The sequence below is a fragment of the Panthera tigris genome, chromosome B3 (genome assembly GCF_018350195.1).
Source record: "Panthera tigris isolate Pti1 chromosome B3, P.tigris_Pti1_mat1.1, whole genome shotgun sequence".
NCBI lineage: Eukaryota > Metazoa > Chordata > Mammalia > Carnivora > Felidae > Panthera > Panthera tigris.
Window position 1 is genome coordinate 24,695,484 of NC_056665.1, and position 72,089 is coordinate 24,767,572.

Genomic DNA, 72,089 nt, shown 5'->3' on the forward strand with positions numbered 1-72,089 from the left:
TCAGTTGTTGCTACCCTAGTTTTGCAAGAGGAGAGGATTAATGGTTTCTGGAGTTGATGATGGACCACCCGACAGGGAATGAGGCTAGGGGTAGAGTTAGCTACTTTCACAACTATAGCCCAGTGTGAAGAGTGGAACAAATATTCTAACCCCTTTCTCCTGGTGTACTCTGATCTTCTGCCAATGTCTACCACTAGTTGAATCCCAAAGGAAGACCAGGTGATGGTGAGCCCAGCTTCCTAGGGTACAGAGAAATACAACGAAGAAGTACAGTGAATGGATCTGGAAGAGTGCCCAGGCACTTAAACCCTTCTTCAGTAAGCCACTTTAAATGAGTCTTGTGGACTTTTGAACAAAAGCATCCTGACTGATGCACTGCTTTTCCCCACCTCTGTGTTTAATGGAATGGCTGTTTTCATCTTGGCCTAAAAGGTTCCTGCCACCTCTGAAAGCCCCTACTCAACCTTTGGGATTTAGCTCATGTGTTACCTCCACAACTAAGGCTTCCTGATTTCCTCAGGGTTTTTATTCCATTCTTCGTGTTTTTCATACTTTTATTTTGAAATAAGTATAGGCTCAGAGGATTTCACAAAAATAGTAAGTCTTGTATGCTTGTCACCCAGTTTCTCCCTCTGGTTACATCTTACATAATTATACTCTCAAAACCAGGAATTTGACATTTGGTACACTTGGCATTCTGTCGTTGTATCACATGTGTATATTTGTGTGACCATCACCATGAGAACTATTTTATCAGCACAGACATTTCTCTGTAGTAGCACATTTCCTTACCTCCACCCCACTATCCCTAATCCCTGGAAACCAGTAATATATTTTCTCCATCCCTAATTTTGTCATTTAGAGAAGAGTACATAAATGGAATCATATAACACATTACATTTTGAGATTATTTTTATCACTCAGAAAAATGTCTCTCAGATCCATTAAAGTTGTGTGTATCAATCTATGGTATGGATGATATACATACCAGTTTGTTTAATCATTGACGAATGAGGAATATTTTGGTTGTTTTCAGGTTTTAACTAAAACAAATAAAGCTGCTATGAGTAACCATGCACAAATGCAGATATAAGTTTTCATTTCTCTGGGATAGATGCCCAAGAGTACAATTGCTGAATTGTATGGTTAGTATATGTTTAATTTTTTAGAAAACTGCCAAAATGTTTCCTAATATGATTGTACATCTCACATTTCCAATTAGAAATATATGAAAGGTCCATATATATTTGTTCCTCCACATCTCCTCCAGCATTTAGTATTGTCATTATTTTTTATTTTAGTTGTTCTAATAAGTGCTTGATGATATTTCATTATTATTTTAATTTCCATTTCACTAATAGCTAGTGATATTAAACATCTTTTCATGCTTATCTGCCATGTATATCTTCTTTAGTAAAATATCTCTTCGTGTTTTTTGCCCATTTTCTAATCAGATTATTTAGGTTTTATTTTTTACATTTTTATTTAAATTCCAGTTAGTCAACACACAGTGTTATATTAGTTTCAGGTGTATAATACAGTGATTCAACGCTTCCATACATCATCCTGTGCTCATCACAAGTGAACTCTTTAATTCCACTTCATCTATTTAATCCATGCCACTACCCAGCACGCCTCCCATAAGCATCAGTTTGTTCTGTACAACTAAGAGTCTGTTTCTTGGTTTGTATCTTTTTCCCCCATGATAGTTCATTCTGTTTCTTAGGTTCCACATATGAATGGATTCATATGATATTTGCCTTTCTCTAACTTATTTCACTTCTTAGCATTATACTCTCTAGTTTCATTCATGTCATTGCAAATGGCAAGATTTCATTCTTTTTATGGCCAAATAATATTCTATTGTATATATACAACACATGTTGATACTTCATCAATCAGCGGACATTTAGGCTTCTCCCATAATTTAGCTACTGCAAATAATGCTGATAGAAAAACAGCAGTGCATGGATCACTTCGAGTCAGTATTTTTGTATCTTTTGGGTAAATACTCAGTAATATGATTGCTTAGTTGTAGGGTAGTTCTATTTTAAACTTTTTGAGGGAACTCCATACCGTTTTCCAGAGCACCAGTCTGCATTGCCACCAACAGTACACAAGTTTCTTCTTTGTTCACATCCTCACCAACACCTGCTGTTTCCTGTGTTGTTAATTTTAGCCATTCTGACAGACATGAGGTGATATTTCATTGTAGACTTCATTGGTATTTCCCTGATGATGAGTTATGTTGAGCATCTTTTTATGTCTCTGATAGTCATCTGTATGTCTTTCTTGGAAAAATGTCTCTTCACTCCTTTGACCCATTTTTTAACTGGATTGTTTTTTGGATGTTGAGATTTTTTAAATTCTCTATATATTTGGATACTAACTTTTAAAAAATGTTTATTTTTGAGGGAGAGAGAGACAGAGCATGAAGCAGGGAGGGGCAGAGAAAGAGAGGAAGACACAGAATCCAAGGCAGGGTCCAGGTTCTGAGCTGTCACCAGAGAGCCTGATGTGGGGCTTGAACCCATGAACCATAAGATCATGACCTGAGCCAAGTCAGACGCTTAACTGACTGAGACACGCAGGCGCCCCTGAATAGTAACTCCTTATCACATATGTCACTGGCAAATATCTTCTCTTATTCTGTCGGTTGTTTTTTTAGTTTTGCTGATTGTTTCCTTTACTGTGCAGAAGCTTTTTTATTTTGATGAAGTCCAAATAGCTTATTTTTGCTTTTGTTTTGAAGTTGCTATGGCTGAGGTCAAAGAAGGTACTGCCTGTGTTCTCTGCTAAGATTTTGATGGTTTTCTGTCTCACATTTCAGTCTTTCATTTATTTTGAATTTATTTTAGTGTATGGTGTAAGAAGCGGTACAGTTTCTTTCTTTGGCATATTGCTATCCAGTTTTCCCAACACCGTTTGTTGAAAAGACTGCCTTTTTTCCATTGGATATTTTTCCCTGCTTCAAAGATTAGTTGACCATATAGTTGTGGATTTATTTCTGGCTTTTCTATTCTGTTCCATTTATCTCTGTGCCCGTTTTTGTGCCAGTACCATACTGTCTTTATTACTGCAGCTGTGTAATATAACTTGAAATTCAGAATTGTGATGCCTCCAGCTTTCCTTTCCTTTTTCAATTTTGCTTTAGCTATATGGGGCCTTTAGTGGTTTCATACAAATGTTAGGATTGTTTGTTTTTTCTCTGTGAAAAATGCTATTGGTATTTTGATAAGGATTTCAATAAATGTGTAAATTTCTTTGGGTACTATACACAATTTATCAGTATTTGTTTTTCCAATCTGATGAGCATGGAATTTCTTCCCATGTACTTGTGTCATCTTCCATTTCTTTCATCAGTGTTTTATAGTTTTCAGAGTAGAGATTTTGATGTCTTTGGCTAGGTTTATTCCCAGGTATTTTATTGCTTTTGATGCAATTGAAATGGGATTATTTTCTTAATTTCTATTTCTGCTCCTTCACTATTGGTGTATAGAAATGCAATAGATTTCTGTGCATTGCTTTCTATATTTTGTCATCAAGGGGATTAGGTAAGATTTGAAACCCAAGGAAGAAGAAGAAGCAAGTATGAAAAGTTCAGGAACCAATTAGACATGCAAGAAGGGCAGACTTGCAACTGTGATTTATAATCATTAAATTGCACAGCTTTGTAGATTCCCATCTTTAGGCTAGTAATAGGCTAGTAATGAATGTATAAGATTAAAAAAATTGAAGAAACATTGGTAGACTTTTGTTTTTGTTGTTATCTAAATAAAATTCATTCTTGAAAATATTTTGACAGGAATTTTCAGAAAGTAGAAGTCAGTATTTTAAATGTAAAAAATTATAGTGCATTTCTAACCCCATCCCAAAACTGCAATTGATTTCCCCAAATATTACTAAAAAACCTTGTAACATAAACATAGCAATTTGTTATGTATTTAAACATAATGTGTGGTATTTAAAAGACCAGGTAGTAAATAATTTAACATTTAGCACTATGAGAATTTTTTTGAACACTGTACATTAATTATCTTTGTATAAAATGTAGATTACATTTACTTCCTACACACACTTAATGTAAATACATAATGAATTAACATATTAAATATTTGCAATGAATACAATAACACCTGAAAGATTAAAACAAACAAACAAGGTGATTTTTAAAGGTGGGTTACTTCCTGATTTCTTAATCCATTCTTAAAGTAGCTAATATCCAATATTCTCCTGTTTTAGATAACTATAAAACCTGGAAGAAGTACATAGAACAATTGGACATTTGATGGTAGCCTTGGGCATCAGCCAATGCAAAGCTAGTATCTTTGAAAGAAGGGGAGCACACAACTCCCAGGTTGTGTTCACACAACAGGTGAGCATATATTCACCTGTTGTATCCAGAATGCATTTTCCAACAGAGACACAGAAAAATAGAACTGCAGCAGATATTACCAGTCTCAGTGGATGGAAGAAACAGAAATCAAAACTGTGAGCCTGTAAGGCAACTAGGGTGGTAGAGAGGTTATTGAACAGAAAGGAACCTCTGAGAAAGAATACCCAAACAACTGAGTCAGTATACCTTTAGGTCTTTGTCTAATCTGAAACCACACTGATGCAGAGTGAGACTCTAGGTGACCCGGTGGAGAACAGCTACTGGGAAAAAAAAGAATGCAAGACAGAGACTTCAGGAACCCTACAATGCTGGAGAGATACAGTAATCCCAATTCAACCAGAGTTGAGGTACTTTGGTGCAAATATTGTGTATTAAGTGGGGACTCCAGAATGGCTGTGCTTAAGGGGGTCCTAGAAATAATGGCTGCACTCCAGGAAAAAAACAATACTGAAATATATCAACCTAACAAAGCCTAAAACTAAGCCTTAACTGGATCAACACATCAAGAAATAACCACTCAATGAAGAGATGCATTCATACTGGGTCTTAACAGAAAGGGTCCATTCGTGTTGGAATTAACAGACATGGTTGTCAAAATAGCTATGATAAATGTATTTTTTTAAGTAAAAGGTGCCAGTTCAAAATGATGATGTAGGAAGATCTTAAAGTTACTTCATCCACCAGTTGTAGACCATCAAATCTCCAACTACATATGGAACAATTTCCTCTGAAAAGAAACTAAAAACTGATGGAGCAATCTCTTCACATCAGGCAAATGACAGGGAAACATCATAGCGAGTAAAAAAGATCTAGACACAATCTTGCCATAAAGGGGGATTGCCACAAAGCCCATCACCTTTGTGATGACCCATATCAAGCACTGACATCTGAGAGACAAGTCTCTAAAACACATTCCTTTGAAGACCAATGGGGCTTACACCCATGAGAACTATGGGGTTGTGGTGAACTGAGAAATGACTCTTAAAAGGCCCATGTGCAGACTTACCTACCACAGGGCACAGAGCAGAAATAGTTCTTTGAAAAGTGCCCAGATCGTATGTAAAAGAGACTCATTTGCTAATTTTAAGACATTGGTCTGAGGTGTGGGTGCCTGCTGGGACACTCTCCAGGGATGAAGACTGGTGGACACCACCTTCATACTCTTCCTCTGCTAAGTGCCACTGGTGCCATCAGTGCCATTTTCTCCCCTCTTTTTTTCTTTGCATCTTTGCACTCCTCCTTTGCCTCACTCTAGCCAGTGAGTGCCATCTTTATGCTCTTACGGGGGCATGCTTGAGAGCACCAATATCTCTTGGACGGGAGCTTCTACAGATTTCTGCTGCCCTACTATTTATATCCTGTGACCAAATTTTGTGGATGCCGCCCAGAGGACATCTCTTGATCACTTTGTTCTGGAAGCCATGGGGACTTGCATTCCTAGTTCCCATGGAACTGTAGCAATCAGAGACAGCTTTTGGCAGACTACCACTTCTGGGGCACTGCAAAAATAGCAGCATGAAATATATCTCCAGTCTTTTTGACAAAGAATTCCTTATGTCCAGGGGCTTTGGCCTGAGGGGCAAGGGTCTGGTTTGACACACTTAATAGGTGCATGTGGAGGGGCTTTCAGGGAATGGAGGCCAATAGACACAATCGTTTTCTCTCCCTCTGTCTCATACCAGCTTACCAGCGTTTTTGAGAAAGGAACTTATTCCCTTTTCTGGTGCCCAGATTCTTGTGGCTACTGCCACAAACCTGTCTACATTGCCTGGCTACAGTGGCTGGTGGGGCTAATGGTCCCATAGGACTGTAATTAACTAAAAAACAAATGTTGAATAGCTACACCCCTAGGGCACAGCAAGAGGCAACACCCCAGGAACTCAATCTTTCTGGAGAGAAGCTATTAGCTAATCATCAAAGCTGTATCCTGAGGAGCAATCTTATAATTAAACACTCATCTAAGGGCTGACTGTAAACCTTTCTTGAGACGTTGGAGGGCAGGCACTACCTTTACACTTTTCTGCTGTGCTTTAAAGTGTCACTGTCTCTCAGAATGGAGCTCTTATATATGTCTGGTGCCCCAGTTTTTATGCCTAGTGCTCCAGTTTTTGTGGCTGCAAACCAGGCTTTACCTTGGATTACCTGACACTGATGGCCAAGGGGAGTTTTCTGGGTTCTATGGGACTGTAACAATTGGACAGACAGTTCTTGGCAGGCTAACATCCCCAGGGCACTGCACAGACGGCATACTGAAATTCATTCCAAAACTACTTGCTTTTCCTGGAGCTTTGTTCCTAGGGGTAGGCTTCATAATTGGCACATATCTAGGGGTATGAGGTGCTCTTAGGAAATGTAGGTCAAGAGGTTCCATTTTTGTGCTCTCTTTCTGCCTTACAAAAGTTTCCTGGTATCTCCAAGAATGGAGCTTATACACTCATCTGGAGCCTTGTTTTCTGTGACTGCCACCTAGGCAGGGGACACCTTCGGAAACCTGGGTCTGGTGGGGAGTGGGGCTTAAATTTGTGGTCCACAAGACTGTATATATTTGTATTCTTAAAAATCTTTTGTCCAAGAGTCTGGTTTCTGAACAGTCTGAAACTAGGTGCTGACTGAGATCCTTCCCTTTTGGACACTGACTGGTCTTGACACACCTTCAACTACTAAGAAATATGAAAAAATAAAATAGGTTGCTTGGACAATTATAAAGATTTGAGAGACAACAAAGAGCAAGGAAAGCGTTAAATTATAAGTGTTATTTCCTACATGAGGCCAACTCTTAAAGATTGGGAGAAGTGGCTATGTGATCCAATGCATATAAATAAACAATGCATATAAATCAACACAGTCAAAATGAAGAAACAGGAAAGAATAAGATAAAGCCTCAGAAAAAGTCTTAATGAAACAGAGATGAGTAAGTTATGTGTAAAGAGTTCAAAGTCATGTTCATAAATATGCTTACAAAGCTCAAGAGAATGGGTAAATACACGAGAACTTCAACAAAGAGACAGAAAGTCAAACAGAAGTCACAGAGTTGAAGAATACAACTGCTCAATTGAAAAATTAGATGGATTAAACAGCAGAGTAGACAAAACAGAATAAAGAATCAGTGAACTTAAAAACAGGACAGTACGGGGGTGGCTGGGTGGCTCAGTCAGTTGTGTTTGGCTTTGGCTCAGGTCATTCATGGTTCATGGGTTCTAGCCCCACGTTGGGCTCTGTGCTGACAGCTTGGCGCCTGGAGCCTGCTTCAGATTCTGTGTCTCCATCTCTCTCTACCCCTCCCCTGTTATGCCCAGAATTTGCGATCCCCAAAGACCACCAGGGAGCCGAGTCTGATGCAAAAGCAAAGAGCCTTTATTCGAGCTAGCTCGAGCTCAATCCCCTACCTGCACCGACGCAGCGATGAGATGCCAGAGAGAACCAGTGAGTTTCAAAAGCACAAAGGTTTTATAGGGGTCTAGGGGTAGTTGGTGAGGTAATGGTTGTGGCCTTAGCTGATTGGCTGGGGAAGGGTCAGAGTCCTGTTATGAAGGTTGCCGGGCGTGTTTTGATCAGGAAGTTTGAACAGGTGAGAGGGAGGTTATTCAAGGGGAGAAGGCGTGGTCTGAGGTTTCTGCGATTTTCCCAGAAAGGGAGCCATGTCAGGGACATAGTCACTCAAGATGGAGGACACAGAACAAGATGGAGTCGGCCGGCGTAGGTGCGCTGTTTCATTCCCCCCTTGTCATGTACCTTGCGGACCCAATCATGGGACTGGCTGCATTTCTATTTTGTCCTCTTCTGTTATTAGGGGCTCGCACTTAGCACCGAGGACCATTAGTTGGACGGCCCCCACACGGTCCCTGACAAACCAGACCAGTCTGTTGATTATACAGGGTCCTAGGGTTACTAGTAGGAGCAGGATGGTGAGGGGTCTGGCAAGGGCCGAGATGAGGGTAGTTAACCAGGGAGACCAGTTGAACAAAGACTCGTACCAGGACTGAGATTGTTCTCTCTCTAACTTTCGTTTTTGCAGCCCTTCCCTTATGAGGGCCATAGATTCTTTTACCACCCCTGAGTAATCAACATAGAAGCAACATTCTTCCCCTAGGGCTGCACATAGTCCTCCTTGCTGCAGGAATAATAAATTTAATCCCCTTCTGTTTTAGAGTACTACTTCTGATAAGGAAGTAAGGGATTCCTGTAAAGGAGAAATTGAGTTTTCAATTCTTTCTATGTCTAAGTCAATGGCTGCCCTTAGGGTTCCATAGTTTTTGTCCTGAATGAAGACTGAGGATATTCCGGTCCCTGCCCCCGCTAATCCCAATCCCAAGAGCACAGCCAGAGTTAAGGTTGTAATAGGCTCTCTTTTACTTCGGGGGTTAGCAGAGCCTAACCTGTTAAGTATTTCTCCCCCAGAATGGTACACTAACTTGGGGATCAACTGCACGAGTATGCAGAAGCTTTCCTTCGAGGAGTTAAAGACCTGGGAGTGGACGCAGGGAGTAAGGCCGCTGGAACAGGCCCACCATGCATTTTCGGGGAGGAGTAGATACACTGTCTCCGTGGGGACTGTTTGGGTTTCAATACAGAGATGTGACTGCTCGGGGGGGTACATGGCCTATACAAGTGCCTTGCCCTGTTACCGCCTGGAGGTTTAGTCTTGCAGTAGTCTGCTGCCATCTGTAGGAGCTAGAGTTGGAGGCTGTTGTATAATTGCCTTTAATGGCACTACCTTCATAATATAGGAGCCAGACATCTAGACAGAGCCAACAGGACTTGGTCAGGTCAGGCCTAGAAGTGTTGAGTATGTGGTATGGTCTGACAACAGTGCTCCACAGGAGGTCTGTATCAGATAGTAAGTTGTGACCCGGGGCAGGAGATGTGGGTGATGCCCCGGTAGGGACAGGGGATGTGGAGGGCAGTGTGGCTGGGGCCTGGGTGTTTCTGGGTGTGGCCGTCCGGGTGAGGACAGGTCGAGGAACTAGTACTTGGTTGAGTCCTACCCTCATGGGGGACTGCTGGGTAAGGGGAGTCGCTTGCATTCGGAGGGTAAATAACGCTCCCTTGTCTTTGGCTCCTGGTCTAACCCAGTCGTATATCCTGAGTCCCCAGGTTTTTCCACTCTCCCATCCTGTTGTTTTTTTACCTTGGCTTGTAAAGGATATAACTATGGGATTACCACACCCCCAGGCATTGGTGGTCGGGGGCCACTGGGCCGCTTTGCCACGATGAGATCTCTAGTGCGTGGTGGGGATCACCAGATGTGCTCCATCGAGACACATGACCAGGAGGTGCAAAAGTAGTCAGCTGCATCCCCGCATGTGCTCGAGCAAGAGTGGCCGGGGCAGACATAGAAATAAAGGTTCCGTGTATCGAATCCGGGGGCGTATGGTGACAAAGGGAACAGAGTTTGGAGGTCTACGCAAAGTTCTGGGAACCAAGTGTCCCTGGGGTGGCTCTGGGAAGTCTGATTAAGTATTGTCCCTGAGTTGGTGTCTATGATCTACCAGGTGATATTTTGGGGGTGTGGGGACTCTCGGCAGCATGAGCAGTGACAAGCAGAGGTAACAGAGTTATCAATATTAGGTGGGTCGAATACGCTATAGCTTGAGCTTGAGCGGGTTGTGTTGGTCCCGATTGATGGCCCATCGCATGATGAAGTCCTTCCAGATTGAAGAGGGGTCCACTGGCCGAACATGGGTGTGGTGGACCCAGGTCGCGATGCCATCTACTTTGAGAGCGGTGGGGGTTGTCAGCACCACGATGTAGGGTCCCTTCCAGCGCAGTTCGAGGGTCTCTCAGTGGTGCCTCTTGACATAGACCCAGTCTCCTGGCCTGTACTGATGAGGTGTCGGGGTTCGGCCAGCCTCGTAGATTGCACGGAGGCACAGCCAAATGTCCTCATGCGCCCTCTGGAGCCCTCTCAAGGAAAGAAAATGTTCTTGATCTTTAAACTCAGCAAGAAGTTCAGCTCGAAGGCTGGGAATAATAGGGGGTGGCCTGCCAAACATGATCTCGTAGGGAGTAAAACCCAGAGAGTAAGGAGTGTTCCTAACCCGGTAAAGGGCATATGGTAGGAGAGTCACCCAGTCCCTGCCAGTCTCCATGGTTAATTTGGTAAGGGTCTCTTTTAGGGTTCTATTCATTCTTTCTACCTGTCCTGAGCTCTGGGGCCTGTAAGCACAATGTAATTTCCAGTTTGCCCCCACTGCCTTGGCTACTGCCTGCGTTACCTTCGAGATAAGAGCTGGTCCATTGTCTGATCCTATCGTGGCAGGAAAACCATACCTGGGTAAGATATCTTCTAGTAGCTTCTTAGCCACCATCTGAGCTGTTTCATGCTTGGTTGGGTATGCCTCCACCCAGCCAGAGAAGGTGTCTGTAAATACTAAAAGATATTTATAACCATAATTTCCTGGTTTGACTTCAGTGAAGTTGAACTCCCATTGGGCTCCCAGTCTGGTGCCTCTGAGCCTGGTTCCTTTTTTATTTGATGTGGCTCTCGCATTGGTGAGTTGGCAGGTCTGGCAGGCAGATACGACTTGCTCTATTTTGGTGTCCTGTTGGTGAATCTTGATTCTGGCATGTCGGATTAAGTCTTTTAATTTTCAGGCCCCCATGTGAGTAGACCGATACATGTGCTCTAATACTAAGACTCCGAGCCGGTCTGGCGGCACGAGCTCCTTGTTAGGTGTATACCACCATCCATTTATCTCCTGGGCCGTGGGGAGTTTCTTGATCCGCTGTAACTCCTCCTGGGGTATTTGGGCTGGTCTGGTAAAACTGGGTCTCCTGGGTCTGGTAGTTGTATGGTCATGGTGGGGACTGAAGTAAGGGTTACTGCCTTGGCTTCCTGGTCAGCCTTTTGAGTACCTCTAGCTACTGGGTTATCAGTTTTCTGGTGCCCTTGGCAGTGGATAATGGCTAGCTTGGCAGGAAGCCATAAGGCCGTAAGCAGGTCAAGTATCTCCTGTTTATTTTTTATAGTCCGTCTTTCTGCCGTCAGTAACCCCCTCTCCTGATAAATTGCCCCATGAATATGAGCTGTGGCAAACGCATAATTGCTGTCTGTGTAGATGTTAAGCCATTTTCCAGCTCCCAGCGTCAGCGCCTTGGTGAGGGCGATGAGCTCTGCTCACTGAGCTGACGTTCCGGAGGATAGAGCCTCCGCCCATACGGTATCCGTTTCGGTGACCACCGCTGCACCTGCATACCTGTGTCCGTCCCGCACAAAGCTGCTGCCATCAGTGAACCAAGTAGCCTCGGCATCGGGGAGGGGCCGGTCAGTCAGGTCCGTCCGGAATCCATGTACTTGCTCCAGGATCCCCACACAGTCATGTAGTGGAGCACCTAGGTCAGGGTCGGGCAGCAGGGTTGCAGGATTGAGGGCCACACTGGGGTGGAACCGCACCCGTGGAGAGTTGAGTAGGAGGCTCTGGTAATGAGTCATACGTGTGTTGCTCATCCATCTATCAGGAGGCTGTTTCAGGACCCCTTCAATGGCGTGTGGAGTCGTGATCCAGATCTCCTGTCCTAGGGTCAATTTGTCTGCGTCCTTGACTAGGAGTGCTGTCGCCACAATAATTCTTAGGCATGGCGGCCAGCTGGCAGCCACTGGGTCTAGTTTCTTGGACAGGTAAGCCACTGGGTGGTTCCAGGGGCCTAAGGCTTGAGTTAGAACCCCTTTTGCTCTTCCCTCATGTTCGTCTACAAAGAGGTGGAAGGGCTTCGTAATGTCCGGCAGGCCCAGGGCTGGGGCACTTAGGAGGGCCTTTTTTAACTGATTAAAGGCAGTTTCTTCTTTTTCAGCCCATTTAAATGTTTTCCCCTCTTTGGTAGCTTCATATAGGGGCCTGGCCATCTCAGCAAAACCTAGAACCCAGAGGCGGCAGTAGCTGACTGATCCTAAGAATCCCCTTACTTCTCTTCGGGAGGTGGGAGTAGGGATCTTTAGGACAGTTTCTCTTCTGGCATCTGATAACCGCTGCTGTCCGCCCTCCAGGATATATCCCAGGTAACTTACCTTCTCCCTGCATATCTGAGCCTTCTTCAGGGATGCCCGGTACCCTAAGGCCCCCAGGGTAGCCAGCAGGTCCTGGGTCCCTCGTTCACAGTCTTTGGCCTTGTCGGCAGCAATCAGGATGTCATCTACATACTGTAGGAGGGTGAGGCCAGGGTGCTCCTTTCTGTACTCACCCAGGTCCTCGTGTAGTGCCTCGTCGAAGATGGTGGGTGAATTTTTGAATCCCTGAGGTAGCCATGTCCAGGTGAGTTGCCCACTGTTGCCCTCCTCCGGATCATGCCACTCAAAGGCGAACAAGAGTTGGCTCTGGGGTGCCAGCAGCAGACTGAAGAAGGCGTTCTTTAAATCTAGTACAGTATACCAGACCCCGGAGGGCGCCAAGGAGCTCAAGAGAGTATATGGGTTGGGAACAGTTGGGTGTATGTCCGTGACCCTCTTATTTACTTCCCGGAGGTCTTGTACCCTTTGGTAGTCATTTGTATGAGGCTTTTTGACTGGTAGTAGGGGGGTGTTCCAGGCAGACTGGCAAGGAACTAGTACCCCTATGCTTCATAGTCTCCGGATGTGTGGCTGGATCCCCTTCCGGGCCTCCTGAGACATGGGGTATTGTTTGATCCTTACCGGACTTTCTCCTGGCTTGAGCTCTACCAGGACCAGGGTCCTGTGAGCAGCTAGTCCTATCCCCCCTGTCTCTGCCCAAACCGAGGGCAATTCTTGTAGCCATCTGTCTATATTATTCTCTCTTGGGAGCGCCTCCTGGTGGAGGCGGTATTCATCCTCCAGTTTCATGGTCAGGACCTGAATGGGGTGGTCCTTGCCATCGGTGACTTGAGGCCCCCCTTGTCTGGAAGTTATCTAAGCTCCAATCTTGGTCAGTAAGTCTTGTCCTAACAGTGGGTAGGGGCATTCTGGTATTACCATAAAGGAGTGGGATACCCAACCTGTCCCAAATCTACCGTTCTTCGGGTAGTCCATGAATACTGGCTCATACCAGTTGCCCCTTGTACCCAGGACTTCTTGCTGGCTAGTTTTCCTTGTGGGGTGTGGAGGACCGAATGTTGCACTCCGGTGTTGACAAGGAAGTCAACGGGGATCCCCTCCACTTTAAGAGTTACCCTGGGCTCGGGGAGAGGGTCTGAATCCCGACTCCCCTAATCACTCAGTTCATCTAGCTCTAAGACTTTACTCGATCAGTCTTGCTTCCCTTCCCGCCGGCCTTTTTCGGACAATCTTGGGCCCAGTGCCCTATCTCCTTGCAGTATGTGCAGCCTTTCTGCAGCCTCTGCTTCCCCCCCACCCCCCTTGGTGGTTCCTTTACCTTTTCTTGCGTCGTCCTCCAGCTGCTGGAGACGGCGGTCTCATTCCTAGGGGGAGTCAGCAGTGGTAGCTAGTAGTATTCTGGCCAGGTCTCGAGTCTGCTTACTGCTGGCAGCCGCCATGGTGCGAGCCTGCTTGTCCTCAGGAGGTTCCCGGTTATTATATACCTTTTCGGCTACCACCAGTAAGTCCTGCAGACTTTTTTCTCCTAGTCTATCTATTTTCTGTAATTTTTTCCTAGTGTCTATGGCCGATTGGTTTACAAAGGCCATGATAACAGCTGCCTTGCTTTCCAGAGCCTCTGGATCCATGGGGGTATAGGTACGGAATGCCTCCATGATCCGTTCTAAAAAGGCAGCTGGAGATTCATCTTTTTCCTGTTGCACATTTCCTACCTTGGCCAAATTGGTTGGCTTCCTAGCAGCCATTCGGAGACCACCCATTAGAGTCTGGCGGTAGACCCGGAGCCTTTCCTTACCTTCTGCCATGTTGAAATCCCACTAGGGCAGAGTTAAGGGGAAGGAGGCATCTATCTGAGCCTGGTTGGTGTTGGGATTCCCGTCTGCGCCCGAAAACTAGTTTTCGGGCCTCATTGAGGATTCTTTCTCTTTCTTCAGTCGTGAACAGAACCTGAAAAAGCTGCTGGCAATCATCCCATGTGGGCTGATGAGTAAAAAGAACAGAGTCTAATAAATCAGTAAGCCCTGCTGGTTTCTCGGAAAACTTAGGATTCTGAGCTTTCCAATTGTAGAGGTCACTAATGGCGAAAGGCCAATAGTGATGGGGCTGATTCCCCTCCGGGTCTGGGGGTCTGGTGGCTCACAGGGGCAGAATAGTGGAGTCTGTGGTGGAGGCGGATTGCTCCCTCTGTGCCCTTTGTCTGGTAAGGGGAGGGCTTCCCAGTGGAGCGTTTCCACCTCCCGCTCTCGGAACAGCGTCTGCCCCCCCCCCCCGGAGGTGGAGGATGGTGTTCTTCGGGCATCCTAGGGGGGTTATATGGGGGAAGAAAAGTTAATTCTTCTTCAGTCCCCCCCCCCCACGTAGGACAGGGTAGAGGGGTGTTGAAGGCTGGGTAAGACTTTTCTTGTTCTCCTTCTTCTCTGTCCCCTGCAAAGCAAGAATGCATTTTGTCTCCGGAGGTTATGGGGCTAGGAAGGGCTTAAGCCAAGAGGGTGGGTCTTCTACAAGGTCCTGCCAAGGGATAATGTAAGGGATCTGATCAGGATGGCCCGTTTTAGGCCGAGAGATGATACCCCTGACTCGGTGGATGGTAGGGAGGTTGAAGATTCCCTCTGGTGGCCATCCGACATTGAAAGCTGGCCACTCGCTAGAACAAAAAACTTGCCACTGACCCTTTCGGACTTCCACACTGAGGTTGTTAGCTCTTCCCTGACATCCTTAAAGTGATCAATCATAATACTTAGAGGAGTAGTCTGAGTCTGTCCCATAACATCTGTCCAGTAAGTCCACAGAACAAAACAGAGAAACGCAGAAACAGACAGAGGGCCCCTAGAAACAGTCTTCCAACTCCGTGGAAGCAAAACTGAAAGCTAGACGATGGCCTTGCGCCGACTGGCAGGAGTGACCCGCCTCATCTCAGACCTTTGAGGGGAATCCACATCCCTCCAGAAGGGAAGATTGGAATGTCTTCTGAAACTCGTGGCCCGTGGTCCTCCAGTGCATCCACTGAGACGGCGTCAGGCACCACCAGAATTTCAGAAATGAGCTCACACAGAAAAGACGGAACAAACCGACACTAACTGTGACCAGTCAGGCTCTCCGGGTCAGGGGTCCCTCGGGGGTCTTGGGGATCCCGGACGAGCCCCCATATGTTATGCCCAGAATTCGCGATCCCCAAAGACCACCAGGGAGGCGAGTCCGATGCAAAAGCAAAGAGCCTTTATTCGAGCTAGCTCGAGCTCAATCCCCTACCTGCACTGACGCAGCAGTGAGATGCTGGAGAGAGCCAGCGAGTTTCAAAAGCACAAAAGTTTTATAGGGGTCTAGGGTCAGTTGTTGAGGTAATGGTTGTGGCCTTAGCTGATTGGCTGGGGAAGGATCGTGGCCTCAGCCAATTGGCAGGGGAAGGGTTGGAGTCTCGTTACGCAGGTTGCCGGGCATGTTTTGATGTGGAAGTTTGAACGGGTGAGCAGGAGGTTATTCAAAGGGAGGAGGTGTGGTCTGAAGTTTCTGCTATTTCCCTGGAAAGGGGGCCATGTCAGGGACATAGTCACTCAAGATGGAGGACACAGAACAAGATGGAGTCAGCCGGCGTAGGTTCAATCTTTCATCCCCCACTCGCACTTTGTCTCTCTGTCTCTCAAAAATAAATAAAACGTTAAAAAAACTAAAAACAAAACAAAACAAAAAAAGGAAACAGGAAAGTAGAACTAACCCAATCAGAGCAGCAAAAAGAAAAAAACAGAACTATCAGTAGAAATTTCAGCATAAAATTTGTAGGCCAAAGGGGTGGCATGGTATATTCAAAGTGCTAAAGGGAGAAAACTAACCAACAGTAGTATGCCTGGCAAATCTAGTATTAAGGTTAATAGACAAAAGTAGTAAAAAAATAACTGCAACTGTATAATTAGTTAAGGGATATACAAAATTTTTAAAAAGTAAAATATTACATCAAAAACAAAATGTGGAGCAGTGAGAGTAAAAATGTGAACTTTGCATTGTGTACAAACTTAAATTGTTATCAAATTAATATAGGCTCTTATAAATATAAGTTGTTATATGTAAACTTATGATAACCACTAAGCAAAAAGCTGCAGGAGATACACAAAAGATAATGAGAAAGTAATCGAGGCACACCATTAAAGAAAGTCATCAAAACACTAAAAGAGCAAGAGAAAAGGAAGGAAACAGAACTGCAAAAAAGCCAGAAAACAAGAGCAACAAAAGTAATAAATGCATATATATCAATAATTACTTAAATTTAAATAAAATAATTATCCAATCAAAAGACTCGGAGTGGGTGAAGGCATAAAAAACATGACCAATCTATGTTCTGAAGACACTCACTTTAGATCTGAAGACACACTTAGACTGAAAATGAAGGGATAAAAAAAACACAAATATTCGATGCAAATGGAAAATCAATAGAAAGCTGGAGTAACTATACTTATATCAGATAAAATAAACTTTAAAACAAACACTGCAATAGAAGAAAGAGAAGGACATTACATAATGACAAAAGTGTCCATCCAACAAAAGAATATAACATTTATGAATATTTATTCACCCAACATAGGAGCACCTAAATTTTAAGTGAATATTAACAGATGTAGAGAGACAAATGTACAAAAATACAATAATAGTAGGAGACTTTAATATCTCTCTTATATTAATGTATAGATTATCCATACACAAAAGCAGTAAGGAAGCATCAGCCTTAACTGACACATTAGACCAGATGGACTTAGCAGATATATACAAAATATTTCACCCAAAAGCAACAGGATACAAATTCTTCTTATGTGCACATGACACATTCTCCAGGATAGATCACATGTTAGGCCACAAAACAAGACATAAGAAATTTAGGATTCAAATCATACCAACATCTTTTCTGATCAAAATGGTATGAAACTACAAGTCTATTACAAGAAAAGTGGAAAATTCACAAATATGTGAAAATAAAACAACATGTTACTGAACAACTAATGGGTCAATGAAGAAAAAGAAGAGAAATAAAACAATACCTTGAGACAAATGAAAATATAAATACCACACACTAAAACTTATGGGATGCAGCAAAACCAGTTCTAAGAGGGAAGTTTACAGGAATACATATCTGCCTTAAGACACAAGAAAAATCTCAAATAAACAACCTAACTTTATATTTCAGGGAATTAGAAAAAGAAGGACAAAAGAATACCAAATTTAGTGGAAGAAAGTAAATAACAAAGATCAAAGAAGAAATTAATGAAATAGAAACTAAACAGACAATAGAAAAGATCAATGAAACCAAGAGCTGAATTAGTTGAAAAGATAAACAAAGTTGACAACTATTTAGCTACACTAACCAAGAAAAACAAGGAAGACCCAAATTATGAAAATTGAAATGAAAGAGGAAATTTAATATATGATACCACCAAAATATAAAGAATCGCAAGAGACTACTACAAACAATTATATGCCAACAAATTGGAAAATCTAGAATAAATGGAAAAATTCCTAGAAACATAAAACCTACCAATACTGAATCATGAAGAAATAGAAAATTTGAACAACCTGATTACTAGTTAGGAGATTGGATCCTTAATCTAAAACTTTCCAATAAAAAAGTCCAATACCAGATGGCTTCAGTGGGGAATTATATCAAATATTTCAAAGAATAATTAATACAAATCCTTAAACTCTTCCAAAACTTGGAATAGGAGAGAATACTTCTAAACACATTTTATTAGGCTAGCATAATCCTGAAACCAAAACCGTACAAGGATGCCACAAGAAAATCAAATTAAAAGACAATATCCCTGAAAAAGAAACATGCAAAAATTCTCCAACACAATATTAGCAAAGCAAATTCAACAATACATTAAAAGGATTATATACCATAATCAAGTGGGATTTATTCCGGGGACACAAGGATGGATCAACATTCAAAAATCAATCTTTGGGATATACCACATTACAAAAGAAAGTATAAAAATCATATGACTATCTCAATCAATAGGTATTTGACAAAATTCAACATCTATTTCTGATTAAAAAAAAAAAAAAACTTTCAAGGGAGCCAAGATGACAGAACAGCATGGAAGTTCTTTGTGTGTCTCACATCCATGAAATACAACCAGACCAACACTAAGCCATCCTGCACACCTAGAAAACTGATCTGAGGATTAACACAACAATCTGCACAACCTGAGCCACAGAACTCAACAGGTACACAGAGCAGAGAGGTGAACTGAGGGAGAGAGAAGTTACAGAAGGCAGGGAGCCACTGTTGCATTTGTAGAAAGGACAGAGATGGGGGGGCAAGAATATGGGAAAAGAACCCCCCCCACAAAAGCAGCTAGAGAGAAAGTGGAAATAGCTTCAGGGATGAACTAAAGAGGGACAAAGGAGAAAGGAGAAAGGAGAAAGGAGAGGGGTTAATTCCATTAAGACTATAAACAGAGGGAGCATCGAGTCTGAAATTCTAAAGCTCGATACCTGGTGGTGCTCTGGTGAGAAGGGCAAATCCCCAGGAGCAGAGTGGAGTCCAGGAGGTTCTTGGGCCACATGGAGAGAAGCGGTTCCACTGCTGGTAGGGTATTTGGTAGAGACTGTGAGACCACCTGGTCCCAGCAGACCCCAGAGAATGGCCACATTTGTTGGTGCTGAAACAGGGTCATTAAGGGTTAAGCCTGGTGTCAGATGTGTGTTGTGATTTTCCATAATCCCTGAAATGCTGCTGCTACACTATCTTGCAAACTTTTTCTGGGGCGGGCTGGCACCTGGCCGCAGTCTCTGGGCATCGGACCCACAGCATAGACCTACAAACGTTCCTGGGTATGACTGACATTCAGCCATTACTTGGTGAGACCCTCCCACAGAGGGACGGAATGGGTCAAAGCCTCAGTTCCTCAGAAGTAAGGGGCCAGGGAAAACAGCTGCATCTGAGACAAAACTCGGGAGACAGGTACCACCTGGGGCTTGGTCACGGACACTGTAAAAGTGGGAGTGTATGGAAGCTGAAGACAAAGGACAGGTGCGTGATTGCTGATCAGGGAGAACAGAGTTCTGATACTAGAGACTGGGTAGCTGGGTGATGCCATTTTCACTGCTCCCGCACATAGGCATATGCAACTACGAGCACCACAACATCCACCCCAGTAGGCTAGCAGCACCATCTAGTGGAGAACCCAGCCGTTACACTAAGCCCTGCCCAACTGGGTCAACCTCGCTCTTCAAGAACAGAAGACTTACCACCTGCTTAGTTTATGGACTATAAAACACTTCATAGTCTGACTTGTAGGGGAAAATGAAGTAATTTCAGACGTATTTCAGTCTGTCAGCAGGTCCATCTATTCAACTTTTTCCCTTTTTTTCTCTTTTTCATTTCTTTTTCTTGAATACAGAAAGAGAAAAAAATCATTTTTATTTTCAATATTTATTAAAAATATTTTTCTTTAATTTTTCTACTATATTCTTTACTTTTGTGTAATATTTTTTTCAAATTCTATTTTATTTCCATCGTTTCATTTTAGTCTACTTAAGTGTATATATTTTTTCAAATGTTCAAACGATTTTCATTTTTTTCCTTTTTCCATTTTTTTTCTTTTTTTCCCCCTTTTTTCTCTAATCAATAAAGACACTGTCAACACCCAGACCAAAACACACCTAGGATCTAGCATCATTTATTCAATTTGTGTGTGTGTGTGTGTTTAATATTTTAATTTTAATATTTTTTAATTTTAATGTTTTAATTTTACTTTTTCTACCTCATTAATTCCTTTTCTCCCTTCAAAATGATGAAATGAAGGAATTCACCTCAAAAGAGAGCACGAAGAAATGACAGCCAGGGACTTAACCAACACAGATACAAGCAAGATGTCTGAACCAGAATTTAGAACCATGATAATAAGAATACTAGATGGAGTTGAAAATAGATTGGAATCCCTTTCTGTGGAATAAAAGAAGTAAAAACTAGTCAGGATGAAATACAAAATGTTATAACCGAGCTGCAATCTTGATGGATGCCAAGGGATGGATGAGGCAGAACAAAATATCAGTGCTATAGAGGACAAACTTATGGAGAATGATGAAATAGAAAAAAAGAGGGGAATTAAGGCAAAAGAGCACGATTTAAGAATTAGAGAAATCAACGACTCATTAAAAAGGAACAACATCAGAATCATAGAGGTCCCAGAAGAGGAAGAGAGAGAAATAGGGGTAGAAGGGTTATATGAGCAAATCATAGCGGAAAACTTTTCTAACCCGGGGAAAGACACAAACATCAAAATCCAAGAAGTACAGAGGACTCCCATTAGATTCAACAAAAACCGGCCATCAACAAGGAATATCATAGTCACATTCACAAAATACTCAGGCAAGGAGAGAATCATGAAAGCAGCAAGAGAAAAAAAAAAAGTCCTTAACCTAAAAGGGAAGACAGATGAGGTTTGCAGCAAACCTACCCACAGAAATTTGGCAGGCCACAAAGGAGTGGCAGGATATATTCAATGTGATGAATCAGAAAAATAAGGAGCCAAGAATTCTTTATCCAGCAAGGGTGTCATTCAAAATAGAAGGAGAGATAAAAAGTTTCCCAACCAAACAAAAATTAAGGGAGTTCATGACCACTAAACCAGCCTTGCAAGAAATTTTAAGGGGGACTCTCTGAGGGGAGAAAACATTGAAAAATAATTAAATACCCAAAGCAACAAAGATTAGAAAGGACCAGAAAACACCACCAGAAACTATAACTCTACAAAAAAATAATGACAATAAATTCATATCTTTCAGTACTCACTCTAAACGTCAATGGACACAATGCTCCCATCAAAAGACACAGGGTAACAGAATGGATAAGAAAACAAGATCCATCTATGTGCTATTTACAAGAGATCCACCTTAGACCTAAAGATACCTTCATATTGAAAGTAAGGGGATGGAGAACCATCTATCATGCTAATGGTCAACAAAAGAAAGCCGTAGTAGTCATACTTATATCAGACAATCTAGACTTTAAAATAAAGACAGTATCAAGAGATGAAGAAGGGCATTATAATTAAGGGGTCTATCCACCAAGAAGACTTAAAACTGTAAACATTTATGTGCCAAATGTGTGAGCACACACACATCACACACACACACACACACACACACACACACACACACATATATATATCAATAATCACAGAACATAAAGAAAATAATTGACAGTAATACCTTAGTGATAGGAGACTTCAACATGCCACTCACAGCAATGGACAGATCATCTAAGCAAAAAATCAACAAGGAAACAATGGCTTTGAATGACACACTGGACCAGATGGACTTTACAGGTATATTCAGAACATTTCATCCTAAAGCAACAGAATATACATTCTTCTCCAGTGCACATGGAATGTTCTCTAAAATAGACCACATACTGTGACACAAATCAGCCCTGGGCACGTATAAAATAATTGAGATCATACCGTGCATATTTTCAGACCACAATGCTATGAAACTAGAAATCAACCACAAAAAAAATTTGGAAAGGTGACAAATACTTGGAGACTGAAGAACATCCTACTAAAGAATGAATGGACTAACCAAGAAGTTAAAGAAGACATTAAAAAGTATATGAAAGCCAATGAAAGTGATGACACCACAACCCAAAACTTCTGGGATGCAGCAAAGGCAATAATAAAAGGAAAGTACATAGCAACCCAAGCCTTCCTAAAGAAGGAAGAGAGGTCTCAGATACACAACCTAACCTTACACCTTAAGGAGCTGGAAAAATAACAGCAAATAAACCCTCAAACCAGCAGAAGACAGGAAATAATAAAGATTAGAGCAAAAATTAATGCCATCAAAAACAAAAAGACAGTAAAACATATCAATGAAGCCAGAAGCTGGTTCTTTGAAAGAATTAACAAAATTGATAAACCACTAGCCAGTTTGATGAAAAAGAAAAAGGACAGGACCCAAATAAATAAAATAAAAAAAGAAAGAGGAGAGATCACAAACAACACAGCAGAAATAAAAACAATAATAAGAGAATATTATGAGCAATTATATGCCAATAAAATGGGTAATCTGGAAGAAACAGACAAATTCCTAGAAACATACACTACAAAACTGAAACAGGAAGAAATAGAAAATTTCAACAGACCCATAACCAGTAAAGAAAGCAAATTAGTAATCAAAAATATGCCAAAAAGACAGAGTCCAGAGACGATGGCTTTCCAGGAGAATTTTACCAAACATTTAAGGAAGAATTAACACCTATTCTCTTGAAGCTGTTCCAAAAAATAGAAATGGAAGGAAAACTTCCAAACTTTTTCTATGAAGCCAAAATTACCTTGAGTCCAAAACCAGACAAAGACCCTACTAAAAGGAGAACTATAGACCAATTTCCCTGATGAACATGGACATAAAACTTTTCAACAAGACACTAGCTAACTGGATCCAACAATACATTAAAACAATTATTCACCATGACCAAGTGGGATTTATACCTGGGATGCAGGGCTGGTTCAATATCCACAAAACAATCAATATGATTCATCAAATCAATAAATGAAAGAACAAGAACCACATGATCCTCTCAACAGATGCAGAGAAAGCATTTGACAAAATAAAACATCCTTTCCTGATAAAAACCCTCAAGAAAGTAGGGATAGAAGGATCATACCTCAAGATCATAAAAGCCATATATGACAAACCCAATGCTAATATCATCCTCAATGGGGAAAAACTGAGAGCTTTCCCCCTAAGGTCAGGAACAAGACAAGGACATCCACTCTCGCCACTGTTATTCAACATAGTATTGGAAGCCTTAGCCTCTGCAATCAGACAACACAAAGAAATAAAAGGCATCCAAATTGGCCAGGAGGAGGTTAAACTTTTACTCTTCACAGATGACGTGATACTCTATACGGAAAACCCAAAAGATTCCATCAAAAAACTGCTAGAATTGATTCATGAATTCAGCAAAGTTGCAGGATATACAATCAACACACAGAAATCGGTTGCATTCATATACACCAACAATGAAGCAACAAAAAGAGAAATCAAGCAATCGATCCTATATATAGTTCTACCAAAACCATAAACTACCTAGGAGTAAATGTAACCAAAGAGGTGAAAAATCTATACACTGAAAACTATAGAAAGCTTATGAAAGAAATTGAAGAAGACACACAAAAAAAGGAAAAGACTCCATGCTCCTTGATAGGAAGAACAAATATTGTTAAAATGTCGATACTACCCAAAGCAATCTACAGATTCAATGCAATGCCTATCAAAGTAACACCAACATTCTTCACAGAGCTAGAACAAATAATCCTAAAATTTGTATGGAACCAGAAAAGACCCCGAATAGCAAAAGAAATCTTGAAAAGGAAAACCAAAGCAGGAGGCATCACAATCCCAGACTTCAAGCTATAACACAAGCTGTAATCATCAAGACATATGGTACCGGAATAAGAACAGATAGATCAATGAAACAGAATAGAGAACTCAGAAATGGACCCACAAACGTATGGCCAAGTAATCTTTGACAAAGCAGCAAAGAATATCCAATGGAATAAAGAGAGTCTCTTCAGCAAGTGGTGCTGGGAAAACTGGACAGCGTCATGCAGAAGAATGAACATGGACCACTATCTTACACCATACACAAAAATAAACTCAAAATGGGTGAAAGACCTCAATGTAAGACAGGAAGCCATCAAAATTCTCAAGGAGAAAGCAAGCAAAAACCTCTTTGATCTTGCCCACAGCAACTTCTTACTGAACACGTCTCCAGAGGCAAGGGAAACAAAAGCAAAGATGAACTGCTGGGACCTCATCAAAATAAAAAGCTTCTGCACAGCAAAGGAAACCATCAGCAAAACTAAAAGTCAACCAACAGAATGGAAGAAGATATTTACAAACGACATATCAGATGAAGGGTTAGTATCCAAAATCTATAAAGAACTTATCAAACTCAACACCCAAAAAACAAAGAATCCAGTGAAGAAATGGGCAAAAGACATGAATGGACACTTCTCCAAAGAAGACATCCAATTTTAGTATATGTGCTGCCGAAGCAAGCACATCCAAAGAAGACATCCAGATGGCCAATCGACACATGAAAAATGCTCCACATCACTCATCATCAGGGAAATTCAAATCAAAACCACAATGAGATACTACCTTACACCTGTCAGAGTGGCTAACATTAACACTTCAGGCAACAGCAGATATTGGTGAGGATGCAGAGAAAGAGGATCTATTTTGCATTGTTGGTGGGAATGCAAGCTGGTGCATCCACTCTGGAAAATAGGATGGAGGCTCCTCAAAAAACTAAAAATAGAACTACCCTAACCCAGCAATTGCACTACTAGGCATTTATCCACAGGATACAGGTGTGCTGGTGCTGTTTCAAAGGGACATATGCACCCCAATGTTTATAGCGGCACTATCAACAATAGCCAAAGTATGGAAAGAGCCCAAATGTCCATCAATGGATGAATGGATAAAGAAGATGTGATATTGATATATATATATATATATATATATATATATATGTGATTATATATATATATATAATACCCTCCCGTTCCATCCACGTAGTTGCAAATGGCAAGATTTCATTCTTTTTGATTGCCAAGTAACACTCCATTGTGTGTATATATATATATATATATACACACATATATATGTATACATACATATATATATATATGTATACATACATACATACATACATGCCTTTTTTTCCCCTTCATCTTCTGGGACTGCATTTTAATAAGTTGCTGAGTTCCCTAAGTCTACTTTAATGGTCCAATATCTTTTTTTCCCTCTTCTTTTCAGCTTTATTATTTTCCATAATTTTATCTTATACATCACTAATTCATTCCTCTGCTTTGTCCATCCTCACTGTTATGGCAACAATTTGGGTTTGCATTTGGGTTTTAGCATTTTTAATTTTGGCCTGGTCAGATTTTAGTTCTTTTATCTCTGCAGTAGGGATTCTTTAGAATAGACTATGCTTTTTTTCAAGCCCAACTGGAATCCATATAATTGTTGTTTTAAATTCTAGTTCAGATATCTCACTTATATCTGCACTGATTAAATGCCTGTCATTTCTTTTTGGTTTTTTTTGGTTTTTGTTTTTGTATTGTTTTGTTTTTTGTTTGTTTTGAGGTCAATTCCTCCATCTTGTCATTTTGGAGGGAAATAATTACAATAATAAAATTAAATTATTATTTTTTTAATTTATAAGATAACTGAAGCTAGATCCATGGTGTGTTTTGGTCTGCTTACTAAGAGAATTTTTTTAGAAAAAAGAAAAAAAAAAGAAAAAGAAAATAATTAAAATAAATAAATAAATAAATAAAACAAAATAAATATATAAAATAAAATAAAATAAAATAAAATAAAATAAAATAATAAAAATTTTGCTCTTTCTCTATCCAAGAAGAAAAAAAAAACAGTAAGGGATACAACAAACAAACAAACAAACAAACACAATCCAAAGGAAGCTAGATCCTGTTTCACCTACAGCTGAAGATTTGCACCATTCTAACATTCTATTTAGTGCCTTGGAGGAGTTTATGCTGGTCTTCGGGGGGAGGGGCCTGCTGTCTGAGTCTCAGGTGGACTTGCCCTAGTGGAAATGTGCTTAGAGGGTGCAGGGGGCAGGGCTTGATGTAAGGGCTCTGTTCTCTACTTGGTGTCACTGTTTAGCTCACTAAGGTTAATCAGTGCTGATGGGCTATGGGTGAAAATGGCTTCATCCTCCTCTGTAGTCTCCAGAGTGGGAAGTTTGAGACTTATGGATATGTAATCAGTCACCCTTCCTGTGTCCCTGGCTTCTGTCAGATCCCCACTTTCATGTTGTCTGTATCCAAGCCTGCCAGGCAGCATTGCCCTCCTGGGTTTTATCTCAGGCTTAGCTGTGTTTCAAAACCGCACACTACAGATTCTCCTTAGCTCAGACATGGACTGATCCTCTGTGATAGGGTCTCTAAACTGTGGCTGGTGCCAGCTCATCCCAGAAAGCAGTCTTGTGAATTTGCAGTAGCAGCCACTCAGAGTTTTTGGTAAATCTCAACACACAGATGGTGCCAAGGTTTGTTGCCCTCAGGGGACATCTTTGTTCCTATACTAGTGAATGGGCAGATCTGAGGCCCCTACCAGGTCTTTTGTTGTGAGAAGACCCTATCACCTCCACCAAATGTACTCCAAGTAGGGGAACGTCTTCTCCCTGTGAAATCCAGTGGATCCTCAAAACATTTTGCCCATTTCTGGGGCTCTGTCCTGCTTCCTCACTGGAGCACTGCCTGGTACTGACCTTTGAAACTTCAGACTCTGTGTCCTGCTGTTTATAAAAGCTGGCAATATTAAAACCCTCTCCTTTTTTTCCCATTAGTGGTTTTGGGGAACAGCTTTTTTTGTGCAGTCCCCTGTGTGTGTTTTCACTCTTAGCTCACCTCTCCATGATCAGCAATCCCTCCCCACCACAGCTCTCCCCCTCTCTTTCTTCCACAAATCAACTCTCTGAAGTTCCTACATTCCACAGGTTGTTTTTTTTTTTCTGTTTGTGGACATGCAACTTTGTTCTCTAAGATTTTAGATCAATTTATTGAGTGTTAAGATGAATTGATATTTATCTAGCTGTTCATGGAGAGAAACAGCGTAAGGTTACCCTTCTCCTGTGCCAGCTTAATTCTCCTATCGTACATTTTTTAAATGTTTCACTACAAATGTTATTCAGAAACCCATTTTTATGTTATTGTTGTTGTTTGTAAAGTATACAATTTGATAGGTTTTGCTATATTTACGCATCCATGACACCTTCAGCACAACCAGGATAATGATTAAATTCATTACTTCCAAAATGTCCTACATCCCTTCTGTAGTCCCTGCTCCTGTTCTCCCATCCTCCCCCTCATCCTGAGAACCAGTGATCTGCTTTCTGTGACTGTAGATTGGTTTGTTTTTCATATAATTTTATATAAATTAAATTATACAGCATGTCATTTTTATTTTTTTAAAAATGTTTATTTTGAGAGATAGAGAATAAGAAAGGAAAGGGTCATAGAGAGAAGACAGAGAGAATCCTAAACAGGCTCCACACTGTCAATACAGAGCCTGATGCAGGGCTCGATCTCATGACTCATGAGATCATGACCTGATTCAAAATCAAGTCAGATACTTCACCTACTGAGCTACCTAGGCACCCCACAGCATGTAATTTTTAAAATTTGCCTTGCTTCTTTCACTGAATACAGTTACTTTGAGATTTTTTTTCCTCTTATGTGGTTACATGTATCAATAATTGAATCCTGTGGAAACTGCTATTGGTATTTTGATAAGGATTTCATTAAATGTGTAGATTGCTTTGGGTAGTATGGGCACTTTAACAATATTTGTTCTACTAATCCATGAGCATGGAATGTTTTCCATTTCTTTGTGTCATCTTCATTTTTTTTTAATAGTGTTTTATAGTTTGCAGAGTACAGGTCCTAGACCTCTTTGGTTAGGCTTATTCCTAAATATCTTATGGGTTTTGGTGCAATTGTAAGTGGGATTGATTCCTTGATTTCTCTTTCTTCTATTTCATTACTGGTGTATAGAAATGCAGCAGATTTCTATATGTTGATTTTGTATCCTGTGACTTTACTGAATGTATCATTTCTAAAATTTTTTTGATGGAGTCTTTTATGTTCTCTATATAGAGTATCACTTTATCTGCAAATAGTGAAAGATTGACTTCTTCATTGTTGATTTGAATGTCTTTTATTTCTTTTTTCTGTCTGATTGCTGTGGGTAGGTCTTCCAATTCTATGTTAAATAACAGCAACATGAAAAAGAATGAAACTGGACCACTGTTTTACACCACACACAAAAATAAATTCAAAATGGATGAAAGGCCTAAATGTGAGACAGGAAAGCATCAAAATCGTAGTGGGGAACACAGACACTAACCTCTTTGACATCGGCCATAGCAACTTCTTACTAGCTATATCTCCTGTGACAAGTGAAATAAAAGAAAAAATAAACTATTTGGACTTCATCAAAATAAAAGACTTCTGCACAACAAAGGATATAATCAACAAAACTAAAAGGCAACCTATGGAATAGGAGAAAATATTTGAAAATGACATATCTGATAAAGGTTTAGTCCCCCAAATACATAAAGAACTTATAAAACTTATAAAACTCAATACCCAAAAAACAAATAATCCAGTTAAGAAATGGGCAGAAAACATGAATAGACATTTTTCCAAAGAAGATATGCAGATGGCTAATAGACACATGAAAAGATGCTCAACATCACTCAACATCAGGAAATACCAATAAAAACTACAAGGAGAATGTAACTTCAAATCTGTCAGAATGGCTAAAATCAACAACACAAGAAACAACAGGTTTTGGTCAGGATCCAGAGAAAAGGGAACACCCTTACACTGTTGGTGGAAATGCAAACTGTTGCAGCCACTCTGGAAAATAGTATGTAGGTTCTTCAAAGAGTTAAAAATAGAATTACCTTATGATGTAGCAATTGTTCAAAGGGATACATGCACCCCAATGTTTTTAGCAGCATTATCTATAGTAGCCAAATTATGAAAGAGCCCAGATGATGTCCATCAACTGATGAGTGGATAAAGAAGAGGTGGTGTATATATATATACAAAATATTACTCATCCACAAAAAATAATTAAATCTTGAGATTTACCAGGATGTTACTGGAGCTAGAGGGTATTATATTAAGTGAAGTAAGTTATGGAAAGGCAAATACCATATGATTTCACCCATATGGAATTTAAGAAACAAAACAAATGATCATAGGGGAGAAAAATAGAGAGGCAAACCAAGAAACAGATTCTTAACGATAGAGAACAAACTGATGGTTACCAGATGGGAAGTTGGCGGGGGCATGAGTTAAATAGGTGATGAGGAATAAGGAGTACAATTGTGATGAGCACTGAGTGCTATATGGAAGTGCTTAATCACTAAGTTGAACATCTTAAACTAATATTACAGTGTATGTTAACTAACTGGAATTTAAATAAAAACTTAAGTAAATAAAAGATAAAATTCATTCTTGTTTATTGTTAAGAAGTAGTATATTGTATAGATAAAACATTGAGTTTATCCATTCACCTCTTGATGGACATTTGGAATGTTTCCAGTTTGGGGTTGTTACAAATGTGTTACTGTGAACATTTGCTTTCTTTTCTCTTGGAATGGCTGGATCATATGGTAGGTGTATGGTTAAGACACTGCCAGATAGCTTTTCAAGGTGGCTGTACCCTGTTACATTCCCACAATTGGCATATGAGTACTCCGGTTGTCCCACGCCCTTGCTCACACTTGTATGGTCAGCCTTTTTATTTTCACCATTCCTATGTGTGCACAACTCACAGCCCACTATGACATGAGCAATGTGCTGGACACTGCAGAACCAGGGTCACAAGACAAATGACAGACTGGCCTTTGCTACTCAATGAAGAAAGACAGAGAAATGCAATAAATAGTACTGAAAAGTCTGATCAACCATTTGATGCCTACCTTCTAACACACAAAATAAAATCCAGATGGATGAGACCTTGCTTCTAAAATATCTGAGTTTAAAAGTATGATTGTTTTTTCCATAGCAAAAATACTGGAATATGTGAAGATAACATAAATATACAAATGAATGTGTTTTAATCCATATTGACTTCTCCAACTGCATACCAAAGTCTTCTTTTTCTTTCCTCTGGCTCTATGACATGTACTACATTCTATTCACACAGAATGGCTCACCATTCCTGGAAATACTGAGCCCTTTCACACTTTAGCAACTTTACCCATGTGTCTGTGCCTCCCCCCATTATTCACCTTGCAAATTCCTACTCATTCTGCAAGATGCACTATGAACAGATGTCACATCCCTGCAGCTAGCTTCTGCCTAGATGTCCTCTCCCACCTGCACATTCTTACAGCACCTCTCCTATTTCTTGAAATGAGTTATTTATAAGTTCGTTTTTGTGCCACCCTGTGAATCCTTCTAGGGTGGAGGACTTTGCATTTTGTGGAGTCTTTATTTTCAGTACCAAGCAATGTGATGAGTGAAAGGAGTAAATAAAACACATCCAAACCTTTAACTGGAGCTCACTCACTAGTAGTATTCCTTTTAATAGAAGCATAGCACTGGAGTTTCTAGATGTAAAATCACTTTTTCATCTGGATGCAACACTCAGATAGGGCTACTTAAATTCAAGTTCAAAACGTATGGCATCTTGGGCTATACAGATAATTTGAAGACAGTCTAGGCAAGTCTAGGCATGGACTAGTTTATATCTGCTTCACTCACCCTGAAAATGTTGACCTTTAGGGTTCTAGTTTCATCTGGGTGTAGTCTGTCTGAAGCCTCATTTCAGGAGGCCTGAGGATTTCCCTTTGATTTCTTCTACCCTAACATCAGTTTTCCTGCTATTTCTTTGTTTATAGAGGAAACCGTCTGGGAGTCTGGGAATTCAGCTTAACTTTCTTGTTCTTGTCCTTTATCAAAGTGTGGTCTGATGATTCTTCACTCTCTTGTTAGATCTTGGATGCTTTTAAGATAATATATTTTAGGAGATAGTTGAGGACGAAGCCAGTGTAGGAGGACGCTGAGCCTACCTCGCCCTGCTGATTGCTTAGATTCTACCCACATCTGCCTAAATAACCCAGAAAACTGCCAGAAGACTAGCAGAACGGACTCTCTAGAGCCAAGTGTAGACAAGAGGCCCACGGAAGAGGGTAGGAAAGGCAGAGAGGCTGTGTGTGTTACATGGACTGGTGGGAGGGAGCTGGGGCAGTGGAGGGGCAGCCCACTGGGCAAGGCAGAGCCCCTTGCAAAAGCGGAGGGGATGGACTTCGGGACTTCTAACAGCCAGCTGGACTTAACATCTGGAATAATAAAAGTCAACAGTTCTGCTCTTGGAGAGCGGGGAGGGCGAGAGGACATGGGGAGGGAGAGTTGCTGAGCCCTGGAAGATAGAGCTCAGCTTGGCGGGGAACAAAGGTGCTGGCAAGTGTCATATCCCTCCCCCATCCCCCAGCCAAAATTCCAAAGGGAACCAGTTTCCCTCACCAAACATTCTTGCACCACACAAATGCCCAACACTATGCTTCTGTGGATCCATCCCTCGACGGGTCTGCCTCCCTCCCAGTGCTACAAGGCCCCTCCTGCAGGGGACCACCCATGGCAAAGCAAGATAAACCTGCCCCCCCCACACCAATGCACCTTGAGGATCCACACCAGCTAATGTGCCAGATCCCATGAAAGCAGCACCACAAGCCTGACAGTGTGCAAGTAGCCCAGACAGGGCACACACCACTCCACATTGAATCCTGCCCCTGGGAGAGAGGAAGATAAGGTACACACCAATCTGACTGTGGACCCAGCTGGGGGCAGACATCAGGTCTGACTGCGACCCCGCCCAACAACACAAGTTACTCCGGACAGCACAGAGGAAGTGCCCTGCAGTTTGGACCTACTGCAGGGACTACCCAAAATGATGAAACGAAAGAACTCTCCACAAAGAAACTCGAGGAAGTAGCGACAGGTAATGAATTGTTAAAAAACGATTTAAACAATATAGCAGAACAAGAATTTAGAATAATAGTCATAAAATTAATCACTGGGCTTGAAAAAGTATATAGGACATCAGAGAATCTATTGCTACAGAGATCAAGGGACTAAGAAATACTCATGAGGAGCTTACAACTGCTATAAATGAGGTGAAAAATAAAATGGAGGCTGCCATAGCACAGATTAAAGAGGCAGAGGAGAGAAAACATAAATTGGAAGATGAAATTATGGAAAAAGAGGAAGCTGAGAAAAAGAGAGATAAAAAAATCCAGGAGTATGAGGGGAGAATTAGAGACCTAAGTGATGCAATCAAACGGAACAATATCCATATCATAGGAATTCCAGAAGAGGAAGAGAGACAGAAAGGTGCTGAAGGTGTACATGAACAAATCATAGCTAAGAACTTCCCTGATCTGGGGAAGGAAAAAGGCATTGAAACCCAAGAGGCACAGAGAACTTCCTTCAGATGTAACTTGAACTGATCTGCATGACATATCATAGTGAAACTGCCAAAATACAAGGATAAAGAGAAAATTCTGAAAGAAGCTAGGGATAAACAGGCTCTAACTTACAAAGGTAGACCCATAAGAGTAGTGGCAGACCTATCTGAAACTTGGCAGGCCAGAAAGGAATGGCAGGAAATCTTCAGTGTGATGAACAGAAAAAAAAATATGCAGCCAAGAATCCTTTACCTAGCAAGTCTATCATTCAGAATAGAAGGAGAGATAAAGGTTTTCCCAAACAAACAAAAACTGAAGGAATTCATCACCACTAAACCAGCCCTACAAGAGATCCTAAGGGGGATTCTGTGAGTGAAATGTTGCAAGGACCACAAAGTACCAGAGACATCACTACAAGCATGAAACCTACAGGTATCACAATGACTCTAAACCCATGTCTTTCTATAATAACACTGAATGTAAATGGACTAAATGTGCCAACCAAAAGACATCGGGTATCAGAATGGATAAAAAAACAAGACCCATCTATTTGCTGTCTACAAGAGACTCATTTTAGACCTGAGGACACCTTCAGATTGAAAGTGAGGGGATGGAGAACTATCTATCATGCTACTGGAACTCAAAAGAAAGCTGGAGTAGCCATACTTATATCAGACAAACTAGACTTTAAATTAAAGGTTGTAACTAGAGATGAAGAAGGGCCTTATATGATAATTATAGGGTCCATCCATCAGGAAGAGCTAACAATTATAAATGTCTATGCACCAAATACGGAAGCCCCCAAATATGTGATTAATAAAACAATTAATCACAAATATAAGCAACCTTATTGATAAGAATGTGGTAATTGCAGGGAACTTTAATACTTCACTTACAGCAATCAAATAGATCATCTAGACACAGGATCCATAAAGAAACAAGGGCCCTGAATGATACATTGGATCAGATGGACTTGACAAATATATTTAGAACTCTGCATCCCAAAGCAAAAGAATATATTTTCTTCTCAAGTGCACATGGAACATTCTCCAAGATAAATCAAATACTGACTGGGTCACAAAACAGCCTTTCATAAGTATAAAATAATTGAGATCATACCATGCATACTTTCAGACCACAATGCTATGAAACTTGAAATCAACCACAGGAAAAAGTCTGGAAAACCTCCAAAAGCATGGAGGATAAAGAATACCCTACTAAAGAATGAATGGGTCAACCAGGCAATTAGAGAAGAAATTTAAAAAATATATGGAAACAAATGAAAATGAAAATACAATCCAAATGCTTTGGGATGCAGGAAACGCTGTCCTGAGAGGAAAATACATTGCAATCCAGTCTATCTCAAGAAAAAAGAAAAAGCCCAAATGCAAAATCTAACAGGACACCTAAAGGAAATAGAAGCAGAACAGCAAAGACACACCAAACCCAGCAGAAGAAGAGAAATAATAAAGATCTGAGCAGAAATAAACCATATAGTATAAAAAAAAAAACTGTAGACAATCTCAATGAAACCAAGAGTTGTTTTTTTGAAAAAATAAACAAAATTGATAAACCTCTAGCCAGGCTTCTCAAAAAGAAAAGGGAGATGACCTAAATAGATAAAATCATGAGTGAAAATGGAAATATTACAACCAATCCCTCAGAAATACAAGCAAGTATCAAGGAATACTATTAAAAAAATTATATGCCAACCAACTGGACAACCTGGAAGAAATGGACAAATTTCTAAGCACCCACACACTTCCAAAACTTAAATAGGAAGAAATAGAAAACTTGAACAGACTCATAACCAGAGAAGAAATCGAATCAGTTATCAAAAATCTCCCAACAAATAAGAGTCCAGGACCAGATGGCTTCCCAGGGGAGTTCTACCAGACATTTGAAGCAGAGATAATACCTATCCTTCTCAAGCAGTTCCAAAAAATAGAAAGGGAAGAAAACCTTCCAGACTCATTCTGTGAAGCCAGCATTAATTTGATTCTCAAACCAGACAGAGACCCAGCAAAAAAAGAGAACTACAGGCCAATATCCATCCCTGATGAATATATATGCAAAAATTCTCAATAAGATACTAGCAAATCGAATTCAACAGCATATAAAAAGAAGTATTCACCATGATCAAGTGGGATTCATTCCTGGGCTGCAGGGCTGGTTCAACATTCGCAAATCAATCAATGTGATACATCACATTAATAAAAGAAAATAAAAGAACCATACGATCCTGTCAATCAATGCAGAAAAAGCATTTGACAAAATTCAGCATTCTTTCTTAATAAAAACCCTCAAGAAAGTCGGGATAGAAGGAACATACTTCAACATCATAAAAGCCATTTTTGAAAGGCCCACAGCTAATATCATCCTCAATGGGGAAAAACTGAGAGCTTTCTCCCTGAGATCAGGACCACGACAGGGATGTCCACTCTCACCGCTGTTGTTTAACATAGTGTTGGAAGTTCTAGCATCAGCAATCAGACAACAAAACAAAATCAAAGGCATCAAAATTGGCAAAGATGAAGTCAAGCTTTCACTTTTTGCAGATGACATGATATTATACATGGAAAACCTGACAGACTCCACCAAAAGTCTGCTAGTACTGATACATGAATTCAGCAAAGTCGCAGGATACAAAATCAATGTACAGAAATCAGTTGCATTCTTGTACTCTAATAATGAAGCAACAGAAAGACAAATAAAGAAACTGATCCCATTCACAATTGCACCAAGAATCATAAAATACCTAGAAATAAACTTAACCAAATATGTAAAAGATCTGTATGCTGAAAACTATAGACAGCTTATGAAGCAAATTGAAGAAGATACAAAGAAATGGAAAAACATTCCGTGCTCATGGATGGAAGAATAAATATTGTTAAAATGCCAATACTACCCAAAGCTATCTACACATTCAATGCAATCCCAATCAAAATTGCACCAGCATTCTTCTAGAAGCTAGAACAAGCAATCCTAAAATTTGTATGGAACCACAAAAGACCCCAAATAGCCAACGTTATAGTGAAGAAGAAGACCAAAGCGGGAGGCATCACAATCCCAGACTTTAGCCTCTACTACAAAGCTGTAATCATCAAGACAGCATGGTATTGGCACAAAAATCAACACATAGACCAATGGAATAGAATGGAGACTCCAGAATTGAACTCACAAAAGTATGCCCAACTAATCTTTGACAAAGCAGGAAAGAATATCCAATGGAAAAAAGACAGTTTCTTTAACAAATGGTTCTGGGAGTACTGGACAGCAACATGCAGAAGGATGAAACTAGACCACTTTCTTACACCATTGACAAAGATAAAGTCAAAATGGATAAAGGACCTGAATGTGCGACAGGAAACTATCAAAACCCTAGAGGAGAAAGCAGGAAAAAACCTCTGCGACCTCAGTCACAGCAATTTCTTACTTGACATATCTCCAAAGGCAAGGGAATTAAAAGCAAAAATGAACTATTGTAACCTCATGAAGATGAAAATCAAAGGAAACAATCAAGAAAACTAAAAGGCTCCCTCCGCACCTGGGATCCCAGTCTCAGACAAGCTGCCTCACATTCTGGACCTGAATTTCCATGCTATTATGGGAACATGGGCATCCAGGGGTCTAGAACGGTAAGAACATTTAGGCAAAAGCATGCCTAATTTTGTTGAAAAGAAATGCAAGGATCTATCTGTCTCTTTGTTGCTGATTTCATATGGCAGAAAGGGTGGCATGTGAATGGACCTGTTGGCTGCACAGCATCTGTATGAACAGCAGCAACACTGCATGACTCCAGCTGCTGTCTGTGTGATGGGCAATGGAATGTAAATTAAAACATCAGAGGAAGGCAACATTGGTGTTTGTTATCTAATCTTACCTCAGGAGGAAAATCCTCTCCCTACTGGGTAATTTTTGTTGCAGACCCCCTTTGACTGGATGATTCCTGCTGTCAATAGTGAATCAGTGCTTTGTCAAGATGGTATTTGGAGGAACAGCTCCATCAACCATTTCCAGGATCTCTTTCTGGAGAATGTCCTAGAAGCCCAGATTTGCAGATAAGGTCCTGAACTGGCCCTGTCTCTGGATGACTCTAGTTTCCAGAGTGAATAAATTGTGTCCTATTGGCAGAGACAGGCCACTGGACTTTCTTGTGCTGTCCTCCAGTTCCAGGGACTCCCCCAGATCACCAGGAGCACTAGCTGCTTGTGCTCTACTTTCCCACTCCATTGTTCTACTACAACTTTCAAAGCATCTTACCAGCATCAGGTCTCCACAGCTACCCATTTACTCATTAGCTACTGGTTCTGTTCTCCATTTCTTCTTCTTCCCCCCACGTTTCAGACTTCAGTTTTTTTCTCCTTCTTAGAAATAATTTTATTACCAATGTCAAAGGCCAAACTCTCCTCAGATTTCTGTTCTGACATTAGAAAGGCATAAAAACCTAAAAATGAATTCAAAAAAATTAAGAAAGAAAGAAAAAAAAAGAAAACTATAACAACAAGGCAGGCTCAGTTTCCGAGATGCCTTGATTTTGAAAATATGGCCAGGACAACATACAGACTTACATTCTACCTCCTCAGAGCTGTCATGATTTCTTCCTGAGTTAGCATATCTGGACCAGTGTCTAAAATTCATCTCCTTTCTTCCTGTTAATAAAATCTCTATGGAATTGTACCTTGCTGGATCTGGTGGCTTTGATTAATGTTTTTGTAATCTGTTATATTGGTTCTTATAATTCTCTGTACATTTGTCTGGACTATTTACTCCCTGCAGATCAGCCCACTTTGAAGTGTTTACATGGGTCTTAATGAGGGTTACGCATAGGTTCACTGAGATGATGGTCTAAGAAACTGAGAACAATTTTCTTCTTCGTAGGTTTGTTTATCTAAAGAAAAAGGTGAAGAAAAAGGCCTTAACTGAAATGTGTAAATTGGCTTTGTGGTTTCCTTATTATTATGGAGAGAAGTTTCACCATACTTTATATTTATTTAAAAGTTATGATTATCTTAAAAAAAATAGAATTACAAATGATCCAGCAATTCCACCTTTGGGTATACACCCAAAAGAATTGAAGGCAGAACTCAAACAGATATTGTACATCCATGTTCATAGAAACATTATTTGCAATAACCAAACAGTGGAAACAATGAAAATGTCCATCCACAGATGAATGGCTTAAAATATGGGCTATACATACAATGGAATAATATTCACCCTTTAAAAAGGAAATTCTGACACATGTTCAACATAGATTAATCTTGAGACCATTAGGCTGAGTGAAAAAACACAAAAGACAAATATCATATGATTCCGTTTATATGAGGTACCTAGAGGGATTAAAATCATAGAGACAGAAAGTAGAATGGTGGTTGCTGAGGACTGAGGGGAGGAGGGAACAGTGAATTGTTTAATGGCTGTAGAGTTTCAGTTTTGCAAGATGAAAAGAGTTCTGAAGAAGGTGGTGATAATTGCACAACAAAGTGAATGTACTATATTTAAAATGGTTACACTCATAAATTTTATGTTATTTATACCTTACCACAATAAAAAGTTATAATTAATTTAGACTTATGCATGTTAAACCATCCTTTACCTACAGTGAGAATTTGCTCTGGAAACAGGGAAAAGGACACATGTGGAATGAAATTTTGGAGGGCTGCCTGCAATCACTCTGTATTATATTTGTCCATAGATTTGAGTTTGTATAGAGAAGCATGGAGCATATCTGTATCATCCTGAAGAGCTGATGAGTCATTTTGCTACTCTTACAAAACAGTCCAATATGCCATTGCTGAAGTGCCTTTGTATTGATTTTTTAAATGTTTTTGTTTATTTTTGAGAAAGAGAGAGAGACAGAACATGAGTGGTGGAGGGGCAGAGCGAGAGGGGAGACACAGAATCTGGAGCAGGCTCCAGGCTCTGAGCTGTCAACAGAGAACTGCACGTGGGGCTAGAACCTGTGAACCAAGAGATTATGACCTGAGCCAAAGTCGGGTGCTTAATCAACTGAGCCACCCAGGCACTCCTGTATTAATTTTTATTTATTTATTTATTTATTTATTTATTTATTTATTTGAGAGAAAGACAGAGTATGAGCAGGGGAGGAAGAGAGAGAGAGAGAGAGAGAGAGAGAGAGAGAGAGAGAGAGAGAGAGAAAGATGCAGAACCCGAAGCAGGCTCCAGGCTCCGAGCTGTCAGCACAGAGCCCGATGTGGGGCTTGAACTCACGAACTGTGAGGTCATGACCTAAGCTGAAGCTGGACGCTTAACCAACTGAGCCACCCAGGTGTCCCTCCTGTATTAATTTTTAAAAAATAGTTTTGAGGAAATTAATTTTCGTGTGCCTGTACTTTTTATTGCAACATCAATAGTGTGAGTTTTGTATTAATTTTGATTTTACTTCTTCAAGAAACCTTAGAAGGTATCAGTATGGAAAGTAAAAGGGAGAGATTTTTGAAAAGTCTTTTGTTTAGAATTTATTGCTAAAGAAAACTCAAGGAACCAAAGTGCTAAACTGAAGCTCCTGGATTATTCTGATCCAAATTCATCTTTGAATCCATATCAGCAACATGATTAACAGTGCTGACATTCATCACTTTATCAATTGCTTAGTGAAGTAACTTTTCATATTGTTAACACCCAAACTGGAGGAATAAGGAAAACCCCTCAATAGAATTGCAACATAGTATTCCTGGAGCTATTAAACCAAATTTGGTATGATTTAAAACTTGGGGGATATTTTTGTATTTAAAGAATATTTAAGTATATTCAAGAATATTTAAAGTATTCTTGATGGGAATATTTACATTAAATCTAACTGAATTTTTTTTCTGATTTCTAGTTTTCAGACAATACAGGGACAGCACCAAGTTAAATAATGTCATAAATGATATAAGCATACAAATCCAGAATGTGGACATTTCATCCTGAAACAATTGTCCTGGTCTCTTTAATGTCATTATTGAAAGGACTGAGAAGGTGTAACAACTAAATGCAATAAGTGAATCTTGGTTGTATCCATGTTTTAAAAATGTAAGCTATAAAAAGCATTTTGGGGACAAACTCCTACCACCTTCAATATAGTACTCATTTTCTGTCTATCTTCTCCCCATAAGAAATAGATCCCTTAAAGACAGTGACTTTATTTATTTCTTGTTGTTGATATTTACTGGTGTATCCTGAGTACCAGAGCAGCTCCTAAAATATAGTAGTTGCTTAACAAATAGTTCATGAATAGATGCACATGTCTTACTCTGGGCTGCTATAACAAAATGCCAGAGTGGATGTCTTAGAAACAACAGAAATTTATTTCTCACAGTTCTGGAGGCTTTGGAAGTCCAAGATCAAAGCATGGCAGGGTCACTTCTAGTAAGTGCCCATTTTCTGGTCCATAGCTGAAATCTTCTCACTGTGTCTACCATGATGAGAATGGTGAGAAGTCTCTTTGGAGCCATTTGTATAAAAGTACTAATCCCTTTCATGAGAGCTCCACCCTCATGGCTTAGTCATCTCCCAAAGGCCCCACCTCCTACTATCATCACCTTTGGAGGTTAGAATTTAACATATAAATTTGGGGTAGACATAAACATTCGACCATAGCAGTATAAAAATAGAAACAGTTTGTAATATCTATAGATGCTTTGGCTGCAGTCAGAAGGATCCCAAATTCAGGCATGTCCTGCTTATGGCTGAGGATTTTGTTCCCTGAAGGTGATGTACTTTTTTGACTGTGGTTCAGAGACAGGAGGTAATAGGGCCTGGTGCCATGGATAGAGAGGACTACCGACAAAGACAAAGGGTCACTCTCTCCACAGAGTCTCCACTAGCAGGCACTGGGTTCCTCTTGATCTGCATTAATGATATGGCTGCAGTCCTTAAAAATTTTGGACTGTAAATTTTTTTAGAAATCTAGGCATCCCACCTCTCCAGTTTCCATCTATCCAGCACTGGGAACAAGAACACCCAGTGTTTCACACAGCTTTCCTCTACTCTGCAAGTTCTTTGCCAGTTTTTCCTGTCAGGCCCTCATTTCTTCTCATGGATATTGTAAAACAGCCTCCTACTAAGTCTATCTGCCCTGGCTGTTTCCTGTCCTTATACTGTCCTATGTTGGAATACTGGAGAATGGGAGCACAGTGGAGATCAGAACTGGTCCTCTTGTCCTTAGGGTGGGGCTCCCAGGAGGGAGGGAGCACCTGCTGGGCAGCTGGAGAGGCCAGAAAACAGAGTGCCCACCTCAAATGCAAGGATCACTCTCTTCAGAGATGGTGGTCCAGTGGGTGTCAGAATCCCTCCACCAATACAAAGAAGCAAAGAAAACTACTGTCTCCCACCATGCAAGACCACCACCCTTGTCCTCATGAAGTCCTTACCCACATAGTGTAGTGTTTACCCAGAGGTGTGCTGAGTCAGCTTGGTTGGCTTGGGAAAGATGATTGTGCTAATCTCAGCCCAAATCCACCTTCAGTAACCCCATATTATAGCTTGAAATTGGCCAAAATAGTAATACTTACACCATAGATATTGGCAAATGCTACAAATTAAAGCAGTTTCCTGGAGAGCCAATTGTTAAATATGCACTATCCCACCACTAGTTTATATAGTATCTAGTGTGTCACGAGCAGTTTTGTCCCATTACTATGTTATGAATGGAGTATCCAGGAACTTTGGACAGTGAAAGGGCACACCATTGATGATTATCCCAGGACAATGGGCAGAGACCAGGATTCTAATGGGCAACTGGGAACATATGGTCATGAATTTTGAATTCTTTGCCAAGTTTGTAATTATTATTCCAAAGCATAATTTCCTTTTAGCTGCACAGCATTCCTTCATCTAGAAATTTGGAAGATCTTTCTATTATTCAACTATTTATAATTTTTTCTAATGTAAATGATATTTAAATAAATTTGTATTAAAACAAAAGTTCAAAAGTATAATTCCAAGACAGAGGGTACAATTACCATTATTAAAACTCTAAATACACATTGCTAAATTGCTAACCCAGAAGATTATAGACATTTATAGTCAGCCCAATTCACCTGTAGCCAGCCCAATTAACCAAGCCTTTCTAGCACTTGGAATTAGAACACAGAAAACATTTTTCAGTCACCTCTGCCGACTCCCTGTGCAGGTTCTGCTCTCCAACTAAGGTGAGTATATTCTAGGAACTCAGCAAGCTCTGTTCTGTCTGGCCTTCATCTGCTCCTTTTCTTCTGTGTTCCCTCCATACAGAGGTTGTACCCTGTCTCTCTTCAGCCCTATATGCCTGTAAAGTGCTACAGGAACCTCACAAATATCCATCAGCCAGTGACAGTTCTGAATGTACACAACAGGCAACAAAACAAAAACATGTGGAAAGGAACCAATTGGTAAGGGAAATTACCTGCCCTTCACTTCGATGGGATTGAAACAGAAAAAAAATTCCCAGTTAAAAATGCTCTTCACTTCTATCTCCATTTCAGGGACCAGCGAGGCCTGAGCAGTCAGCAAACCCTGAAGTCCTGGGCTTTTCTGTTTAAATCTCAGAGATGTCTGAGGAAACAGATAAGTGCCCTCCATCTACTCTAGCATACCTCTATACACTCAGAAAAGGCTGGGAACACCTGCATCTCTGCCTGAAACTTCCACTCAGTTTCTCCAGAAACTGGGAAGAACATATAAAGTGATGGAAGCAGCTCCACCCATAAGGAATGAGGCTTTGGTGTATAGATGTCCCGGTCAGAGCCAGCCCCAAAAATGTGTTCTCCCAGTCACATGGGTCCTCACATTGAAAAAGCCCCCACATCCAGTTTAATGATCTGCTCTCTTTGTCTTGAAATTCTTAGTAATTTTGTCTTTGGAATGGTGTTTTGTAAGTGAAGACTGATGGGGCCCTGGAGCATGTGTGTAGGTAGAGGACATTCATATGATGCCTGTGTCCCCTCCATTGTTCCTTGCCTCCCTATTCCCATATAACATTCCTGATACCCACAAGCACAGAATTTAGAAACCCGGACATGGGATAAAAAGCAAATACAGGTTAGGTGTGCCATATCTATGACTGAGTAAGTGGGCACAGACAGTCTCAAGGGTCACACTTTATGGTCACACCAGAACTTTCTTCAAATGTAGAAAGATTTGGGAACAACCAAGGAACCCTATCACATTCTTTCTTTTGTTAATTTCTATTGACCAACCACTTATACTGAAAGTGAAAAGACAGAAGGAAAAGGAAAGCTGGGCAAAGCACATCCCTTCTCTTTGAGTCTTTCCTTACTTATTAGTAAGTCAAAGGTAGATAGTACTGGTGGAATGCACACCTATAGAGAAGTGAAATAAAACCAGATCAGTTAGTTTTGAATAGCCACCATAGAGATGCAGTATGAATTGCTAAATTAGAATTGTATAATTTTGGTGATTCTGAATATGAGCTAAATTCTGATATTTGCATTTAAAACTTATTTTCATTGTATAATATAAAGATGTGCATTAAAATTTATACTAATAATTTAAAATTCTTCCTTATCCCTTGGGCTGAAATAACTTTAAGGCATGTTCTCCACTGTCAGTAGAGCTCCTCAGTGGCATTGAGCTCCAGCTGTCCTTGTGTGTTATTTGCTTGATTATACCTCCTCTTCCTGTCTACCTTCCTTCCACTGTCTGACTTCCCCACACCTCAGAAGTCTACTTTGGATCACTTCCCAAAAATACTACTTGCAAATGAATGCTTGAATCAGGACCTCTTCTGTGGAATTCATGGAAGACACTTCTTTCTGCACTGGGCACTACTGTTTAGGGGTTCCTGGCAGGGATGTCTCCTTTGTGGCTTTGCTCTGATCATATAAGTTACTGAGAAGCCAATAGAGAGCTTTGATATAGCTTACTGTAGCTCTGGAGCTCATACATACCAGGAAACTGCAGCTTTTTTTTTCAAGTTTTTATTTAAATTCTAATTGGTTAACTTATAGTGTAATATTGGTTTCAAGAGTAGAATTTAGTAATTTATTACTTACATATAACACCCAGTGCTCATCATAACAAGTGTCTTCCTTTTTTTTTTTCTTGAGAGAGAGACAGAGAGAGAGAGAGAAAGGGAGAGAAAGCATGCACAAGAATGAATGGAGGAGGGGCAAAGAGAGAGGAAGAGAGAATCTTAAGCAAGCTCCACACTGGGCATAGTAATGACCATGATATCATGATCTGAGCCAAAATCAAGAGTCAGATGCCTAACTGACTGAGCCACCCAGGTGTCCTCAAGTGCACTCCTTAATACTCATCACCCATTTATCCCATCCACTGCCCACCTACCCTCCAGCAACCTTCAGTTTGTTCTCTATAGTTAAGAGTCTCTTATGTTTGCCTCTCTGTTTTTCTATTCCTCTGTGTCCATCTGTTTTGTTTCTTAAATTACACATATGAGTGAAATCATATATCTGTCTGCCTCTGAGTGACTTATTTTGCTTAGCATAATACATTTTAGTTCCATCCACATCATTAAAAATTACAAGATTTCATTATTTCTGATGGCTGAGTAATATTCCATATATATGTTATTATATATATGGAAATATATATATATAATATATAGTATATAATATATAATATATATACCACCTCTTCTTTATCCATTCATCAGCTGATGGACATTTGGTCTTTCTCCATAGTTTGGCTATTGTTCATAATGCTGCTATAAACATCGGGATGGTGTGCCCCTTGGAATCTGTATTTTTGTATCCTTTGGGTAAATACGTAGTAATACAATACCTGGATCATAGGGTAATTCCATTTGTAACTCTTTGAGGACCTTCCATAGTGTTCTTCAGAGTGGTTGCACCAGTTTGCATTTCCACCAACAGTGAAAGAGGATTCCCCTTTCTCTGCATCTTCACCAACACCTATTGTTTCTTATGTTGTTAATTTAGCCATTCTTATAGGTGTGAGGTGATATCTCATTGTGGTTTTGTTTGCATTTCCCTGCTGATGAGTGATGTTGAGCATTTCTTCATGTATCTGTTAGCCATCTGGATGTCTTCTTTGGAAAAGTGTCTATTCATGTCTTCTGCCCATTTATTCACTGGAGTATTTGTTTCTTGGGTGTTGAGTTTGATAAGTTCTTTATAAATTTTGTATACTAACCCTTTATCAGATATGCAAATATTTTCTCCCATTCCATAGGTTGCCTCTTAGTTTTGCTGATTGTTTCCTTCACTGTGAAGAATATTTTTATTTTGATGAAGTCTCAATTGTTCATTTTTGCTTTTGTTTCCCTTGCCTGAGAAGTTGCTATGTCCTAGGTCAAAGAGTTTTCTGCCTGTGTTTTCCACTACGATTTTGATGGTTTCCTGTCTCACATTTAGGTCTTTCATCCATTTTGAAATTATTGTTGTGTATGGTGTAAAAAAGTGGTCCAGTTTCATTCTTTCTGCATGTTGCTGTCCAGTTTTTCCAACACCATTTGTTGAAAAGACTCTCTTTTTCCCATTGGACAGTATTTCCTGCTTTGTTGAAGATTAGTTGACCATATAATTGTGGATCTGCAATGATTTTTGAGGGTTTGTTGATATTTTTAAGGAAAATGTTAAGTTACCAGTTTTAGAAATATTAAAATCAACAATGAAAATATTTTTACTAACGTCAGGATATCCCAAAATAAATACACTTTCATCATTTCTTCACCCTTTGGAATTTGTTCTATAGACAAGTGGGGAATTTTGTTAGCCTATGAGGTTCACAACTTCAAGGCATGTAGACAAAGGGAAGCCAATAGCTTGTCTCAAACAAGGATCTGTCATGCCATAATGTATACAGGTTACCTAGAGCCCTTCATCTCTTGTCATAATCCTTTTGCAAATTACAGAGAATTCCTAATACGATCACTTGACACAGAGGGGGATGGTATTACCAAGTAAGATAGGAAGAGTTGTCATCTTTTGTCCTTAGCCCAGTGTAGCCCTCCAAACAACACTCAATCACTGAATGTCCAAGGTTCAAGTCATTCCTAAGACAAAGGTAAAACGTGTACCCTTCATATCTGGAACAAGAAGACACATTGAATATCAACATCATAGTGATTCTCCTCATTCTAATTCTTATTGAACGGAGTTTCCAATTGTCACTGATGGTTCTGCTTACCAGATACAAAATAACAAAGATACTATCCTTCCTCTCTCCCTGAGGAGCAAAGGGAACACAGCAGATTTTAACAGCAGATTTTACTCCAGACTTTCAGTATTGACACAGAAAGCCCAGTCTATTTCTCACAATTTTGATTCTGTATTACATCCTTTGAGCCTCTCTTACAGAACCAACACCTCACACATCAAAGCTTTGAGGTGGGCATTATGCTGAATGTCACTCTGTGGGATGCTCTATGTGGTACTAACAATTGTAGTCATGTTTTTCTGCCTCTACCTTCACCAAGCCTCTCTAAAGGGCTTCCTGAAATTCTCTAAGAAACATTCCCCATGGCACAAGAACCCCCGCTCTGGACTCCCACAAAGTGCGAGCATTGTCCTCTCTCCTGATCTGGTTTACACTGGTGAGTCCCAGGTGTCATTACTGCCCCACCGACCCACTAACATTTCCAACCATAAAGATACAGACCATCTTTTCAGGAAAGGTCTGAGGCACCTTTCTTCAGATAAGTTCTTTCTTTTCCTTTCTTTTGTGAGGAGAGTCTTAGGCCTCTCTGTAATAGGGGAAGTCCTAATCTTCTGGTGGGAGCCTCCGGGAAAGGTTTACAATGAGTCACACACATCATTTGCTTGTCATAGCAGCCAGGCAACTTCTCTGGCAACTTAGAACAGAGCTAGGTCAACACTACCCAGTCAATTGCCCATGCTATATGAAGGACAGCCTCAGGGAAGCAACCAGCATTGTTTAAAAAATTATTTCCAAACGGATAGACAAGTGGAGAAAGAATTCAACTATCACAAAAGACAGAGAAACCTGGTCTCACTGTTTAGAATGAGGATGTATTTAAAAGATAAAGTCTTAAAAGGACTCCATCCTGGACTCAAATGCTAAAGATCTCAGAAAGCAAGCAAGAATTACAGTAAAAGCTCAGCTTTCAAAGAAAATACACATTTTGTATTTCTGGTGAATTTCCAGGCAATCCGTCTTTCTTTTCGGAGTGCCACAGAGTGCTTTTCTTTCTTGCCCTTGTAAAATGGCTCCATTAATCTTGCATGTGGGTGACTACCTTTTGATGAAGGCTCACTGAGGATTATCAAGGGACAAGAAATAAGTGGGGGATATTAATGTGAATTCTATATTCAAGGGTCAACTTGCTTGGTTCACATTTTTTCTTTCAGGTTGGAAAAATTTTATAAATCACCTGAAAACATTAGCATTGCTGCAATTGCATTTTTTAGTTACTTATCTGAAACTATGCATTTTTGCATGTACGTATAATTTTTGAATAAACTATCTTGGGAAATACAAATTTTCCCAAAATCCTTCTTTTGTTGATGTTCCTATAATACTATATTACTTATCTATTGTTTCCTAACAAATTATCTCAAATTTAGTGGCTTAAAATAGCAATAAACATTTATTTTTTCACAATGTCTATGGTTCAGGAATGTGGGGATGGGGCTGCCCCTGTGGAAATTAGTATACAAATTGCTCAAAGAATTTAAAATAGATTTAGCATATGATCCAACAATTTCACTTCTGGGTATATACCCAAAAGAGCTGAAAACAGGGATTTGAAGAGATATTTGTCCTCCCATATTCACAGTAGCATTATTCACAATACCCAAAAGGAGGAAACAATGCAGATGTCAACTGACACATGAACGGATAAAACATGGTGCACACGTACAATGGAATATCATTTACACTTAAAAAAGTAATGAAATTCTCAAAGACAATTAAAATGGCAGAAGAGTAGGGCGACCGTAAGCTTGCATCTTCCCCCAAAACAGCTAGATAAATATCAAATCATTCTGAACATCCAAGATATTGATCAGAAGTCTTAAAGAACAAAGCTGCGTGTCCACAAACAGAAACAACCCATGGCAGGAACTTCAGAAGGTTGATTTGTGCGAGAAAAGATCCATGGGTGCTGCAGTGAGGAGGGATCCCTGATTGTGGAGAAATGAGCTAAAAGTGAAGAAAAAAAGAGTGAAAACACATATAGGGGACTGCACAAGAAAACTGTTCCTCAAAACCATTGATGGGCAAAAAGGAGAGGTCCAATACCACAAGTTTTTTTATAAAGAGCAGAGCACAGAAGTTTTGGAGGTCAGTCCCTGGAGGTGCTCCAGTGAGGAAGCAGGGCAGAGCCCCAGAAACAGGCAGCACAGTCTGAGGATCCCCTGGGTTGTACAGGGTGAAACTGTTCCCTTGCTTAGAGTGCATTTAGTAGAGGTGATACAGCCTCTCTGGACAAAAGACCCATTGGCACCAAAGAGCTGTCCCCTTCACCAGTAGACCAACAAAGATGTCTGCTGAGAGCAGCAAACCCTGGCAACATCTGTGTATTGAGATTTACCATAAACACCAAGCCACTGCTGTTGCACCACAAGGCAACTCTTTTCTGAGACAACCCAGCACTGGCCACAGCCCAGTGAGACCCTCCCCCAGAGGATCAGCACAAGCCTGAGCTGCAGCAGTCTCTGAAGTGTGGGGTTTTGAAACACAACTTCATCTGAGATAAAATCCAGGAGGGGAGCACTACCTGGCAGATGGATAGCTTGGATACAGACAGGGTGAAGATGTGGATCTGAGAGAAGCCAGGGACATTGGAGGACTGAATGATTGCATGTATGTGAGGGCATGAACTTCCCACTCAGGAGACCAGGGCTAGGGAGCCATTTTTGTCTCTAGCCCTTCAGCACTGATCAACCTCAGTGAGCTAAACAGCAACACCAACTAGAGAATAGAGTCATAACACCAAACACCCTTCTCTGTGCCCTCCAAGTACATCACCACAAGGGCAAGTCAGCCTGAGAAATCAGAGCAACAGCCCCTCCCCCCAGAAGACCAGCACAAACCCCACCCATTCATTAAGTCTACTGATCATGGAGTGTTTCAGAGCTTCAGCTCTAGGGGAAACAGGATCTAGCTTCCTTTGGATAGTGTTTGTTTGTTTGTGTCTCCTACTGTTTTTTTTTTTTATACAGAAATTGCAAATTTTTTATTCATTTTATTTTTAATTTTTAATTTTTTATCTTTTTTCTATCAAGCTTCTCTCAATAAGCAAACCAAAACAAACCTAGAATCTAGATTCCTTTATTATTTTTTTAAAATATTTTAATTTTTCTTTTTATTTTTTCCCCTCTAAAATTACAAAATGGAAGAATTCACCTTAAAAGAAAGAACAGGAAGAAATGATGGCCATTTTGTCAATACAGATATAAGTAAGATGTCAAACTAGAATTTAAAACAACAATTATAAGGATTCTAGTTGGGCTTGAAAAAAGCATAGAAGACTCTAGAGAATCCCTTATTGCCGAGATAAAAGACCTAAAATCTAGTCAGGCTAAAATAAAAAATTCTATAATCGAGAAGTAAACCTAAATGGATGCTGTAACAGTGAGGATGCACAAAGCAGAGGAGTGAATTAGTGATATAGAAGATAAATTATGGAAAACAATGAAGATGAAAAGAAGAGGGAAGCAAAGGTAATGGATTATAAAGGTAGACTGAAGGAACTCAATGACTTATTAGAAGGGAGTAACATTCATACAATAACAGTCCCACAGATTAAAAAAGGAAAAGGTCAAGGGAGCACCTGGGTGGCTCAGTTGGTTGAACATCTCAGTTTGGCTTAGGTCACAATGTCACTGTTTGTGAGTTCAAGCCCCACATCCAGCTCACTGCTCTCAGCCCAGAGCCTACATTGGATCCTCTGTCCCCATCTCTCTGTCCCTACCTCACTTGTGCTCTCTCTCTCTCTCTCTCTCTCTCAAAAATAAACATTTAAAAAGAAATAAATTAAGACAGTTGGAGGCACTTGGGTGCCTCAGTTGGTTGGGCGTCTGACTTTGGCTCAGGTCATGATCTCCAGGTCTGTGAGTTCAAGCCCCACATCGGGGTCTGTTCTGACAGCTCAGAGCCTGGAGTCTGCTTCAGAATGTCTCTCTCTCTCTCTCTCTCTCTCTCTCTCTCTCTCTCTCTCTCTCTCCCCCTCATTCCCTTGAGCTCTGTCTCTCTCTCATTCTCTCTCTCTCTCAAAAATAAATAAACATTAAAAAAATAATAAAATAACAAAAAAAAATGCCCGAAGGTTTATGTGAGTAAGTTATAGCTGAAAAATCTGGGGAAGGACACAGACACAAAAATTTAAGTAGAGAGAACTCCCACTAAATTCAATAAAAGCCAGCAATCACCAAGGCGTATCATAGTCAGATACAAAAATACACAGACAAGGAAAGAATCATGAAAACAGCAAGGGGAAAAAAAGTCCTTAACTTACAAGAGAAGACAAATAGGTGTACAGCAGATCAGTCCACAGAAACTTGGCACACCAGAAGTGAGAATCATGATATATTCAATGTGCTGAATGAGAAAAATATGCAACCAAGAAAACTTTATTTAGCAAGGCTGTCATTCAGAATAGAAGGGAAGATAAACTGTTTCCCAGTAAAACAAAAACTAAAGGAGTTCATGACCACTAAACCAGTCCTGCAAGAAATATGAAGAGGGACTCTTTGGTGGGGTGGGGGGCGGGGAGAGCAAAAGCAACAATAACTAGAAAGGACTAAAGAACACAACCAGAAACACCAACTCTACAGGTAACACAATGGCACAAAATTCATATCTTTCAATAATCACTCTGAATGCAAATGGAGTAAATGCTTCAGTCAAATACATAGGGTATCAAAATAGATCAAAAACAAGACTCATCTATATGCTGCCTATAGGAGACTCATTCTAGACCTAAAGACATTGGAGGAAAGTAAGGGGAGAGAGAACCATCTATCATGCTAATGGATGCCAAAAGGAAGCCAGAGTAGACCTACTTATATCAGACAAACAGTATTTTATTTTATTTTATTTTATTTTTTTTTTTAAATTTTTAACGTTTATTTATTTTTAGACAGAGAGAGACAGAGCATGAACAGGGGAGGGGCAGAGAGAGAGGGAGACACAGAATCCGAAACAGGCTCCAGGCTCCGAGCTGTCAGCACAGAGCCCGACGCGGGGCTCGAACTCACAGACCGTGAGATCATGACCTGAGCCGAAGTCGGACGCTTAACCGACCAAGCCACCCAGGTGCCCCAGACAAACAGTATTTTAAACCAAAGGCTGTAACAAGAGATGAATAAGGATATTGCATCATAAATAAGGGGTCTATCAATCAAGGTCTAACAATTGTAAATATTTATGCTCCCAACTAGAAGGAACCCATATATGAAAATCAATTACTAACAAACATAAGAAATTCAGTGATAATAATATAATGATAGTAGGGGACTTTAACACCCACTTTCAGCAATGGACAGATCATCTAAGCAGAAAATCAATGAGAAAACAATGACTTTGACTGACTCACTGGACCCTAATGACTTAACAGATATATTTAGAACATTCCATCCTAAAGCAGCAGAATGCACTTTTTTTTTTTTTTTTTTTTTTTTTTTTTTTTTTTTTTTTTTTTTTTTTTTTTTTTTTTGTGCACAAGGAACATTCTCCAGAATAGATCACATACTGGGTCACAAATCAGCCCTCAAAAAGTACAAAAGGATTGGGATCATACTATGCAAATTTTCAGACCACAACTCTATGAAACTTGAAGTCAACCCCAAGAAAAAATTTACAAAGATCACAAATACATGGAGGTTAAAGAACATCCTACTGAGGAATGAATGGGTTGACCAGAAATTAAAGAAGAAATGAAAAAGTACGTGGAAACAAATGAAAATGAAAACATGACAGTCCAAACTTTTTGGATGCAGCAAAAGCAGTCCTAAGAGGGAAGAATATTGCAATACAGTCCAATCTCAAGAAACAAGAAAGGTCTCAAATACACACCTAACCTTGCACCTAAAGAGGCTAGACAAGGAAGAGCAAATAAAACCTAAAGACAGTGGAAGAAGGGAAATAATAAAGACTAGAGCAGAAATAAATGATATAGAAACAAACAGAAGACATTAAAACAAATCAACAAAACTAGAGCTGGTTCTTTGAAAGAATTAACAAAATTGATAACCCCCTAGCCAGATGTATCAAAAATAAAAGAGAAAGGATTCAAATAAATAAAAATCACAAAAGAAAGGGAAGAGATCACAACCAACACCTCAGGAAAACAAACAAGTATATGACAAAATTATGAAAAATCATATGCCAACAAAGTGGGCAATCTGAAAGAGATGGATAAATTCCCACAAACTCACAAAATACCAAAACTGAAACATGAAAAAATAGAAAATCTGAACAGACCCATAACCAGCAAAGAAAATGAAGTAATAAAAATTCTCCCAACGCCCAGGACCAGATGACTTCCAAGAGGAATTCTACCGGACATTTAAGAAACAGATAACACCTATTCTCAAACTGTTCTAAAAAAAATAGAAATGGAAGGAAAACTTCCAAACTCATTCTATGAAGTCAGCTTTATCTTGACTCCAAAACCAGACAAATATCCTACTAACAAGGAAAATTATAGACCAATATCCCTGATGAACATGGATGTAAAAATTCTCAAAAAGATACTAGCATATTGAATCCATTAAAGAATTATTCACCACAATCAAGTGCAATTTATTCCTAGGATGCAGAGCTGGTTTATTTTCCTAAATCAATCAACGTGACATACCACATTAATAAAAGAAAGGATAAGAGCCATATGATCCTTTCAATAGATGCAGAGAATGCATTTGACAAAATACAGTATACATTCTTGATTAAAAAAAAACCTTCAACAAAATAGGGATTGATGAAACATACCTCAACATCATAAAGGCCATATACGAAAGGCCCACAGCTAATAACATACTCAATCTGAAGAAACTGAGAGCCTTTCCCCTATGTTCAGAAACAGAACAAGGATGTCCACTCTCACCATTATTATTTAACATAGTCTGGAACTCTTAGCCTCAGCAATCAGACAACAAAAATAAGTAAAAGTCATCTAAATCAACAAGGAAGAAGTCAAATTTTCACTATTTGCAGATGACATGATACTCTATATAGAAAACCTGAATGACTCCACCAAAAAATTGCTGGAATTAATATGAATTCAACAAAGTCTGAGGTTATAAAATCAATGTACAGGGGTGCCTGGGTGGCTCAGTTGGTTAAGCTTCTGACTTTAGCTCAGGTCATGATCTTGCAGTAAACAAGTTCAAGCCCCACGTCAAGCTCTGTGCTGACAGCTCAGAGCCTGAGGCTGCTTTATATTCTGTGTCTCCCTCTCTCTCTACCTCTCCCCTGTTCACGCTCTGTCTCTCTCTCTCAAAAATAAATCAAATTTTAAAAAAAAGAAATAAAAATCAATGTACAGAAATTTGTTGCATTTATATACACCAATAACGAAGCAGCAGAGAGAGAAATCAAGGATTCAATCCCATTGGCAATTGCGTCAAAAACTATTAGAGACCTAAGAATAAACCTAACCAAAGAGGTAAAATATTTCTACTCTGAAAACTATAGAACTCTTATAAAGTGTTCTTATAGAAAGAAATTGAAGAATACACAAAGGAACGGAAAAGCATTTCAGGCTAATGGATTGGAAGAACAAACAAACATTGTGAAAATGTCTATACTGCCCAAGGCAATCTACATTTAATGCAATTTCTATCAAAATACCACAAGCATTTTTTACAGAACTACAATAAACAATCCTAAAATTTGTATGGAACTAAAAAAGACACTGAATAGTCAAAGTAATCCTGAAAAAGAAAAACAAAACTGAAGGCATCACAATTCCAGATTTCAAGCTATATTATAAAGCTTTAGTCATCAAGACATTATAATACTGGCACAAAAACAGACACAGAGATCAATGGAACAGAATATAAAACTCAGAAATGGACCTACAACTATGTGGCCAATTTATCTTCAACAAAGCAGGAAAGAATATCCAATGGAAAGAAAACAGTCTCTTCAACAAATGGTGTTGGGAAATCTGGATAGCAACATGTAAAGGAATGAGTTTGGACCAGTTTCTTAGACAAAAATGAATTCAAAATGGATGGAAGACCTCAATGTGAGACAGGAAACCATCAAAATCCTACAAAGAACACAGGCAGCAGCCTCTTTGATCTTGGCCATAGCAACTTCTATCTAGACACGTTGCTGGAGGCAAGGGACACAAAAGCAAAAATGAACTTTTGGGACTTCACAAGATAAAAAGCTTCTGCACAGCAAATAAAACAATCAACAAAACTAAAAGGCAGACTATGGAGTAAGAGAATTATTTACAAATGACATAACTTATAAGGGTTAAAATCCAAAATCTATAGAGAACTCATCAGGGCGTCTGGGTGCCTCAGTTGAGCATCCAACTCTTGATTTCATTTGTGGTCATGATCCCAGGGTCATGGAATGGAGCCCTGACAAGCTCTTCGCTGAGCGTGGAGCTTGCTGAAGATTCCTTCTCTCTCTCTCTCTCTCTCTCTCTCTCTCTCTCTCTCTTCCTCTCCCTGTCTCCCTCTGTCTCTCTCTCTCTCTCTCTTCCTCTCCCCTCCAGCTCTCCCCTGACCCCACTCTATCTTTAAAATACTAAAAAATATTTTTAAGGAACTTATCAAACTCAACACCCAAAAAAAAAAAACTAATTCACTTAAGAAATGAGAAGAAGACATGGATAGACACTTTTCCAAAGAAGACATCCAGATGCCTAACAGACACATGGAAAGATGCTCAACATCACTCATCATCAGGGAAGTACTAATAAAAACCATGATGATATACCATCTCCCACTGTCAGAATGGCTAAAATAATAACAAGAAACAACAGGTGTTGGCGAGGTTCTGAAGAGAGGGAAACCCTCTTTTACTGTTGGTGGGAATGCAAACTGGTGCAGCTGCTCTGGAGAATACTACGGAAGTTCCTCAAAAAGTTACAAATAGAACTATCCTTTGATCCAGCTATGGAATTACTAGACATTTACCCAAAGTATACAAAAATACAGATTGAAAGGAGAACATGCACTCCGATGGTTATAGCAGCATTATCTACAATAGCTAAACTATGGAGAAGGCCCAAATGTCCACTGATTGATGAATGGATTAAGAGGATGTGGTATTAGTCAGCCATCAAAGGAATGAAATCTTGGCATTTGCAATAACATGGATGGAGTTAGAATGTATGTACTATGCTAAGTGAAATAAGTCAGACAGAGAAATACAAATACCATATGATTTCACTCATATGTGGAGTTTAAGAAACAAACCAGATGAGCATATAGGATGGGAAAAAAGAGAGAGAAAGAAACAAACCATAAGAGACTCTTAGAGAACACACTGAAGGTTGATGGAGGGATGTGTGGGGGATGGGCTAGATGGGTGATGGGTACTTATGATGAGCACTTGTATGCAAGTGATGAATCTCTGAATTATACTCCTGCAATCAATAGTGCACTGCATTTTAACCAATGAGAATTTAAGTAGAAATTTGAAAAGAAAAAAAAAAGTAGGATAAGCACACACACACACACACACACACACAGAAATAATTTTATACTTTAGGTATGTACAGTTTATTTTATTCCAATTACACCTGAATAAACTGTGAGATAGTTTCCATTGCTGCACAGCATCTGCCAGCATAAAGTCTCTCAATCAAGAGGAGTTTTGGGATGAAATTTATTTTAATGTTGGGTTATATGATAAAAATAGATCATTAAGTCATTGTGGGAAAAGCAAAACATTTTCTATTATATTCGTTTGCTGTTATAAATTATATATGTGTGTATATGTATGTACATATGTATGTATGTATATATATATAGTATAGAAAATTTATTTGAAGCTTATATTAGTTTACTGAGGCTGCCATAACAAAATACCACAGACTGACCACTTAACAGAAAGTTATTGTCTCACGTTTCTAGAGGCTGGAAGTTTGAGATCAGGGATTGGCAGAGTTGGTCCCTTCTAAGGCCTCTCTCACTGACTTCCAGACAGACACCTCTGCATCTCTTTATATATTCTTGCTTCTGTGTGTGTCATGCCTTTATCTTCATGTGGTATTTTTTTTTTAATAAGAACAACAATCATATTGTTTCAGGGGCCCACCCTACTCAAGTATGACCTCATCTTAACTAATTACATCTGCAATGACTATCTCCAAATAAGGTCACCTTCTGAAGTACTGACAGCTGTACTTGGATATAGAAATGGGGGGGGGGGCATAATTCAATTCAAAACAAAGCTCCACCTCATATTTTAATTTTTCCCTCTCTCTAAACTTTTTAATTGAGCAAAGTGTATTTTAAAATTTAGTAAATATGATACAGATTAGACATTCAACAATACCTATAAAAAGAATCATCAAAAAATCAGAATTGCTATTACTGAGAATCACAGATAACTAATATAGCTCCTTTTCTTAAGAGTTATTTTTCTTTAGGGGTGCCTGGGTGGCTCAGTTGGTTAAGCGTCCAACTTCAGCTCAAGCCATGATCTCGTTCGAGATCATGAGTTCGAGCCCCATGTCAGGCTTTGTGCTGACATCTCAGAGCCTGGAGCCTGCTTTGGATTCCCTCCCTCTCTGCCCCTCCCCCGCTCGCATTCTGTCTCTCTCTGTCTAGCAAAAAATGAATAAACATTCAAACAATTTTTGAAAAGTTATTTTTCTTTAAAGAAACAGTGGTAACTAATGATAAAACAACCATGACCACAACAGCAGTGTTAGAGATTAAGCAACTCTCCACTACCCTTATTTATGTTTTTTTCTTATTCAAGAATAATTAACATACAGTGTTATGTTAGTTTCAGGTGTATAATACAGTGATTCAACAATTATGTTTCTCAGTGTTCATCAGTAAGCATATCCATTATCTATTTCATCCATCCCCCCCTGCCCATGTCCTCTCTGGAAATCATCAGTATGTTCTTCATAGGTAATGGTCTTTTTTTCTTATTGTCTCTGTTTGCTTGTTTTGTTTCTGAAATTTCACATATGAGTGAAATCATATGGAATTTGACTTATTGCACTTAGCATTATACTGTCTAGGTCTATCCAGGTTGTTACAAATGGCACAATTTCACTATTTATTATGTTCCAATAAGATTCCATTGCATATTTATAGCACTTCTTTATCCATTCATCTGGCGAGGAACATTTGGGCTGCTTCCATACCTTGGCTATTGTACATAATGCTGCAATAAACATAGTGGTGGATATATCCCTTCAGATTAGTGTTTTTGTTTTATTTGGGTAAATCCCAGTAGTGGAGGTACTGGATCACATGATAATCCTATTTTTAAGTTTTTACATAACCTCTACACTGTTATCCACAGTGGCTGCACCAGTTTGCATTCCCACCACTAGTGCAAGAGGGCTCTCTCTTCTCCACATCTTCAACACCTGTTGTTTCTTGTGTTGATTTTAGCCATTCTGACAGGTTTGAGGTGACATCTTATGGTAGTTTTGATTTGCATTGCCCTGATTGTAAGTGATGATGCACATCTTTTCATGTGTCTGTTGGTCATCTGTGTCTTCTTTGGGGAAATGTCTATTCATGTCTTCTGCCCATTTTTAATTGGATTATTGATTTGTATCAGTTCTTAATATATTGTGGACACTAATTCCTTATATATTGTGGACACTAATTCTTTATCAGATATGTCATTTGCAAAATCTCCCATTCCATGAGTTGCCTTTTAGTATTGTTGATTATTTACTTTGCTGTGCAGAAGACTTATTTTAATGTGGTCCCAATAGTTTATTTTTGCTTTTATTTCCCTTGCCACAGGAGACCTATATAGAAAAAGTTACTATGGCCCATGTAAAAGTAGTTACTGCCTGTGTTTTCTTCTAGGATTTCTATGGTTTCAGGTCTCACATATAGTTCTTTAATCCATTTTGAATTTGTTTTTCCGTATGGTGTAAGAAAATGGTCCAGTTTCTTTTGCCTGTTGCTATCCAGTTTTCCTAACACAATTGGTTGACAAGACTGTTTTTTCCCATTGGCTATTCTTTCCTGCTTTATCAAAGATATTGACCATATAGTTGTGGGGTTATTTCTGGGTTTCCTATTCTGTTCCATTGATCTCTGTGTCTGTTTGGGGGCCCATACCATACATTTTGGTTACTATAGCTTTGTAATATAACTTGAAGTCTGGAATTGTGGTTTCTCCAGCCTTACTTTTCTTATTCAAGATTGGTTTCACTATTCGGGGTCTTTTGTGCTTCCATGCAAATTTTAGAGTTGCTTTAGTTCTGTGAAAAATTCTGTTGGTATTTTAATAGGGATTTTATTAAATGTGTAGACTGTTTTGGGTAATATGGACACTTTAACAATATTTGCCCTTCCAATCCATAAGCATGAATGTCTTCCCATTTCTTGGTATCATCTTTAATTTCTTTCATCAACGTTTTATAGTTTTCAGAGTACAGGTCTCTCACTTGTTTGGTTACGTTTATTCCTAGATATCTTATTGGGTTTGGTGCAAATTTAAATGGGATTGTTTTCTTAATTTCTCTTTTTGCTGCTTCATTATTAGTGTATGGAAATGGAACAGATTTATGTACATTGATTTTGTATCCTGTGACTTTACTGAATTCATATATCAGTTCTAGCACTGTTTTGGTGGAGTCTTTTGGGTTTTAGATACATAGTATCATGTCATCTGAGAATAGTAAAACTTCTTCTTTAACTAATTTGGACACCTTTTATTTCTTTTTGTTGTCTGATTTCTGTGGCTAGGACTTCCAGTGCTATGATGAATAAAAGTTGTGAAAGTGGACATGCTTGTGTTATTCCTGACCTTAGGGGAAATTCTTTCAGATTTCCCCATTGAGGATGATGTTAGCTGTGGGATTTTCATATCAGACCTTAATTATGTTGAGATATGTTTCCTCTACACCTACTTTCTTGAGAGTTTTTATTACGAATGAATGTTGTACTTTGTCAAATGCTTTTTATGCATCTATTGAAATGATCATACGGTTCTTATTTTTTCTCTTATTGATGTGATATATCACATTGATTGACTTGCAAATATTGAACCATGCTTGCAACCCAGGAATAAATCTCACTTGATCGTGATGAATTTTTTTTAATGTATTGTTGAATTCAATTTGCTAGTATTTTGTTGAGGATTTTTGCATCTATGTTCGTCAGACATATTGGCCTGTAGTTTTCTTTTTTGTGTGTGTGGTGTTTTTAATCTGACTTGGGTGTATCAGAGTAATGCCAGTTTTATAGAATGAATTTGGAAGTTTTATTTTCTTTCTATTTTTTTTGGAATAGTTTGAAAATAGCTATTAACTCTTCTTTAAATGTTTAGTAGTCTATGACTGTGGAGCCATTTGGTTCTGTAATTTTGTTTGTTGGGACTTGTTTGATTTCTTTGCTGGTTATCAGTCAGTTCAATTTTAAATTTCTTCCTGTTTTAGTTTTGGTAGTTTATATATTTCTAGGCACTAATCTATTTCTTCCAGGTTGTCCAATTTATTGGCATATAGTTTTTCATAATATTCTCTTATGATTTTTTTTTATTGTGGTGGTGGTTATTTCACCTCTCTCATTTGTGAATTTATTTATCTGGGTCCTTCCCCTTCTCTTTTTGATAAGTCTGGCTAAGGGGTTATCAATTTTATTTTTTTTTCAAAGAACCAGCTCCTTGGTTTCACTGTTCTGTTCTTTTTTTTGTTTTTGTTTTTGTTTTTAAGTTTCTATGTCATTTATTTCTGCTCTAATATTTATTATTTCCCTTCTGCTTACTTTAGGCTTCATTTGTTGCTCTTTTTTCCAGTTCATTTAGGTATAAAGTTAGGTTGTTTATTTTTGAGATTTTTCTTTTTTCTTAAGGTAGGCCTGTTTTTCTATATACTCTCTTATGACCACTTTTGCTGTACCTCTAAGGTTTTGGACTGCTGTGTTTTCATTTTCATTTGTTTCCATGTACTTTTTGATTTCTTCTTTTAGTTCCTGGTTGACCCACTTACTGTTTAGTAGCATGTTATTTAATTTCCATGTATTTATGGTCTTTCCAGATTTTTCTTGTGGTTAACTCCTGGCTTCATAGCATTGTGGTCAGAAGAGATGCATGGTATGACTTCGGCCTTCTTGAATATGTAGAGGCTTGTTTTACTGCCTAATATGTTATCTACTCTGGACAAAGTTCCATATGCACTTGAAAAGAATGTGTATTCTGCTATTTTAGAATGGAATGTTCTGAGTATATCTGTTAAGTCCATCCGGTCCAGTGTGTCATTCAAAGCCATTGTTTCCTTTTTGATTTTCTGTTTGGATGATATGTCCACTGATATAAGCAGGGTGTTAATGTCCCCTACTAATGTCATATTAGTGCCAATTAGTTCCTATATTTGTTATTAACTGTTTTATGTATTTGCACACACCTAGGTTGGATGCATAAATACTTACAATTGTTATATCTTCTTGTTGGATTGTTCCCTTTATTATTATGTAGTGTATTTCTTTGTCTCTTATTACAATCTTTGTTTTAAAGTCTATTTTTTTCCAATATAAGAATTGCTACTCCAACTTTCTTTTGACATCCATTTGCAAGACAGATGTTTCCACATCTCCTCATTTTTGATATGCAGGTGGCTTAAGGTGTAATATGAGTGCCTTGTAGGCAGCATATGGGTCTTATTTTTTACCCATTCTGTCACCCTATGTCTTTTGATTGGAGTGTTTAGTCTATGTCTTTTGATTGCAGAATTTAGTCCATTTAATTCAGAGCAATTATTAACAAATATGTATTTATTGCCATTTTATTACTTGTTTTGTGGTTGTTTCTGAAGATTTTCTCTGATCCTTTCTTGTCTTTCTCTCATAATTTGCTGGTTTTCTTTAGTGATGTATTTAATGATATTGGATTTATTTTCTTCATTCTTTCCATATTTATTAGTGGTTTTGATTTATGGTTACCATTAGGTTTGTACATAACATCATCTGCATATAGCAGTCTATATTAAGTTAAGTCATTTAAGTAAACCCATTATTTACTCCTCTTCTCCCCACATTTTAGGTCTATGTTGTTATATTTTATATCCTTTTATTTTGTGAGTTCCTTGACTGATTTTTGACATAAATATTCTTTTTTTTCCTGTTACTGTGTTCCCTAAATTTATGCTGTCATTTCTGGTCTCTCCTTTTCACTCAAGATTCCCCTGTAATATTTTTTGAAAGACTGGTTTAGTGGTCCTGAGATCCTTACCTTCACTTTCAATCTACATGTGTCTTCAGGTCTGAAGTGAGTCTCTTGTAGGCAGCATATAGATGGGTCTTGTTTTATTAACCAGTCGCCCTATGTCTTTTTATTGGAGCATTTAGCCAATTTATATTTGTATTTACATTACAATTAAAGTAATTTTTGATAGTTGTGTACTTATCGCCACTCCGTTACTTGATTTGTGGTTGTTTTTGTAGTTCTTCTTTATTTTTTTTTCTTCCTTTGCTCTTTTCTTCTGTGATTTGATGACTTACTTTAGTGTCTGCTTGGATCCCTTTATCTTTATTTTTTGTGTATCTCTTATAGGTTTTTGACTGGTGCTTACCATTAGGTTCATATATAGTATCTTATGTGTATAGCCATCTATACTAAGTTGATGGTCACTTGTGTTTGAGCCTATTCCAAGAGCACCAAATTTTTACTTCTTTCACACGTTATATGCATATGATGTCACACTTTACGTATTTTTATTTTGTGAATCCTTTGAGTGATTTGTAGATATAATTGACTTTACTGATTTTGTGTGTGACCACCATACTTGTTTCATAAGTGATTAACCTACTTTTATTATGTCTTTATGTACCTGTGAATTTTTTCTTCATAATTTTATTTCTTCTGATGATGGTCTCTTCTTTCTACTCAAAGAATTCCTTTTAATATTTCTTGTAAGGGTGGTTTAGTGGTGATGAACTCCTTTTAACTTTTGTTTGTCTGGGAAACTCTTTATCTCCCCTTTTATTCTGAATGATAAAATTTCTTTGTAGATTATTGTTGATTGCAGGTTTTTTCCTATCAGTACTTTGAATATATCATGCCACTCCCTTCTGGCATGCAAAGTTTCTGCGGAAATATCAGCTGATAGCCTTATGGGGTTTCCCTTGTATGTAACTGTATTATTTTCTTTTGTTGCTTTTTAAAATTCTCTTTTTATCACTACTGCTCACCATTTTAATTATTATGTGTCTTGGTGTGGACCTCTATGGGTTAATTTTGTTGGAGGTTCTCTGTGCAGGCTGGATCTGGATGTCTGTTTCCTTTCCCAGTTTAAGAAAGTTTTCAGCTATTATTTCTTCATGTGCATTCTGCCACCTCTTCTCTATCTTCTCCTTCTGGGATACCTATAATTTGAATGCTATTATGTTTGATGATGTCACTGATGAATAATTGCCAGAACTATCCTAGGCCTTTTCTTTGCTGTCACTGTCCTCATGATAGTCTCCTTGATGAGGCTGCAAGAATTGTGGGACCAGGGGCCAACTCAGCTCCTGTCAGTTGACCCTACTTCACATGGATACTTGTGCACAGGACACCTCACACTAGTGGTTGGCAATGGATCCATTTTACCAATTTTTCCTTCATTGACATCCTGATTGCCTAACTTGGTACAGTGTCAGTTTGGACAAATGTCCTTCACTCCTGTAATTAACACTTCCCAAAAAACTGCTGAGCCAGTTAACTACCAGTCTTTTCTTTATATCAACTTGCTTTTCTACTTGAATATTCTTTTTTAAAAAAAGCAATGCTATGGTTGCAAATGGAAGCTAACACATTCAAATAAAAAACGTCATTATAGTCCCTAAAATTATCCCTGTGCCAGCAGCAGGATGCACACCCCACTTTGGGAAATGGTAGCAGGCAATTGTCTGACCCTTCTCTGATATTCTTAATCCTTTAAGAGAACTCTTTTGAGTGAAAAGAAAAAAAAATCATGGATTCCCCTAGATTATGATTGTTCTTTCAGTATCTGCCAATTGAGAATATGTATAAAGACCAAGATACTACTAATTCAGAATGAATTGACACTGCATTAGTGACAACAGCTGTGCATGAAAACCAGAAGTGCCATGGTAAGAGGAGCCACCTCTTCCATCTACCAAGGTCCTGGCATGCTAACTAATGTGAAGTCCCTTTGAAATTCTGTGGCTTCCTGGAATATTCAGCACATAGTTTATTCCCTGACTTGGAAGAAAGAGCCAAGCCTCTTTCTCATTATGTGAATGTAAGCATTTTTGTCTTCTAGCTGGTTTGGGGTTCTCTGGTCTGTGAAATGCAGGTTAGAACCCCAGTTTACTTCTTACCTCAGAGATATTGTTTTTGTGAGTATAAAATTAAATACTGTTGTTGAAAGAAAAAGGAAAGCTTCTTAAATGGAAAAATGTATAAATATAACCCTTTCCATAAAATATCAGGAGAAAACTGGGAGTCTGGAGAAAAAAAGGAAAGAGAAAATATGAATGGGGCAAGAAGAGAAAGGCCAACAATAATGAAGATACTGACCACAAGGGTACTCCATGATCTGCAGCCCTTGGCTCTAATGGGACTTGGTTGCTAATCCTGCTGTCTCATTTATAGTCACCAGCCAAGTAGCATGAGGAGTAAAGAGGCCATATGACTGGGTGTGACTTGGAGAAAACCCAGCAGTTTTGGCTTTGGGCCTTTGGCCAGGCACTGAAAGGTAGAGCTTGGAGACAGGGGGGCTTCTATTCAGGCCTCTTTTTGTTACTGGGGAAATGGTCTAGGGCTACCTGTTGGGTCCCTTTTCCTCCTTTATTAGTACTCACTAGGACTGGCTGCACTGCAGTTGGTGGGAGGAAGAAAGAAAAGGTCAGAGACCTGGAGGAGAGGGGAGAGAGCCCTACTTACCAGGAGGTGGGGGTTCGGATGGGAGAGGGCTCTTCACTCTTCTTCCCAGCTCCCAAGAACAAAGAAAGGCACCAGAATATCACCCTCCCTTTGTGTCTTCTGCTCCATTTAAATTGTTCACTCCTTTGGAAGGCTGAATTTTGTCTGCTTGAGCTTGAATTTCATAAAAGCCCCTTTTGCCTAGGAGAACTAAATAACCATGGGTGAGCAATTCTTAGTATTATAGGAACTGGGACCAAAAATGACTTTGTAATAATAGGAAGAGACAATCAGGCAGGCAGGGAGGACCTTATAAATAGCTTATAAAGCTGAAGTGAGTTTATTTTAACTTTTAACCCCCCCCCCAAGCCTCTCTGATTCATAATAGTGACAATGTAACAGTGTCCAGGTGCTCCAATACAAAACAAACAAAAAACAATATTCTTTCTTGATTTTTTTTAAATTTTTAGTTCAACAGATCAAAAATAAGTAAAACCTGAACTTCCTGAGTTTCCATATTGAAGGCAAAATTCCCTTTAGAAAAATTCTATACTGAACCAATAGTGAGACACTGATTAAAATGGAGGCTCTGCTGGGAAAATGCAGAAAGCAGCAAATTTGCTATCCTGATGTCATCATTACTAGGAAGACTTTCTTGAGCTTCTCCACAAACAGTGGGAGCATTGGGCAGAGGGCATGGAGATGAATCATGAGCTTTACATTTCTGGACTAAGATAGGCTATGCTCCCACAACCAAGCAATGAGTAAACAAAGTAGTGGATTGAGTCACATAAGTGCCCTTGATATATTTTATAGGTTTTCTATTTTGGGTTAGCCAAAAAGGCAGCAGGGCATTTTTTTAAGCCATCTCCCATTTCCTTAAATCTACATTTCAGGTGCCAGGATGAGAAGGATGGGAGGTTTGGGGCAGGGCTGCCCAGGCGAGAGACTTTAAGGGAGCCAAACTGTACCTTTAATGGGGCAGGAGTCTGATTACTCAGAGTTTTAGATGTTCCCATATTTTCTCTGTGGCATGTAGGTCTTTGTGACTTTGTCGTCAGGCTTCCTGTGTGTTGTCCAGGAAGGCTGACTAGGAAAAAAGATTGTGGATTTTTTTGTTTGTTTCTATGATAAGAATCTGATAGATATTTATCTTTTACATTTCTGCTGAGTGCATCAGGTGCCCCTTGAGGAGTGGGGGAAGTTGAATGACTGCTACTGTTTTTGGGATCTGTCCATCACTGGATAAGAGTCTTAAGACCCACGAGTAACTTTTTCAAAGCCAAGTTCTGAGACTTCCCATAAAGCAGCCTCCTAGACCCCCCCACCAGCTCTGTCCCAGGACTCAGCACCCATGGACTAGAGCCTGGGGGAGCTTGTAGATTTCTGAAAGGGATGGAAGGTTTATGGGAGTGTCTCATTCTTCATTCTCTTTCTCTGTCAGCTTGTGCCAATTAGGGAAGCTGAGCAGCTTTCTGTGCAAGCTGTGATGCCTTTAGGGCCATAAACACCCCTTAATCAGAACTCTCAGCGTCCCTGCACAAAGGACACTAGTTCCAGAGTCTGATGTGGGGTTTGTACGTGGCTTCTGGAGATCTGGGGCATCATCTCTGCATTCTTCCAAGAGTCCAGTTTGCTAGCTGGCTGGCCACAGGTAAATTCAAGAAGTATGTGTGGATTGGATGACACATAGTTTCTTAGGGTTATGATCTGGGTGATTTGTGGTGTGTGTGTTTAAATGTGGGTGTGGGTGAGCATATGTAGAAGTGTGGTTGTGCATGAGTATAAGATGGGGCATAGTTGAGACAGTGGCTGCACCAAAATGTACTTTTATTTCTCTTCTTGGAGCTATCCAGAAAGCCTGAATTCTCCTCCCACAATTGGGTGCAGTTAAGTCTTCCGCAGACAGCACAACATTCTAGAATGTGGCCATGAGGAGGTGAGGAGAGATCCCAGGGCTAATAGCTTTACTTCCAGCACATCTTTCTTGGCCTATGAGCCTCCAGCCTGATGCTGAGTATGTTCTCCTATGTTTGGCTCAGAACAGCAGCAGGCCTGGGGAGGCTGATGCCTGCAGCTAAGTCAGATGTGCCTCATCCCATTTAACAGGCCTCAAGGATGAGGCACTTGCCACTTGCATCTTTTCTGTGGCTCTCTTCTGGTGTTCTAGGGAGACCACTGATCCAGAAAGTATGTGTGATTGTGGGATCCTTGGGATGTTGTTCTCCCTTCTGAAAGTCCTAATTTTCCTCCTCAGGATAATTTGTGCCCCCAAGCAGCTGAGCTGATACAGGTCCTGATGTATCCTGGCTGACACATCAGGCCAGGGATAATTCCCAGCACAGGACATAAGAGAACATTAGAGCTGGAAACTAAAAGGCTGTCCTGTCCATGGGGCTGAATGTGCAGTCTCTGTGCTCAGCAGTTGTGCTGCCCTCACACTGGCTGCTTGGAAGTGCCATTGTTCTCTTTCTAGCAATTCCTGAGAAGGCAGATTTTTGGCCTTTCATTGGAGGAGGAGTATTAGGGGCAGCTCAGTTACACTCCATCACTACTTTTTTTTAATTTGCTTTTATTGAAGTATAATTACATACAGTATTATATTAGTTTCAGGTGTACAATATAGTAATTCAACAATTCTATACATTACTCAGTGCTCATCACAATAAGTGTACTCTTAATACCCTTTATTTCAGCCATCCCCCATACCCACTTCCTGCCTGACAACCACCAGCTTCCCAGTCTTTGTCATTACTTTTGCCCCCTGAGAGCCACTGGAAGGAGATCTAAGGCCTAGCCCTACCCAATGAGGCACCTCATCTTCCTTCCACATCTGTACCCAGACTTGTTGACAGCACAGAACCCTCTTCTCCATTAGCATTTGCCTTTTAAACCAACAAAATCACAACAAAACACAAACTTAGAGCCATTCTTGACCCCTCGTTTCCCTGTCATCTTCACCTATGTCCCTCTCCAAACACACCAGAATGAAGCAATGTTGCTATAGTCATTTAATGGATCATCATATCTGGATAATGATTTGAGAGGTAAGTCACATCAGCAGCATATTTAGAAATAGGTATTTAGTAAATATGATAGTTTAAAAATTAACAAAAATGCATCCTAAACCAAAAGCAGAAGAAGGGCTAAGGGAAAGGAGGGGGTTGCTGGGTACATCCCAGAGCTTGTACCTGTCCCAGAACTTGCCCTGATCACCTACAGATGTCACTGCCCCAATCTCAGGGCCATCACTGTCCCTATGGAAAAGAGGAAGCTGGTTCCACATCACACAGTTTAGAAAGGAGGAGCCTTAGCTGTATTGTTGCTGCTCCCTGAAATTCTGAAATCTACTTGTGGAATCTGATTTGAATGTCACCACATCACTGCCTATTTCTGGAGAAGCACCAGGATTGCTGTAGACTACAGCTGTGCTTATTAAACTACATGTTGTAAACTACTTTGTTGAAAGACAGGTGCTGACTCACCAGGTCTGGAGAGGGTGTGAGGTTCTGCATGGTTGACAAGCTCCCAGTCTAGGCAATGCTGCAGGCCCACAGGACCCACTATGCAGGGAGTTCCTCAAAGCGAGCTGCACCTAGAACCATCTGGAGGTGTTTCAAAAACCATGGTGCCCAAGCTGTACCTCCTTATCCAACTATATCTGAATATAATGTTGCCAAGAGTCAGGAGCTTTTAAAGTTCCATAGGTGATTTTCAATGTGCAATTGAAGTCATGAGCCAGAACTCTAGAGTTTTGTTAAGATATTTTACATTACTGATATAAAACCCAGAAAACAAACAAACAACCCCCCTCCTATTTGGAGAATCATGGAATATCCAATTTTGAAGATCTTCTGATTCTCATCCCCTTGTGTGCAGGTCAGAGCTGGTCCTGGCATCAAAGTCTGGGCAACTGGGCTCTGATTGCAATTTTTACAACTATGAGCTATCACTCCTGGAAAAACCTTTAATTTCTGGTTTTTGTGCCCTTTAAACATGTGATGTTGGACAAAAAGAACTTTAAGCCATTCTCAGCTCCAATAATTCCCAATTTCTATATTATTGGCAAGTCTGTACTCCTATGCCCTCATCAGGCATACCTCCTCAGAGCAACCTTGGAGGAATTCATACATCCGAAGTTTTTATTATACTTGGGGCCCTGGAGTCCTTCAAGGGCTGCACACATTCTAGAAACCTAATCTTGTTAGCCAATCTCACCATCCTATCAGTCCCCTTTCTCTCCCTACCCTCAAAACACACTCCAGGCTTGTGTCTAAACCATTAGTAGGAAAATATCACTATAATGCAGTCTCTGATGACACAGGGCATCTGTTTTGATGCTGACACCTATTGTCTATTTTTATTTATATCTATCCCTTCTGTGCCAAAATAAGGAAGTCAAACCCCTTAGAACTGGAGACTTTTGAGCTGCAAGGGACTGTAGCATTGAGCTGATTCAAATGTGGATTATTTAGGTGAGGTTCTCAGAGGTCACATGGCTCCTGATGGCAGGGCCTGGGAAGTTCTGGGCTCTGGGTTTTCTGCCACAGCTCTTTCCAGTGCATCAGGTTGCCTATGCATCCCCAGCCAAGCAGAACCTGAGAGCCACCACCAGTCACACCACCTCAGGGATCTATCTTAGGAATATGGTAAGTGAAAAGCCATGTAGATATATGGAGGACACCTGGACACCTGGAGGACACTTAGAGGGGTACCAAGGGTGTCCTAGAGGGTGAGAAGGAATCCAGGAGTGAAAATTCAACTGTCTCCAACTTGCTTCACTGCAGGCTCATTCACGGTCTCTGGCAGCCAGGCTTGCTAAACAGGGGGAGTCTGGGGTCACAGCACAGAGAATTCTGTGGGAAATGAATCAACTGTGGAATTTCCACAGGATGGATGATGTGCCAGCTGGCATCAATCAGACACCAAGCAGGCGCAGGCAATGTTCTAAGAGCTTCACAGGCATTCATCCCTTGGTCCTCTTGATGATACTTTCAGGTTAGCTATTTTTTCTTCCAGTCCTTTTGAGATATAATTGATATATAGCACTGTATAAGTTAAAAGTCTATAGCATAATGTCTTGACTTAGATATTGAAGTCAGTGCTATTTTTAAGTCTCATGTTATACATGGGGAATCTGAGGCTAAAAGGTGTTCATTAACTGGTCCAGGGTTGCAGCACTGGGAATGACCTTGGACAGACCAATGTCCAAGTCCCCTGCTTAATGGTTACATTCAGCACAGGTGAGTCATGGAGCTGCTTTTCTCAGAGTTTGGCACCAGGAGGACAAGACTGGACACACAAAAAATTACCTGAATTCCAAGGTAGCCTCGTGTAAGCACCAACTTGAATGGAGTATGCCCTCTATCAGTGAAGGTGTGTGGTGTCAAAGGCAGTACTGGGAGCTACTAACTCAATAGAGCAGCCCCAGAGAAAATATAAAAGAGGCAGTTCAGTTAAGCCAAAGGCATTTCCTGGTCTTCTTCTGGCAATTAGGGATTGTAGAGAAGCTGTACTGCCCAAGACACAAATAATCTCATTTCCATGAGGCTCAAGGGGCCAGAAGGCCACCCCTTAGCTTGATGTTCTCAAGTATATGCATGCCAGGCCATTTGGAGGTAATCAGGTATTCAAGGAGAGAACATTTTACTAACTATGGAGAACCAGAAATGTAGCTCTGCACAAAAAGGAAACCATTGGGAGGTACAGGCTTCCAGTGATGAAGTAGAGAAGCCATGGGGATAAAAAGTACAGCATAGGGAATACATAGTCCATGGTACTATAATAGCATTGTATGGGGACAAATAATAGCTACACTTGTGGTGAGTATAGTATAACATATGGCATTACTATGTTGTACACCTAAAACTAATGTAACATTGTGTGTCAACTATATTTCAATTAAAAAAAGAAAGGGAAACTATTTTTAGACAATTTCAGAAATAGGGAAGCCTCCAGTGTGAAGGAATCAGAAGCTTCTTACTGGGGCCACAATCTGTCAAGTAATAAAGGCCAAACAAGCCTCCTCTTAAAGTGAACAAGAACGGAAATGGGCAATTCTGTCTTGGGCTTGAAGAGTCAACTTTCTTTTCTTTTGCTGAACCACTGAAGCAGAGTGAGAAAGACTGTTGAATCCATTCCAGGTAAACTTCACTGAGTGCCAAGTGCACTCTTTCCACAATAAATTTTTTAAGTCAAGAAAATTACTTAAAAGCTCAAATCAGTAGGTGTGTCAATATGCTGTTGGTGGGCCCTTCACCCATTCACGGTTTCTGGCTGTTTGTTTTTTTTTTTTTTTCCTTACTGTGTATGCTCCAGCACCATGAGAGGCATTCAATAAATAGTGTCATTTGCTATTAACTCCTTCACTCAACAAAAGCCAGGTGAACAGTGAATAGCAAATGTGTCCTGTTATCAAAAAGTTTTCCATTGTCTTAACTTAGGAAGCAGTTAATTTATGCCAGACAATATTCAACTGAGTGACAGATTACATGATTGAGATAACAAAACTATAGGAATTCAATGGAAAAAACTGTTAAGAATGAATTCTGGCTTGAAAGGAATTCTGACTAGAGATGGGGTGAAAAGTCATGAAGAACAGGGAATAGCCCCATCAAATCCCATGAGGGTATGAGTGGAGCTCATTCCAGAGGAAGTGAAACTCTTCAATCAGTGCAGACCAGGGGCTAAAGCTTGCGAGAGAGAGTCAAAGGGTCAAGTTAGGACTCAATACATTTCTGTATTGAAACTCTCCATCCTCAAAGGCAGCTGCTCAGGGTGTAATGTAAGAGATGGACTATTTCTTAACTGTGCATATCCCATTAATTTTATGCATCAACTTGGCTGGGCCAAGATATTTAGCCCAGATATTTAGCCAAATGTCAGATATCTGGCCAAGATATTTAGCCAAATGTCAGTCTAGATGTTGCTGGAAAGGTATTTTTGTTTGTTTGTTTTTAATGAGATTAGTATTTAAATCAGTAGACTGTGAGTAATGCAGATTACCCTTCTCAATGTGGATGGGCTTTATCCCATCAGTTGAAGACCATAAAGAGAAAAAAGACTCCCCAAGCAAGAGGGAAATCTGTCTCCAGGCTGCCTTTGGACTTGAACTGCAATGTCAACTCCTCCCTGGGTCTCCAGCTCATGATCAATCCTACAGATTTTGGACTTGTTAACCTCCACAATCATGTGAGCCAACTTCTTAAAATAAGTCTCTCTCTCTCTCTCTCTCTCTCTCTACTATCTTTCTCCCCCCCCCTCTCTCTCTCTCTCTCTCATTCTCCTCTTTTCTACTGATTCTGTTTCTCTGGAAAACCTGTTTCTCTGGAAAAACCATCCTGGGTGCAATGTCACTATCATCATGGTTCCAAATGTGTCCAGCAGGCAGAACGTGTGGGATTCTGTCCTAACATCATGAAGCATTTTTGTATTTCATATAAAATAATGAAACATAATGTGGGCTAAATAAGACACAATACACTTGGCTATATTTTATTTTATTTATTTATTTAATGTTGATTTATTTTGAAAGAGAGAGAGAGACAGAGCATGAACAGGGGAGGGGCAGAGAGAGAGGGAGATACAGAATCTGAAGCAGGCTCCAGACTCTGAACTGTCAACACAGATCCCAACATAGACCTCAAACTCACGAGCCTTGAGATTATGACCTGAGCCAAAGTCAGACGCTCAATTGACTTAGCCACCCAGGTGCCTCTATATTTTAATTCTCATAAGTAGTACTTAACCCCAAAGTTTCAAGAAAATGTATAGACGAAATTTTAAATTTCAGGAAATTCTAGCCAATAACTTTAGTTTTTTCTGATTAATTTGGAAAAAAAAAAAGAATATGACCACATTTTCCTGGCAGACATTTTAATCTCCTTCACAGAAACCAGGGTTTGTTGAGAGCATGACTGAGGAGTGCTGAATTAGGACAGGTGCTCCCAAACTCATGGGGTTTGACCCAGCTTAAGGTCTGCAGAGCACCTGGGCAGGCAGGTGTTTTTAACCTCCCAGGTGATTGTGATGGGCAATCAGGATTGAGAAACCTTAGTTTCCAGGGTAACATCTGACTTTACCTCGTTAGGGGAGACCTTTACATGGAGCACTTCCCAGGACACCAGAGTCCTACAAGACATATCAGCAGCTAGGACAGGGCAAAAGCTGGAGTGTGGAAAGAACCACCTTCCTTCCAATGAGAGGAGAAATGGGAGAGAAAGAGCTGACTCCTTAAGAGTAGCCCACAGCCCTGCTGGGGCCAGGCATGGGCAAAAGAGCAGCTCACACTACACACCTGAGTTAATGATTAACCACCTTTCTCCCTAAATAAGTGCTTTTTCTTTGAAGATTTATTTTTTTAGCGTATATTCTGGAAGTATTATAGAATAGTGATAATATTTAGTGATTTTTTAAGTGCCTGCACATTTAAAAAGCCTTAAAGAAATGTTCATAAGTCCTTATTCCAAATAGTTCTCAGGAATTCAATCTTGGGTACAGAATCATTGTTCTAGCCCATATAGCTATATACTTCTTACTCCTGCCACATCCCGGAGTGAACTCTTCAACTACAGTCAACAGCAGTTCTATTTCACCCTAGGGGCACCTGGAGGAAGCACAATAAACTGGATTTGTGGGCAAGCAAAAACCTTGGGAAGTGCTGCTTCAGCAATACAATAAATCCCCCAGAGCAAATAAACAAGTTTAAGTTCTGATAAATATTAGGGCAGCTTTTTCCTTGA